Source organism: Adiantum capillus-veneris, chromosome 29, assembly GCF_014529385.1.
Source record: "Adiantum capillus-veneris isolate H3 chromosome 29, ASM1452938v2, whole genome shotgun sequence".
In the NCBI taxonomy this organism is placed as follows: domain Eukaryota; kingdom Viridiplantae; phylum Streptophyta; class Polypodiopsida; order Polypodiales; family Pteridaceae; genus Adiantum; species Adiantum capillus-veneris.
Genome location: NC_140959.1, coordinates 10,778,628 through 10,850,716, shown reverse-complemented (window position 1 = coordinate 10,850,716; position 72,089 = coordinate 10,778,628). Strand labels below are relative to the sequence as shown.

The 72,089-nt window shown below is 43.7% G+C and overlaps 1 protein-coding gene across 2 annotated transcripts; it reads left to right on the top strand.

Moving 5' to 3' along the window:
* The first annotated feature begins 16,150 nt into the window (after positions 1–16,150).
* Positions 16,151–66,592, top strand: REV7 (DNA-binding HORMA family protein). 2 transcript variants are annotated; one of them, XM_086505626.1, is made up of 6 exons: positions 16,252–16,323; positions 46,063–46,143; positions 64,725–64,800; positions 65,354–65,466; positions 65,560–65,749; positions 65,919–66,592. In XM_086505626.1, exons 3-6 carry the CDS (start codon positions 64,764–64,766, stop codon positions 66,098–66,100), a joined length of 522 nt encoding a protein of 173 aa, XP_086361752.1. In that variant the 5' UTR covers positions 16,252–16,323; positions 46,063–46,143; positions 64,725–64,763; the 3' UTR covers positions 66,101–66,592. The 2 variants fall into 2 exon arrangements, with proteins under 2 accessions (XP_086361751.1, XP_086361752.1); XM_086505625.1 differs by lacking the exon at positions 64,725–64,800 and having other exon boundaries at positions 16,151–16,323.
* Positions 66,593–72,089: the final 5,497 nt, after the last annotated feature.

Here is a 72,089-nt window from a genome sequence, read left to right as displayed (position 1 = left end):
ATGACGCTGTCATCGAGAGAGGTAACAAAGAACACGAGTCACATCTGGACCCATCGATCTTGTAGGGTCGTGACTGTACGAGGATGACTTAAATAGGACACTTTGCCTATGAAATAAGTCCTAGATTTAGGTTCCTTTTAGTGTTGTTGTGTGTTGATAGCAACCAAAAATCATGATAAACAATCCATCACTTATCTTGTCCTTGGCAGAGTTGCTACTGTGATAGCAGAAGCGTAATTCATGAGGTGGTAGAATTGAATCCACCTAGCTAGCATGCCTTGCATGCAGAATTGTAAGCTTTTGCTGAGAGTGATGGCCTCAAACATGAGAGCCAAAACAAAAGTGCCTTGCACAATAGCGTGTACTATTAGGGAGACATCCTAACTTTGATGTTTCCCCGCACAAAATGGGAGCAGATATCCGTATTTTACCAGTTCCGCAAACGTGTATACCAATGACCTTGATTTGAAGTCAATGGGTTGTATTGGTGTACACATTAGAAGCCTTGCTTGTTTTGCACAACATATAATATTTTCCAATATGTGAAAACAAGGCAAACAAACAAAACTTAAAATTGTCTAACCTGGTCATCCCGTTGTAACCAGTTGTTGTGAGATTCTGAAGGAAGAACTTGCTGGAAGATGGCTCATAGCCATAACTACTGCGCGAGAGAGAGTTGTCGCGTATATCATATACACCCTCTTTGCATGTAATGGAATAACACGCAGATAAACTGACAAATTCCTAGTTTTTATGCTCATAGCATAAGCCAGACGGGAAAATCTCAATGCAAGATGCCGAACTGGAAGCCTTGCTTCCCTTAAGAACTTATGGAGTTCCTGAGAGCTCATAGCTAAAGGATATTTATGCTAACAAACATATGTCATAGCAAAAGAAATTCGAACATGTCAATCATGCACAAAAAATAGACCTTGTCTACTTGTAGATCTGCTGGAAAAACAAAATTATATGTGCAAAGTATGTACATCTCGTACATACTTGAGTCTATGAATGATATCCGTGATCCATCGTAGACGCCCATTGCATACAATAGTTATCAAGCACATGCACAATAAACAAATATCAACTGCATACCTCATGAAGTACACTTGCCGACGAATCGTGCCATCGTAAGAATCAAATGAGTTGCAATCAAGGTTCAATAGATGCTCGACTTTGTGCTGCCAAGGGCCTTGCCCGATTTCCAATCAAATTGGAACCTTGCGAGCAACTTCAATGCTCTAGTGGTGTTACCCAAACCATACCCATGAGCATCTTTGGACAGGCCTTGCTCCCGTGGAATCCCATTGGATGAATTCATGCCGGCACACTTTGTACGGTCGTACATGTACACTTACAAAGCGTCAAGTTGGTATGCTAATAGCATAGCAAAAACTAAGGAATCAATCATTGCATACGCATAAAGAAGTTGTGCTTCAGAATGACAGATGAAGAATGAAAGAAAACCTTGCTATGTTGAAAACACCTGGGTTGTTACGCTCGTAACAAGCCATGCTTGTAATCGATGGCGATAACAACCCCGTCTGTAGAAGCCGTGCTTGTGCTATGATGCAACATGCTATGGAGGAAAGTAACAAACAAAAAGAAAGTTTATTACCTATCTCAGAAGTACGCTAAAGCAACTTACCGTGTTAGCGCTATGGCCTTTGCTGATGTGCGTCCATTCCATGGAACTTCATGCGATAGAGGCTGATCATCACCCTCGACACCAGTGCTTGATGAGGTTGTACTTCCATAGGCTTGCCTGCATGCCCTTGCATGTTCACGGCCTTTGGCGCAAGTACCTTGGTTGCCCGTGGTGGGAGGGGCCCCTAATATGGCCCTTTGGCACATTAGGGCGCCCAACAATTTAAAAAAATGTGAACGCAACTCCCTATAGCGATGGCGGCTAAGAACATAGCGCGAGGGAGGACGCTTGACCTGCAGACCACCATAGGGCTCCATGGCCAACACGAATCCATAGAGCCTAGCCATGCGAAATTTGGAGCAGGTCGTGTCGGCTTCAACTTCCTTCACAAAACCGCGTGCCCACGCTGCGGGTCATGACGGCTTCGACTTCCTTGGCTCTGCAGGAACCGCTTCCCACAGCCATGCCCACGACTTTGCATGCCATGCCCACAACCTTCCGACTCGCCTCCTCCATGGCCTTCCTTCAAACCCGAGTCATGCTTTGCCATGTGAATATTTACGAAAGAGAGAGAGAGAGAGAGAGAGAGAGAGAGAGAGAGAGAGAGAGAGAGAGAGAGAGAGAGAGAGAGAGAGAGAGAGAGAGAGAGAGAGAGAGAGAGAGAGAGAGAGAGAGAGAGAGAGAGAGATCTTCATGCATGACCATGCAAGACCTCCTTCTCCCCTCTTCCATAGCTCCCTGCTTCCTTCTCTCCACCTTGCTCTAATACCAATGAAAGACCAAAGGGTAGACTAGCATGTGGTTCTCCTCCCAACCTCCCTACTTATAGCCCTTGGCCCTTGCAAGTAGGTCCCCTTAACTCATGCCTAGCCCTCGGCTCCTAGCTGTACTGAGCCATTCAGTCCCTGGCCCTTGGCCTACTGCCCGGTCCTACCATTGGCCTGACAAAGCAAAAGTGGCACTCCACACAAGTGTCATGCGGTCTATTTCTCTCTCTCTCTCTCTCTCTCTCTCTCTCTCTCTCTCTCTCTCTCTCTCTCTCTCTCTCTCTCTCTCTCTCTCTCTCTCTCTCTCTCTCTCTCTCTCTCTCTCTCTCTCTCTCTCTCACACACACACACACACACACACACACACACACAATTTTACTGCACACACGGCTCTGGCCCGCTCTCTATATCTCATCGTGGCTTTGATGATGCCGTGGCACAGCCAAGCCTATGCCTGCACATTGTATCTACACTTGTGTTGTATCTAACCTTGCACTGCATCATGGCGCAAGGCGTCCATTAAGGGGGGGAGGGGGGGGGGGGGGGGGGGGGGGGGGGGGGGGGGGGGGGGGGGGGGGGGGGGGGGGGCGAGGGGGGCTAGCTTACACGGTACCATATTGGAGGTAGTGCATACGAAAGTGTCAAGGTGCAAAGAAGTGAGGTTTTGGAATGAAGTAGTGAAGAGAGGAAGGGAAGTGGGGAGCAAAGAGCAGTGTGAGATTTGGACTTGGAGGGGGAGTAGTGATGGAGACTCAGTGCACAAGCCTTGCAAGCCAAGGGTGTGGCCGAGGTGAGAGGAGGAGGTGGGGATGGTTGTGTTAAAGTGTAAGTATTGGGAGGTATTGCCCTTCCAAAAAAAGGAGAGGCTATTTAGGAACCCAACACCACAAGCAAAGGAGAGAAGGGATGCAAGGTGCGACTACGAGGGCATCTTCTAAATGAAAGGGGGAATCTTCAAACTAATGTAATTTTTTTAATAGATAGAGTAGATTAGGCCAATTTTGTACTAATTTGTTGAAATGCAAAATGAAGCGAATCTGTATTTCTTCACGGTGGTTTCATCCCGATCGGATAAGGTTGCTTGTAATTTCAAGTTGTATCTCTCAAAAAAAAAAGAGGAAAAACTACCAAAATACCCCTCTAATTTGTGGAAATACCCAAAATACCCCTCATATTTTTAAAATTTCGTAAATACCCTTGTATCTATTTTGGTTGGATTGTGTTACCATATACATGTGGTAGTGATGTGTGTGAACACACTAGGACCGCCGGGGCATATTTTCCCTCTTTAGGAGGTTTTTTCCCCCGTGCATTGTACATACGTCCATCACTCTAGGGCTATCGATCTTTCCATTGCACACTAAGTAATACACTCTCTATTGTGTGCCTTGAGCTTCCTTCGTCTTCTCCAAGCTGTGTGTGTTTCCATGCAACCCTAATTCCAACAATTGGTATCAGAGCAGGTTGCGTCCTCCCGGGCTTAGTCGCCAGCTACTCCAGTACACGCCTGCTCACTTTCTCCAATTTCAGTGAGCTTTGGCGAGCGCTCGTAGGTCGACAAATATTTTGGGAAAGCTCGTAGAGCTTGGTCTGCTCATATTTTTGATTTGGGCTCATTTCGGCCTCCGTTTCCATTACAGGCAGTACTGCACAGGCTATTTCGTCATTTTGTGCAGAGTTTCTGTCAGTGCCGTTTTCTGCATAATAGGTGTCTTACAGTCTTCTACGGTTTATGCTATATAGCACGTGTTGTTCCTGCTCCATTTCTCCTATTTTCGGGCAGTTTTCACATCAGGTGCAACATTTACCATGGCTCACAACAACAACACAGATGTGTTCAAGATGTTTGCTGCTGAGGACAGGTTGGATGGGGACAATTACCTTATGTGGTCTTATATGATGCAACATGTTCTTGTGTCAAAGGGCGTAGGGAACATTGTGTAGGGCATTGATGTACGTCCTGGTTCTGAGGATGTAGGCAATGTTGAGGATGTTGCAGAACTGCTGCAAGGATTGCTGCTGTTAGAGTTGTTTTGCCTATGGCAGAACAAGCTCGTTGGAATGTTAAGGATGCGCAGGCTCATGCATTGATTGCGTTGTCTCTGAAGCGCACCATTGTTCCTCACATCCGTTCAGCAAAATCTGCAAAACAGGCTTGGGATATTCTAGCAGGTCTTTATGCAAGCCGCAATGAGGCTAAAATTGCTTTGCTATGTAAAGAGCTGGAGTCGAAGATTATGCATGAGGAAGATGATATGGACACTTTCCTTGCTAGTGTCAAGGATATCAATGAGCAACTTATTTCTGCAGGTGAAGTCATTTTAGACAGTTCCCTTGTGCAGACTGTTCTTGATGCCTTACAAGATTCCTACGAGACTTTTTGCTAGTACTTGGAGACTGATGACCCAAGGAAATCTTGAAGTTGTCAAGTTTGATGCATTATGCACATTGCTATTGCAAGACTCACTTTCTAGAAAAAAAAGGACTAGGCACTGTGCAGTTGAACAGGCTTAAGCAATCACTTCTTATGGTTCTGCTGTGCGAGTGGAAAAAATTATGTTCCTAATGCTTCTGTTGGCAGCACTTCGTCTGGCAATTCTGGTGATAACGGCAAAAAGAAGATGCGTTGCCATTATTGTAAAGCTAATGATCACTTGATCAAGTCGTGTCCTAAGTTGAAGGCCAAAGAGGCTAAGAAGAAAGAGGGTGGTTCCACTGCAAATGCTGGTTCCTCTACAAATGCAGCCATTGTTGAGTCTTCTGTGAAATAAGATTATAATGCTGATGTTAATGCAGAATGGGCTTTTAGCGCAGAGTGCACTTACAATCCTGTTGTCCATGATGCATGCTTGTCAGTTGTTGCGGATTCACATGTGTGGTATTTCGACAGTGGTGCTACAAAGCACATTACCTCACATCGTGAATTGTTTACCTCTCTCGAGTCTGTCCCTCATGAGAATTCAGTCACTTGTGCCAACAATGCCTCTTATCCAGTTCAAGGAGTTGGAAATATTGTGCTTACTGCTGCTAATGGCAGTTCTTTCACGCTTGTTGATGCACTTTATGTACCTGGGATCAAGAAGAATCTCTTGTCTGTATCCGCACTTGCTAGACTTGGACTTGTAATCAAATTTGTGGATGACAGATGTACAATTCATAATCTCAGTTTTGGTGATGAAATTTGTTGCATCTGGCCTTTTGTGCCATGGGCTGTATAAGCTCACTTTGTATGACAAGTGTGGACAAAATTTTGCAAATGCTATTGCAAATTCAAGCGCTATTTCAGATGCAAAACTTTGGCATGCACGTTTTGGTCATCTGAATTTTGCCTGTTTGCTGCATTTGCAGAAATCTGATATGGTTGCTTCTTTGCCGCCTCTTGAAGCACTTGTCAAACATGTTTGTGAAGGCTGTATTTTGGGTAAGATGTAGCGTTCTAAGTTTCCAAAGGATAGTTCAGTTCAGGCCACATGCAGGTTGCAGCTTGTGCATAGTGACGTTTGTGGGCCCATGCAAACTCCGTCCTTGGGCAATTACCTTTACTTCATGACTTTCATTGATGATTACTCCAGGCATGCATGGGTATTTCCGCTTAAAATCAAAGTCCGAAGTTTTTATGTGCTTCAAACAATTTCTGGCTAAGGCTGAAAATGTCTCGAAGTGTACTATGGGCACCCTCCATTCCGATCAAGGGGGGGACTATATGTCTCATGAATTTAATGCATTTATGGCTAGTCGTGGGATAAAACACCATTGTACAGTGCCTTATACACCTCAGCAAAATGGTGTTGCTGAGAGGAAAAACAGGTCACTGACAGAAATGGCATGATGTATGGTCAAAAGTCCAGCTTTACTGCATTCTTTTTGGCTTGAGGCCATCATGTGTGCCACTTATGTACTTAACAGGTGTCCTACGAAAGCTTTGCAGTCTATTACTCCATATGAAGCATGGCATGATAGAAAGCCTTCTATTGAGCACACATGTTTTTGGTTGTTTGGCATATGCTTTGGTGCCACAAGTGCAGTGCAGAAAAGTGGATGATAAGGCTGTCAAATGTATTTATGTTGGTTATAGTGCTGAAAGCAAAGGTTACAGGTTGTATCATCCGCAAACAAAACGTATTCTGGTTTCACGGGATGTAGTGTTTGTGGAAGATTCTATTCAACCCTGCTGTCATGTACTAGAGACAGTAATGTAAGCTCACATGACATTTATGGAATGTAGTGTTTGTGGAAGATTCTATTCAACCCTGCTGTCATGTACTAGAGACAGTAATGTAAGCTTACATTACTAGAGACAGTAATGTAAGCTCACATGACATTTATGACACTTTGTTGCCTCTTTTCAGTGGTAGAAATATGAATGTAAGTTCCAATGAGGCAAATGTACAACCTATGGGGGTTTCTGAAAATGTTTTAGATCAACCTATTACTGATGCAGATGTACATGATGTACTTGATGAGGAAAGGGCTGAAAATGAGCAGGCTAGAGGTATGCCAAAATGGTTGGTGCACACTTTGCGTGACAGTAAATTGGATGCACCTTTGTCTAGTCGTACTCGTTCAGGATCTCGCCATGCATCTTATGCATCAGATTGTTATGCTTTGCCTGTGTCTAGCTTACATGATATTGAGGAGCCTCTGTCTTTTGATGAAGCACATAATTCAGAAAATTGGATGGCTGCCATGCAATCAAAATATGATGCACTTATAGAAAATGACACATGGACTTTATGTGATTTTCCTCCTGGCAAAAAGGCCATTGGTACGAAGTGGGTTTACAAGTTGAAACGCAAGCCGGATGGTGAGATTGATCGCCATAAGGCTCGACTTGTTGCAAAAGGTTATGCACAACAAAAAGTCATAGATTATGAAGAGACTTTTGCTCCCACTTGTCGTATGACTACTGTGCGTTTTCTATGTGCATTGGAAGCTCATTTTGGTTGGGATGTACATCAATCAGACATTGTTACTGCTTTCTTGAATGGTGACATATTTGAGGAAGTTTATGTAACACAGCCTCGCGGTTTTGTCATAAAAGGACAAGAGGACAAAGTGTGCAAATGTAACAAGGCTTTGTATGGGTTGAAGCAATCTCCTCGTGCTTGGTATGAGAAAGCTGACACTCATTTGGTTAAACGAGGCTTTCGTAACAGTCCAACAAAATGCACATTGTATGTAAAGTGTGAGGATGATGTACTTCTCATTGTGGTTCTTTATGTTGATGATTTGCTGATCACTGGACCAAATGAGAGACATATTGTTGAATTTAAGGCTGATTTGAATGCTACTTTCAAGATGAAAGATTTGGGGCTGCTGCATCATTACTTGGGTATACAGTTTAAGCAGTGTGATGGTGGTATTGCCTTGTGTCAAAAAAGTTACATAGAGACATTACTATGTAAGTTTGGACTTGAGGAGTGCAAACCTATTGCCACTCCCATGGAAACAGGTTTGAAGTTGAGTCTACATGATGCTGGCAATCCTGCTGATGTCACTCTTTACCAAACTGCTGTTGGCTTCCTCATTTATGTATGCAACACGAGGCCAGATATTCAGTTTGCAGTCTCACAGGTCAGCAGATTCATGCATAGCCTAGGGTCTAAGCATTGGCATGCTGTCAAGAGGATTTTCCGCTACCTTAGTGGCACTTTACACCTTGGCTTGTTTTATCCCAAGGAGGGATCATTGCCGCTAGACTTACATGCTTTTTCGGACTCAGATTGGGCGAGTGTCCATAAGTGGTTTTTGTTTCATGCTTGGCAGTTCATGTATATCATGGTTGAGCAAGAAGCAACCTACTGTGGCCACTTCGAGTTGTGAGGCTGAGTACAGGGCAATCTTCACAGCTACGATTGAGTGTGTATGGCTCAGACGCCTTATGGCTGATTTGGGTGTTGGACAGGACACTGCCAACACTATCTACATTGACAGTCAGAGCGCATTGGAAGTTGCGAGGAACCCAGTTTTTCATGCTCGCACAAAGCACATTGAGGTGCATTACCACTATGTCAGGGAGAGGCTCTCAGCAGGAGAGATCAGCTTGGCTTATGTGCCAACACAAGACAACCTTGTAGATCTTTTCACAAAGGCATTGTCTCGTGAGAAGCTTGAAGCTTTCCGAAAAGCTTTGGGCTTACTCCCCTTTGTGGACTGATCAGGGCATGACACTTCCCTTTACTCATGTGCCAGCTGTTAACCCTCACGGCTCACGAACACCCTATCACCTACGACGGACGTTGTAACCTACGATGGACATTGTATTATTTTTTTGGTAGAGTCAGGTACCGGGCTTGTCGGTCCAATAGGAAAAGGGTAAGAGTGATCGCCGATGAGAGGCGCACTCTAACTGGAACATTCAAGGGATTAGTTGGCTAAGCATGGGCGCCCAAGTGTGAATGGGGCGAGCTCATATAAAAGTCAACTAAACCTAAAATTCACTCATTCTCTCATTTGTGCAATAGAAGAGTGCTCTTGCTCCATCTCCATCTCCATCTTCTTCTTCTTCACCTCCTTGTGTGTGTGTGTGTGTGTGTGTGTGTGTGTGTGTGTGTGTGTGTGAGAGAGAGAGAGAGAGAGAGAGAGAGAGTGTGTGTGTGGGCGATCGAGCATTACGAAGGCACGCCGGCGGCGAAGCGATTGAGCGCGGCGAAGCGGCGGCTCCTTCTTCTTCGCGGTGAGGAATCCCCCACGAAGCAAGCGTAGAGCGGTGAGTGACACACCATCGCCTTCTTTGAGCTTACTAGTTTAGGCTTGTTGTGTGCTTGGAGCCATTTGTGGCTCACACATGGTGTATCGGCAAGTTCCTTGCATTGACACGTGCGACATACGCGCACATTTTTGGTGCCGCTGCCGGGGAATGCCATACACCAAGCTCGAGTAGCACTCTGTGCTTCTCCGTGGTGCAATTTCAACTATAGGAAAGGTAGGGAAAGAGTGTGTGTGTGTGTGTGTTGAGAAGAGGGATTTGGTGTTATACTGTGTGTTTTTTTTGTTAATGGAGTTTTCAAAGGTACTGTGTTTATTCTCTATGTATTAAGGTAGTTAGTTTTCTTTGTTAATGGAGATTTCAAAGTTTCTGTGTTTATTCTCTGTGTATTAAGGTAGTTAGTTTTTTGTGTTTACAGTAAGTAGGAAGTAGATTAGTGAGAGTTAATAGAGTGTGTTAGTGTGTAAGAGTAGGTGTATTAGTTAGAAGTAGGTAGATAGAGTGTGTGTGTGCTCTCGCGCAGGCCGCGGAGACCTTATCTTTTTTTCTTTTTTTTTAAAGGTAGGATCGGGATCGGGAATATCTCCCAAACCCAAGCCCAAGCTCACGCTCAGGCCTAGGCCTCAGTCACCTTTAAAAAAAACGAATTTTAGCTTCACACGTAGCTAAAAATCAATTTTTTGAGGACCAACAGAACGTCAGATGCCCGAAAATTGTGTTGTAAAGCACACAGCGACCCTCTAAGTGATGCGCTCGTTTCGAGCTATAACACACTTTAATTAAAAAAAAATCAAACATTAAAAAACATCAAAAACAAGAAAAAATCAAGTAGAAAACGGGGTGCAAAACAAAGCAAGTAACCTTTAAGGGTACTTGCCGACACTTGTAGGGCAACCAAAGCACATGTATCTACGCTCTGGTCGTGTACTAGAGTCCGAACAACTATCTAGTGCTTCGATTTACGGGGGTACCCGCTATCCTTCCACGCTAGGGTCTACGCTCTCGGCAGGGACCCAAGGTAGTGCAACCCAAGACCCAAATATAATGGCTAGCGACTCTTCCTCTGACTACGATATTATGGAAGAGCATCTTACACAAAGCCCCGAGGGAACAAATGAAATCATGCCTAGGTGGGCCCAACAACCTGGAACTAGTGTTTTTAGCCGTTTGATGGAAACTTTTAGTAGAGCTACGCGCTCTGAACCTACGGCTAGTGAAGTAAACGAAGGGGGTGGGGAAGTAGAATCACCATTCACATCTCCTGTAGACCCCACACTCCCTCAGAGTGTCCACGTGGACATTCTACCTACCTCATTTAATGAGGGCCCTACCGAGCTACCACCCTCCAAAGTCGCCTCTAAGGTAGAGGTGACTAAAAGTCAAAACACGGGAAGCAACATTGCATCCACCTCACGGCAACCCTCTAGTACACCAAGTTTGGACAGGGTATTTCTCAATGAAAATTGGGAATATGACCTACACATGGAGACTTTGACCGACCTATACATGGGCTACACATACCATGTGGGTTGGTTAGAAGTTGTACAATCCACATCTAGTGCCACTAGTAGAGAGGAACAACACAACATGATATGCAATGTCATCCATAGGATTATCTAGTCCGAGAGGCAAAATCGAGGAATAAACATACCTTCGACGGGTCCTATGCGATCTTTAGACACGGGAAAAGGGAAACAACCCACTCTATCACAAATGGAGACTCCCCCAGTGAGTCCCATCGATCCCCCATATGTTGTTTCGCTAGGGGTCTCAATGCGATCTAAGCCCACAAGTGATAGCTTTACTTTTCCAAGTCTAGCTCATCTTTCCCTTGAAGACACCACGGCTACCATGCCTACCCCCATGATGGGCATGCCAAGAAACACGCCATGGACCTCATTTGTTAGTAAAGCACCACTACATGGTAGCTCAATGCCTGCAACAGTACCTACAAGTGTGTACCAATTGTATGCACCTATGGCTCACACTCATGTAGTCCCTACCCCTCCCATTGTTTCAACTACCTATGCTCCACAACCACAATACACAAGTTCTTATTCCCATGGGACTATACCGGCTAGCATTAGCATGTCACATCCGACGTCTTCTATGCCTAGGGCCACTCATATGAACTATGGACCACCACATGGCACAACATCGTACCCAACGTGGAACCCAAGGGCTTCCTATGCACCAAGCCCAATGCCAATACCTACTCCACATGTAGTCTCTGGAGCACCTTCACCCACGGTACCTGCTCACTTAGGTGACTTGGCAACATTTGCTCAAGCTATTGGCCGATCGATTGCTGAGAATATGCGTAACACGCCTGATAGAGAGCCTAGAAGTAAGGCAGTACAAATAGCCAAGCTCACGCAAAAATTTAGCGGAGACGGGGATGTGAGGAAGCATATCGAAGTGTTTGAACAAATATGCGATTCTCTAGGAGAACACAATGACCTACATAAGAGCAATGCTTTAAGCCTAACCATAAGTGGAAAGGCTGGGGATTGGTATAGAACCCTAAGGGTGGAAGAAAAACAAATTTACCCTACTCTTAGGAGAATGTTCTTAAAAGAATACATACGAGAGGGAGTGCTTTGGGGTGTAGCCTCTTAGTTTCAGAAAGCCCAACGAGAGGAAGGAAAGTCGGTGAGAGACTTTATAAGTCGCTTGAAGCATTTGAATTCTTGTTGTAATCCAAATGAGCACTTCAACAATAACCAATTGCTGGATAGATTCATTAGGGGATTACGACATGAGGATATCTACAATGGCCTAGTCATTAGAGGTATCACCACTTGGGAAGCAGTCACCACCAATGCGATCCAATTGGAGGATAATTTAATGATTCAAGGAGAAAGAGTGTCTGTTGAGCCTAAATCTATTAGCTCACAAGCATCGGGGCATCAACCAATGACCCTAAAGCCTATTGCTGAGGAGCCAAAGATATCTGAGATGACTTTAGCAGATCTCACCAAGGCTATTCAAGAGAGTCTTAGAGACAATCGTGCTCCGAAAAACAATCATATGTATCCAAGAAGGGAGCAACAATGGTGCTCAGTATGCTATGGACCGCATAGTACCAGTGAATGCCCTACTTTTAGAGTAAAATTCAATGGGAACTGCAATGCATGTGGAAGGTATGGTCATCAAGCTAAGGATTGCATAGTATTTAAGCGCGCGATGGCCAATAGACCAACCTTAGCATGGACAGACACACCTCGAGTGCCTGCATTGATGCCGGCCCCACCTCTTGAACAAACATCACAACATATGGTCCCTAGGGCCCAAAATGTTGTTCAAACAACACCCTTACCACCTTCAGTGCTAGGACCGGAACCACCACATCCGAGAATCACTTCTGTGAATCAAGTGGGTTGTGAGTCATCTATTTCTTGTTTGGAAGGCTATGAGGAAGGTATAGATCCTAATATCGCCTATGGGATGGATGCGCTTGAAGAAAGTCCACAATACTACATGGAGGACTATTGGGGACAAGTCAAACCTGTATATCAAGTAGCTGCTCTTGCGGCAAGAGGCCAAAATATCAACTACACTACTAAGAGACCACCTCTTCAATGCTATGAGTGTGGAGGTCCACATCGTGTAGCCGAGTGTCCTATTAGGCTACAAAAGAACGCCACACTTATGCAAACCAATCAAGCGAGCATGTCTAAAATGCCGATACTCATGTGTAATCGATGTGGCATAGATCATTTGATTGCCCAATGTCCAAATAATCCAAATGCACCGAAGATCACGCCATTAAACTTGATTGAAGTTACCGAGGAGCCATCACCAAGTACACCCGTGGTACCAGTAAATGTACTCACACGATCGATGCTCCAAAAACAAAATTATATTCTTGAGGAAAGAGACACGGCATCAATTGCCCAATCTCAAAAAAAGAAGAAAACACGAAGAAAGAGATCGCAAAAAGCAGCGAAGTCAGACCCCAGTTCAAAGACCAACATAGGGACTGGTGACGACCTCGTATATATGAACGACACTGGGGTCCCTAAAAAAGAAGCGACCATGGCTAGTACTAAAAAACAGAAGCCTTGTACCACTCGCCCCAAGAAATGTAAGAGAACGTGGCATTGGATCCCTAAACGATTATTGGAAGCCCAAGGCTACTATCGAGGAAAGGATCAAATTTGGATGCCAAAACGTAGATTGTGTTCTTACCTGTCACCTGATCCATATGAACCCACTCCTGTAGCTCCAAAACAAATCGACAATCGCGGAAAGAAAAAAATCACAGAATGCTACACACCTGCTCCAGAGCTAGTTTGGGTACCAAAGAAAGAACGATTTGTTCCACCTAGCTCAACAAGGGGGGAGTCCCATGAAGCTTCTAGCTTCTCATGTAATGCATCCATAGAGGTAAAAGCTTCTCCACATCGTCGACCTACAATAGTGGACCTCCATAAAGCTACAAAGGAATCCACACCTCCCAGTGTTCAAGAATCACCTGATGAACCACTTCAAGTTCGATCCTGGGAGAGTACCTTACCACCCTTGCAACTCGATGAGGCACCTAAGGTAATAGAAAACTACTGGCAAAAATCCTCACCTATTATCGACTGGAACAATTGGTTTCAAAGGGTGACGAGCACATTTCAAACAATATGATCTACCCAAGGAAGGGGGGAATGTTTGCTGATAGTCATCATTCACTCACTCCCCTCTCAACCTTGTTTCCCTGACCTCTCAATCACCAATCTTAGGGAATGTATATATATAAAGCCTTATACTCACAAAAAAAATAAAAAAATAAAGAGCAAGAGCAATTAGCAAACGAGTATACACAATAAAAGTCAAAACATTGACCCAGCCTACACATTCACATCAGGTACACTGAAACAGAAACCTATGCCATAAAACACCTTTGATCCTCATCACTCGAGTGATGGAGGGTAGGTAGAATTAGTACGATAGGAGTGTTTCTGTTTTAGAGTTGAGTGATTAGCAAAGTTCCTTTTTCCCACTGATGTGCCTCCTAGAGGTATTCTTTGTGTTTCTTAGTGTGTACAGGAACGTGTTGCTGTTGTTAGAATTTGGACCTTCATGGGATCTTTCTCTCATTCACACTTCAAATCAAGCACGACCATCAACACAAACAGGTGTTTCTTGTCCATTCGCATTGCCCCTTATCTTTTTGCATCCATGTTTGTCTGCTTTGATTGTGATTGGTATCATAATATTCATCGCATTTGCTTAGTATCAAACATTTAATTTAATGTAATTTTTTTGTCATAATCACTTGTCTAGATTTAAAAATCAAGCAGTCCGACTAAGCTAGTTTGACCAAGCTAGGTGTTAGAGATCTTCTCTTAATACCATGGGGAATGCCTTCCTAATAATCAATGGTTACTTAGGTTCTTAATCCGATTTAGGCAGCATTGTGTGAAATGTACTTGACCCTATTGACCTTTAGCTTAAGTATTATAAAGGGAGTTTCCTAATGTGATGAGCCTGGGGAGGGTAACAGTGTTATATGACCCCCCAAAGTTACAAAATTAAAATGTTGAAAACGAACAAACAAAAAATCAAAGTGCCACAATGTAAAATCTTAAGCTGAAAGAGAAATCTCAGCTTGATTGGGTACTTCACTCACATGTATCGCCTATGGTACTAGAGCCCTAGAGGTTCCCAGTGTGGACGCTTTTCCTTGAAAAGCAAAAAACTTAAGGCATACAAAATAAGCACACACATCAAAATTGAATCACTGTGAAAAGACTTTGGGGGGTCAAAGAAAAAGTAATCAGTCAGGCGATGATTTCATGAGAAATTCCTTTTATCGTAGCTTAACTACAAGGTCTTTTAGGTATAGCCTCTAGTCAGCCCTCGAACATGAAATACTTGGCTCTCGCGATTAAACAACTTAATTGACCAGAGAAAATTAAGAAGCTTACCCATTGTATAAATAGTCGATCTCTAGTGCCTTTCGACCGTTAAATTAGCGACCCCAGACTTGTTTAATTTTTTACCTTTACATCTGTTTATGCATTTGATTATATTGCAATTTAATGTTTATTGTTGACAAATTGTTTAAAATTCTGTTACCAATCAATTTGTCTGCCTAAAACTGCATATGCTTGTTAATCGCTTATGAGAATGCAATTACTGTGCCAATGTTGTTTGATTTTGCAGTGACTGAAGAAGGCTAAGGACATTCATCTCAAATGCTCTTCCACCTCGACGAACGAGCTTCAACTCAATAGCTTTCGAGGACGGAATCTACATCAGGAAGGGGGGCATGTTAACCCTCACGGCTCACGGACACCCTATCACCTACGACTGACGTTGTAACCTACGGCGGACCTCTCGTTCACCGCATCACTCCAGGGGGGATTTGTTACCATATACATGTGGTAGTGATGTGTGTGAACACACTAGGAACGCTGGGGCATTTTTCCCTCTTTAGGAGGTTTTTCCCCCCGTGCATTGTATATACGCCCATCACTATAGGGCTATCTATCTTTCCATTGCACACTAAGTAATACACTCTCTATTGTGTGCCTTGAGCTTCCTTCGTCTTCTCCAAGCTGCGTGTGTTTCCCTGCAACTCTAATTCCAACAGATTGTTTAAGATTTTCTAATCTTTACTCTTTTTTGACAATTGAGATCTGGTTTTGAGTGCTTAGCATGTAATTTGTCACAAATTATCTTGCAAAAAAAAAGGCAATTATGTCTAAAAGTAATGAAGCAATTCGTCTCCAAAGCCTACGTAACCAACTCAAATTCTAGTTTTAGGATCTTGTGTTGATAGACAATCAATCTTCTTATGAGAAGCTACAATTTTTTTAATCTTTCGAGAAATTTAATCTCACAACCAGGGGTATTTTGGGAATTTTGAAAAATTTGAGGGGCATTTTGGGAATTTATGACATAAATTTTAAAATTTGAGGGGAAGTTTGAGAATTTCCACACATCAGAGGGGTTTTAGTGTATTTTGGTAATTTTCCCAAGAAACAAAAAAGAGTGTTCTCTCTCTCTCTCTCTCTCTCTGTGTGTGGGCATAGCGCACAGATTTTTACGTCGTAGGAACCATCCCCAAAGATCCTCAAAAATTGCTGGTTTTAGAGAGAGAGAGAGCGAGAGAGAGAGAGAGAGACGAGAGTTGTGAAGAGTAGCGTTGGCTACGTGCAAAGGTCTATTGATGGACCGCAACAAGCAGCGGCCACATGCAGGTCTCTCTCTCTCTCTCTCTCTCTCGCTGTGATATGGGCTTTCGAGCTATTTAGCATCAGAGAAGGGTTTTTGGAAGCAAAGTATGTGCAGAGGAATACTTAGGGCGTATGCCAACTCTTCGATTTAATAAACAACTCTTGCAAGTCTGCATGCCTGAGCATGTACGTTATGAAAACATTGAATGCACGTTAGGCTCACAAGTAAACATTGAATCTACAATATAAGCTATAGTTATATCTTATCATAGGTTGGTCAAATGTTGGCATATAGCTTCTGGGCTGACTATTTCAATTTCAGCGTGGTGTTCATTGCTTAGAATTTCTTTTACTCTTTGGACAATCTACAGCAGAATCGCTTGATTTGCTGCTTGAAATTGATCTTCTTAAAGGATGAAGCAGGTAGAAAAACATCCCAAAATCTTTTACAATAAGTATCCAAAGTTTCACCCTTGACCATCCGAAGATGATTCCAGGCAGTAATCACGTCTCGTTCGTACTCTTGAGTGAGCCATGAAGAAATAAAGAGTCTCTTAATTCCTTTCTTAATTGAAGAGTGGACCACCATGTCACTGCTCCTTTCAAATAGGATGCTACCCTTCTAATCTTAGAGTGCTATGTATAGCGGCCTAAAAAAAAATTGTGTCAAACTGTTGAATAAAAGCGAGGGCATTGTGCGCATCTCGAAAACTTGAGAAGGTATCAAACTTTACTGTTTGTTCACCCTTCTTGAATTCCTTTATCTTCTTTCCCTTATCCTCGAGAAAATCATATTGGTTGGCTTTGTAAAAGTGCTTCCTCTTTGAATAAAACATATAGTCATTGGAATCCGAACTCTCAGAAGAGGATGAATCCTCATCAAAACAATCAGAAAAATGTCGGGATCTACTTTTCTTGGCCATCTTCTTGCTCTTCCCTATCTCTGGTTCTGTCGTCGTTTCTTGCCCTTTCTGTCTTCATCACTCGAATCAGAAGAGGATGAGCTGTCCGAGCTGTCAGAAGAAGATGACGAACTGAAAAATCCTTCGAAGCGTACATGCTTCTTTTGTTTTCTTGTATTCACACAAGAAGATTGACGGTCCAATTAACCAGGGTAGTCAGTTCCCTTGTTGTGTTTCTTCAGTTGCTTCTTCACCCCCAAAAGTTGGTTGACTTGTCTTTCGACAACATCGTCAAGTTCATAAACATCTATGGGACAAGAGTTTTCTTGAGGGCTGACTTTAGTGGGAAAAATATGGCTTTCTGCCATTGGGTATGCACTTCAACGATCAGATGCCGGGTCAAAAATTTGGCATACTGGGGATCCTTTGGAAACTGGAGCATTTGCTTTGCACAATCATCAATGTGCTGTTGACACTGCATCTCCATCAATTGGTACTCCGTAGGCCGTGGAGGCCCGTACTCTTGTTCCGATTGTCCATTTGAATTTTCTGTACTTCCATCCGATCCGGAGTTGTCAGGTGGGTTCGTCTGATTCTTGCGGGATTCATTGTTTGAATCCATGAGTGTCGCGGTAAGAGGATCGGATTTCCTGGTAGAAGAGAAATCGGCTGTGCTCTGATACCGTTGCTACAGACTTGGTCACCCCACCCTCCTCTCCGTACCGGGTAGCCAATAGATCTCGGATCTATCGCGATGGATCTCCTCGTTGTCAAGCTCCTAGCGCATACCGCCCACTGAACGGGCACGGGAACCCACCGCAGACAATGCCACATCGAGAGGGTGTGCACACGGCAAGGGGGAGAGACCCCTAGCAAGGGAGAGATCGCTGGAGAAAACACGAGAGAGAGAGAGAGAGAGAGAGAGAGAGAGAGAGAGAGAGAGAGAGAGAGAGAGAGAGAGAGAGAGAGAGATGGTGGTTAGAAACGCTAGAGAGAGGGCGAGGCCGCACATAGAGAAAACGCTATAGAGAGAGTGTGCTCAAATGCTGAAGCTCTGCAATGATCACAACACATGCCAAAAGTACAAGGGGAGGGATTGCATATATAGGCAAATCCCAGATTTTCCCTACCTATTGCAAAAACCTACGATCTTGATAAATGGCTATAAATATGTGAACTCACTGAAAGTGACCTGACACACATATTTAGTACCAGAATTGCAGAGCACTCGAGACTTTGACCCATAGAAACCCTAAGAACGGGGTCCCGTCTCATGCCAGCCTACCGGGTGAGCAACACCGTGGAGTGCACAGGTAAGTCGACCTCAGATACGACCTGGCACAGTGTTACGAGCATATCTAACCCTATGTGTACGTGGACAAGCTACTTCATGACATGGGTTCAGTTCAGTCAATCTAGAATAGGAAGTGATTTGACACTTTTGTGAGTTTGTTCGCAGACCGTGCATGTCCAGACACTTAGATTAGATGCATATCCTTTGGTTGCACACAACATGATCATCAGATTTCAGTCAAAACCCATTAGGAGCATTTCTACAGTGCATAGACCTATTTTCCCTATTTTTGACATTTATCACTTATTATTTTTAAGTGACTTTTGCTGGGAACTGGGTAGGGCAATTTGACTAGCCAAGTATATAAGCAAACCTAGTGCTAGCACTTTCTTGCAGAAGAGGCAGTGAAACTGGCCCATAGGGCGGTAGACATTAGCTTTCACCCGATTCTTTAACACTTGACTTTACGACACAAAGCAATGACTTAAAAGGAACCTATAACTGAGACTGGAATTACACTTCAAAACAAAAGCACGGCCAGGAAGCTAGAATGCTCCCAAGCAGACTGCGACACCTGTAGGCCCGAGAGGTTGGCGTCTCTTTCGGTATTTCTTTATTCTTTAACAGAGGGAATAAAACCTGTGATTTCCTATAAGCCGCCCCGCACAATCTAGGCTGAATTTCATCTGTTCTGGCCCGATTTTGGCAGCGTAACTGTACTAGGTCACTTCACAGTCAGTATCCCCACGCAATTTGCAAAACCTAGCGAGAATCTGCAGCACGTTGAATTCTCTGTTTTCTGCCCCGAAAATGCGCCAAATCACCTCTATAGTGGTCCCTTCGCGTCCCCGAACCTCCTGGGGGTATTATAGACCGTTTAGGGCCAAAACCCTAAACCTGCAAAAATACACAGCAGGCTGTAATTCCCTGTTTCAAGCTCCGTTTCGCATGCTGGTCGCATCCGTAGCAAGTCCTCGAGCTCCCGCACCTATAGGGCTACTTGCCCTTTGAATCGGACGAGATTTCGCACGTGAAACCTCTCCGAATTCACCTGTACCTGCGGGGGATTAGCCACTAGCTAATCCAGTACTTGTGCAAGAGGCTCTTGCCTCGGCAATCGCGCATTAACCCACACAACTGTACATTGGTCAAATGAGAAGCCCACTTGAGGGGCATAACATAACTGCTCGTAGGGGAGAGAGAGAGCAGTGCGTAGCGTGCAGGGCATCACTCCTGGCACCGCACTGTACATAAGAGGGAAAGGAAGCACTCCATAGCTCTTAACCTGTGAGAGAGACTTCAAAAATGAGCCTCCCAGCTATAAATTCAGCGCTACCTTCTCTTGCATGAGGAAAGTGCACAGAAATGTGCCACTTGGCACAAATACACGTATTTTCCCGTTTCGGGGTTGCCGCCTAAAAATGTCCCGACCGGTTGTCCAGTTGACTTCGTGGCAGAGTAATAAAATGTTCCCCTTGACATTCCAGAGCTAATGACGCAAATACTTTTTCTGGTCCAAAAATAGCAGTTTCCTAAATTTTAGGAGATGCTTCCATGGCACTCACATGGGTCGTCTGACCATCAATCACCACTGGAACCACATAAAAAAAATGCAATGTCGGCAAGCTATCAGGTGATTTACACTCGTAGCCCCACCGTGGCTAACCTTAGTCCATTTGCCCAACTTCAATGCTCACTGGCCGTCCGGCCTAGACTCTCACTGTCCGCCTCACACCGTGCACCTCGGGCATTGGCATTTCCAGAGGGGTGCTTTAAAACAAGTCAAATAAAATTCCCCCAAAAAGAAATCAACAAGTAAAGTTGCCACAGACTCGTGATAGGCAGCAGGGACCGGACATCCACAATGCACCTTCTCAAGCAAGACCCCCCAAACTGAAGACCTAGTGTTTTTGCATGATGCAAGCCTAGCGTTTTCACACAAAACCAGCCCTGGCGTTTTTGCATGGCAGATTAGCCTCGGCGACAACAAGACACAGCAGATCAGTCCTGGCGTTAGCAGATTTCCACCGCAAGACAACATTCAGCCCTAGCATTTTTGCATCAGCATAGCCATTCAGCGTTTTGCAGATTCACCGCGACGGAACACCAAGAAGCACCAGTGTTTTCAGTTTTCAGCACTTAGACATAGCAGAACAAGTCCCGAATGTCGCAGATCTCACCTTCCCGTAGCAGATCCTCGTCGCACGGTTAGATCCAGCGAAGTTTGCAGTTTTCAGCCCGGAAAACGCAGATTTCAGCATCTGCGTTTTCAGCGCGTCGTCGTTGCATTGTCATCATCGCTGTTGTCATTGACATAGAGTCAGAATTCAACAGATAAAGATTTGTAGATTTCAGCCCATAGCGTTTTCAGTTTTTAGCCCGTCTCATCGTCGTCGACATCGCGAAAGTCCAAAGCATTGTAGAGATTTGTGTAATCAATAGTAGATCGCTCTCGCCATAGAGAGTGGGGCCTGCGGAGGAGGGTTTTGACAACATTCTGGTGTCGTATTCTTTTCTCTCTATCTCTAAGTCTCAGCACCTTCATTCACAGTGTTCATGACTTTGTTTGTGTCCATTGCACTCTTTCACTAAAGGAACGGAAGGCTCTCCCTTTCGTAAGTAAAAGGAACCCTTGAGCACAGTTCGGAGCACTCATCTTGAGCAAAGTTGAACATTGACTTCCACTGCACCTTACATTGGTATCAGAGCTTTGACAGTGTTCTGTATCACTCAAGGACAGAACCATAAGAACCACATATATATATATATTTTTGCTTGTTGCGGTCGCACGTAACCCAAGTCCTCTTGGGCGTGTCGATTCCTAATCGTGTTTTTGAAGAGTGACAGGAAACCCAAGAAAGAAGGGCTTGTCCAACCTCCCCTTGTGCCTCTTTTCACTCATTGGGAGGGGAGCGTGCACTTAGCAGCCGGCCAATCGACATGAGGTGGAAAAAAACAACCTTGGTGTGAGCGCAAGGCCGCCAAGGGGTGCACCCGCGGGAAAGAGAAGAGCTCGGGTGAAGAGAAGATCCTTCTCTAACACAGATTGCAAGCTACAAAAGAACCTCAAGAACCTCAAGAACTCAAGAACCTCAAGAACCCAAGAACCAAGACCCACAAGAACCCAATTTCCTCGTGAACTTAAGAACCAAAGATCTCAGTGTATGGTCATCACTTGAAGCGGAATGGATACTTTGCATGAAGGTGGTGGGCATGAAGAAGGTGAAGAAGAATTTTCCCCACTAGGAGGTTTTTCTGATCCTTCCCCTTCCCCATCTACGCCACGGTTTGCACCAAATCCTATGGAGGTTTCGGTCAAGTCGATGATGGATATGATGGCACAACAACAAGAAGCGACTCGCGTTGCGATGGCACAATTAGAAAGAAAAGCAGAACGATAGGAAGCCATGGAGCGTGAACACCAAAACAAACAAGAAACCTTGGCTCGCAAAGCACGCTTGGCGGCCGAAGAAAGAAAAGAAAGAAAAGCACAAAGAAAGGAGGCAGCCGAAGAAAGACGAGCGGCCTTGGAGGCAGATCGTGATGAGTGACCTACGCATGCAAGAGTTGGTCCGACAGGCTCTCACCTCGAGACCCTCGCTGGACAAAGATGTTGGTGGTTCATCAAGTGGCTCACGCCGAGATTCGGACTCCAATAACCCCGTCACAAAGAAGATCACGTTTAGTAAGTATGATGGTAAGATGGATGCTAGTGTTATTCATTCTTGGTTGCATCAATTTAATGCTTATTTTGCGACAACTAAGAAGATAGAGAATAGCAAGGTTTTGACGGCAGCTATGTACCTTGCCGGTGATGCCATTGATTGATACCACGCATGGCAAGAGGCACAGCTGACCGCGCACCTAGAGGAAGCCGAGGATGGCGAGCCCCTTTCCTTCAATTGGGCCGACTTCCAAGACAAGTTCAAGGCGCGGTTTATGGCACCACAGTACCTAGCGAGATTGAAAGAGGATTGGCGCAATCTTAAGCAGAATGGTATGCCAGTCATGTCTATTTCTAACTGTGTTTTGCAGCTCGGCACCCAGGTCCCAATTACGCAAATTGGATGATGAGCGCAAAGAGGCTTTCCTTTTTGGGTTGGACGAATACATCAAGTTTAATGTAGAAGTCTTCGACCCCGCGGATCTCAACAAGGCGGTAGTAATTGCTCTCTCCTAAGTGATGAAGCATAACAAGGGCAAGCCAAAGGAAAACAAGACTTCAACAAGTACCTCTCAGACTTCTCAAAATCCTCAAAACGGTAAGAACGGTAAGAATGGTAAGAACGTTAACTCTTCTAACCAATCTTCCAATAATTTCTCAGAAAAGAACTCTCCAAATGAACCTAAGGGTAAGGCTAACACAATTGCTAAACCTAAGCTCACTCCAGATGAAAAGGTAGAACAACGAATTTTAGGAGGATAGATCACGTTGGAAGAGAAAAGCACTTATACTAAGGAAGGTCGTTGTTTTCATTGTCACATTAAGGGTCACATAAAAAGAACATATCCTAAGCTTGAATCGAATGAATCTAAAGAACCCACAGAACCCACAGAACCCACTTCCTCTGTCAATGCAATAAATGAGAACACGAGTGTGACCCAAATCTCTCATGATCCTCCCATTGATGAGTCTCTCATTAAGTGTTATGGTCATGTGAAGGGTCAGTGTTTTGTCATATTGTATGAACTAAGCAATATGCATGATTTGGTTAGTGACTCTCTTGTTGAAAGAGCCCGCTTAAAAGTTCGCAAGACATCTCCTTTCGAGGTGTCTGGCTTCTCTCCCGGTATGGACTCTCTCATCGCGGAAGAGTGCCTTGATGTTTTGTTCACTGTTCAATAAGTGTCCTTCTGCATAACAGACTTGGACACTCCAAGTCGAGAATCTACCGCGACACCACAAAAGATCACTTCAAAACAGTTCACAGTTCACAATTGATTCTATATTGGCCCGGCGGAGTTCCGTGCCTAGAGATATTGGCCCCAAAGACTGGCGCCCCTTTCGGTATTTCTTTTTGTATTAATCTGTGTTCAAAGTACAAGAGTGCAGGTAGGCGCTCACACTCGGACTCTGCGTCCAAATGCCCTGAGTTATGAGGCCCTGCCCGCGTATTTAAAGTTTACAAAGGGATACTAAAAAGCAGAGCCCAAAAGCTGAAAATCAAAAGCCTTTAGAAATAAAGCAAGGCTTCCTCTCTCAAGGCTTGTAAAAATAAAGCACTTAATTTTTAAAAGATTCTCTCTCTCTCACAAGCTCTCTCTTGAGCCAAAAGCAATAAAGCAAAGAGCTCTCTCTCTCTCTCTCTCTCTCTCTCTCTCTCTCTCTCTCTCTCTCTCTCTCTCTCCCATGCTACATTGCGTAGAAAGCAATGCCCAAAAGCTGCGCTACTTTTTCCTGTTGCCGCAAAACGCGGAAGTCCATATAGCTGCCACGTGTCAGCCCGGGAGTTACGCCACAAAATACGGAAGCTGCCACGTCAGCTTTTCAGCCTGTCTGCATTTCCCCGGCTTGTGCAAGGTGTGTGTGTACACATGGGCAGCCACGTCATCACATTTTGTGACATACCCCCCTCTTGAAAGCATTGTAATCGCCCTTGATTACGCCTACAAAACAGACAGAAGCCATAAACTGCCTTAGCAGACATTGACTGTTAGTACCGACGCACTAGGAACACACATCTAGCACATGTACCAATCGACAGTCACATCACACGACATCACAGGACATCACTTGTCACGTGACACATCCAACCCTATGTGTCCGTGGACAAGCTACAGCATGATCAGGGTTCAGTCAGTCCAGTCAGTCTAGATTAGCAGTGATCTGGCACTTTTGTGAGTCTATTCGTAGGCCGTGCATGCCCAGTCACTTAACATAGATGCATATCCTCTTAACATAGATGCATATCCTCTGGTTGCACATAGCATGATCATCAGTATTCCCTTCAGAATCCATTAGATTCAGTTAGGGGAATTTTCCAGTGCATTTAGTCTATTTTCCCTATTTTTGGTATTTTCACTAATTTTGCTAGGGTATAAGTTAATATATAAACAAACCCAAGTTAGCACTTTCTGGCAGAAGAGGCAGCAGGAGCTCCCGCTCCACAGGCAACTTCTCAGCAGGAACCCCTCAGCACCCCTAGCGTTTTTTGTCTTGATAGTTTCCGCTACGGCAGCAGTACCTAGATCCATGGCGTTTCCATCCTATGCACCATCTCCCTCAGCATTCCAGCGTTTGCAAATTCCCATGATCGCCATCAAGTCCTAGTCTGGCTAGCGTTTCCATTTCAGCCCACCAGCGTTTTTGGACTTCATCAAGCTAGCGTTTTTGCCAAGGACACAGGCAGCCCAGCGTTAGTGCTTTTCAGCCCTAGCCGCTTCAGAAAGGCAGCGTTTTCAGCAGATGGAATAGTAGCAGATACATCCCCATTGGTTGCAGAGGTTCCCCCATTTTCAGCCCATAAAAACGCAGCCAAGACAGTCATTTTCAGCCACCGAAACAGTCCCGAAATTCAGCAGATAGAAGACCACAGAGTTTAGCCCTAAAGTCGTCGTCGTCATCGGCATAGTCCCAGATTGCATCAGTCCATTGCATTCTCATTGTACCACTTTGTGCAATCATAAGTAGACCACTCTCGCCGACGAGAATGGGGCCTTCGGAGGAGGGTTTTACAACGTCTCTGGTGTCGTATCTCTCTTCTCTCTCTATCTCTCAGTCTCATACACTTGCACGCATAGTGTCCATTCACTTTGTTGTGATCATAGCACTTTCCACTAAGAACGGAAGGCTCTCCCTTCCATAAGTAAAAGGAACCTTGAGCACAGTTCGGAGCACTTATCCTGAGCAAAGCGCAAACAATCATTCCGTTGCACCTAACATTGGTATCAGAGCTTTGGCAGTGTTCTGTATCACTCAAAAAAAGAACCACAAGAACCACAAGAATTTTTTTCGCTTGTTGAGGTCGCACGAACCCAAGTTCGCTTGGGCCTGTCGATTCCTAATCGTGTTTTGTTGAAGAGTGACAGGAATTCCAAGAAAGAAGGGCTTGTCTAGCCTCCCCTTGTGTCTCTTTTCACTCATTGAGAGCGGACCGTGCACTTAGCGGCCGGCCAATCGACGTGAGGTGGGAAAAGCAACCTTGGTGTGAGCGCAAGGCCGCCAAGGGGTGCGCCCGCAGAAAGGAGTAGAACTCGGGTGAAGAGGAGATCCTTCTCCAACGCGATTTGCAAGCGAAACCTCAAGAACCTCAAGAACCCAAGACCCTCAAGAATCAAGAACCTCAAGATCCTCAAGAACCCAAGTTCCTCGCGAACTTAAGAACCCAAGATCATAGTGCATGGTCGTCACCGGAAGCGGAATGGATACTTCGCGTACAGGTGATGAGCATGAGAGAGGCGACGAAGACTCTTCCCCACCAGGAGATGATTTCTTCAACCCTCCCCCTTCGCCATCTACGCCACCAAGTGCACCAAACCTTATGGAGGCAATGGTCAAGCAGATGATGGCCATGATGGATAGACAAGAAGCAAATCGCCTTGCTCAGGACCGTGAGTGCGACGAAAGAAACGCCAAACTTGCTGCAAAACAAGAAGACAATCGCCTTGCTTTAGAACGAGAGCGCAACGAACGCAAAGAACAGAAACAACTAAGAAAGGCGGACGAGGCGGCAAGAAACGCGGCTTTGGAGGCCGATCGTAGAAGCTCAACGAGAGCTACGCACTCAAGAATTGCTTCGACAAGCGCTAGCCCCAAAGACCGAACCACCCAAAGATCGTGGGAGTTCCTCCAGTGGTGCAAGCCACGACGCGGATTCCAACCACCAAGTCACAGAGAAGTTGACTTTCAGTAAGTATGACGGTAAGATGGATGCTACGGTTATTCATTCTTGGTTCCATCAATTTAATGCTTATTTTGCCACAACTAAGAAAACAGGAAATAGCAAAGTTTTGACGGCCTTGCCGGTGATACCATTAATTGGTACCACGCATGGCAAGAGGCACAGCTAGCCGCGCACCTAGAGGCAGCCGACGATTTCACGCCTCTTTCCTTCAATTGGGCTGATTTCCAAGACAAGCTCAAGGTGTCACAAACGGGAGCGCATAACAACATAAAATATACTCAAATAAATAGAATTTATCTCTTAATATTGAAGCCAAAGGATATATATATATATATATATATACATATATATATATATATATATATATATATATATATATATATATATATATATATATATATATATATATATATATATATAGAGAGAGAGAGAGAGAGAGAGAGAGAGAGAGAGAGAAGATCGACACAGTACTGGGGACCAGAAGATGGGCTGGTCCCTCCCCTTAAAGAGAATTCTTTATCAGGGAGAATCTTTTTACAAGCACAAGAACCGGAGAAAACCCCTCTGTTCTAAATCTCTGACTCGATGGTCGTTCCTTCCCTTAAGGGAAATCCGAGAGACAAGCTCTCAATCCTTTTTCCGTCTGTACTCGGAGTTGAGACTCCGTAGACAATTTCCGAATTCTGTTTTCGGAATTCCCAAGCGTAGGCCGAAGCCTTCTCGCTTTTCCTTCGCGATGAAGTACACGCAAACACACGACAACAATTCGCATGGCGAAACTACAATAGATACCTGTCGCTCTTGCGTGGGAAAAGCGACTTCCGTGCTTCTTAGTCTCGCGATCTCTTGCGTCTTCTGGCGGCAGAGTCTTCTCTTGTTGGTGCTGGCAACCTCCTTTCAGTGAGGGCATGTGGTGCTTTTATAGCTCCTTGGCCACGACACAAATAGTTGCTCGCGTAGAGATCGTGACCGTTTTTTTTTTCCAAATTTGTTTTTTTCCGTTTTTTTTTTCTATTCTACCGGAAAATTGGGAGAGAGAATTCGCTAGCTGGTTTTGTTGCTTTATTTTCTAAGTGGCTGCCCACTTATTAAGTGGACGGCCGACATATTTTAAAATTGGTACGAACCTGCCTAAGGAGAACAAGACTTCCACAAGTACCTCGCAGACTTCTCAGAACCCTCCGAACGGTAGGAACGGTAAGAATGGTAAGAATGATAACTCTTCTAACCAATCTTCCAACAGTCTCTCATCAAAGAATTCTTCCAATGAATCTAAGGGTAAGGCTAACACAATTGCTAAACCTAAGCTTACTCCAAATGAAAAGGTAGCACAAGGAATTGTAGGAGGATACATCACGTCGGAAGAACAAAGCACTTATTCTAAGGAAGGTCGTTGTTCATTGTCACATTAAGGGTCACATAAACAGAACATGTCCTAAGCTTGAATCGAATGAATCTAAAGAACCCATAGCACCCACTTCCTCTGTCAATGGAATGAATGATAACACGAGTGTGCTCCAAGTTTCTCAGGACCCTCCCATTGATGAATCTCTCATTAAATGTTATGGTTGTACGTCGGGACACCGTTTTGTCATATTGTTTGACCCAGGTAGTATGCATAATGTGATTAGTTTCTCTCTTGTTGAAAGAGCCCGCCTCGAAGTTAGTCCGAGATCTCCTATCGAGGTCTCTGGCTTTCGTCCCGGTATGGACGCTCTCATCACGGAGGAGTGCCTTGATGTGTTGTTTGCAATTCAACAGACTGCCTTCACTAGAAGATTTGTTGTTTCTCCTCTCTCAAGATGTGATATGATTTTGGGCATTCGATGGTTTCGTGAGACTAACGCTCTCATTGATTTTGAGGCTAACACTTTAACTCTCAATGTCAAAAGTGATTTTCCTACTGTCATTCATGGAGAGGACATTGCTCATTCTCCATCTCTCATTGCTAATGTGCAGGACAAGATTGAAAGGATTCAGGAGAAGGAGACTCTCTCAGTCTCTTCTTCTCCAAAGCATAATACACATGATTTACATGATTATGAGAAGCATGATGGTTTGAAGGATAATGATTTGAAGGATAATGATTTGCATGATGATTTGCATGACAATGACAAGCATGATGATTTGCATGATCAAGATGTGATTTCTCACAAGCATGATGAGTTGCATGAAGAAGATGTGATTGTTCACAAGGATGTGTTAGTTGATGTTTTTTCTAGCGAAGCTAACCTCATTGTAGATTCGATCAATCACCAAGAATCGATCTTGGCTTTCGAGTCGAGGTCCACAGATCCCGAAGAAGCGATCTTGGCTCTCGAGCCTTGGTCCAAAGAACCCTCACAGGAAGTATTGTGTGTTCGCATGATTGATACACACGCATTGTTCGAGTGTTTCATTCGTAATTTTTTCTTGTATTTTAGTCAGCATCGTTATGTGATTCCTTTTCCTAAGCATGACATATTGTATGTTGAGCATGTTTCTCTCATGGATGAGCACGAATGTATGCGGCGTTTTCATGAAAAGTTGAAAAGTCTGTATGTCAGGAAGTCACATTCTATGTCTCTTCCTTGGTATGACACAGTTTCCAAACGAGCACATGAAAATATGAGCACCAAGCATGGGCATTTCCGTTGTGAATTGCCAAAGTTGATTGCTCTAGATCATAAGAGAAAGATTCGATCTCATTGTTTTCGTGTGTGTGGTGAACGGTTTGGCACTCCGTCTGTTGGTTCATCTACATTGCATTCACAGTCTTTAGGGAAGACACGATTTTTTCCACTCACTTTACATGGAATAGGTATGTTCATGGTTTTGTGTTGGAAATGGTTTCAGGAATTTTCAGCCATGGAGATTCTTAAAGAAGAAGGAAGCATGACTCTCAACGAAGTTGAAGCATCGAAGGAGCCACAAAAGACTCTGTGTCGCTTTCGGCGCGGCCCAAAGAAGAAGGCATTGCAGACCTTTATGAAGTTCAAGTACCGCACGACCCACACATTAGAGTGGGCCGGCGAAGAGTCCCTTCCAGGACTCGGGATGCTATTGGCGATCTCCCTCGACGCCATACAGTTCGGTACCAGTACCTCACTTTGAAAAGGAGGGAATGTCATGTGACACATCCAAACCTATGTGTCCGTGGACAAGCTACAGCATGATCAGGGTTCAGTCAGTCCAGTCAATCTAGATTAGCAGTGATCTGGCACTTTTGTGAGTCTATTCGTAGGCCATGCATGCCCAATCACTTAGCATAGATGCATATCCTCTGGTTGCACATAGCATGATCATCAGTATTCCCTTCAGAATCCATCAGATGCAGTCAGGGGAATTTTATGTGCATTTAGCCTATTTTCTCTATTTTTGGTATTTTCACTTATTATTTTTAAGTGAGTTTCCAACAAAAGTAGGTAGGGCAATTTTGCTAAGTTAATATATAAGCAAACCCAAGTTAGCACTTTCCGGTAGAAGAGGCAGCAGGAGCTTCCCGCCCAACAGGCAACTTCTCAGCAGGAATCCCTCAGCACCCCTAGCGTTTTCTGTCTTGACAGTTTCCGCTACGGCAGCAGTACCCAGATCCATGGCGTTTCCATCTTATGCATGATCGCCATCACGCTCAACATTCCAGCGTTTGCAGATTCCCATGATCGCCATCAAGTCCCAGTCTGGCTAGCGTTTTCCATTTCAGCCCACCAGCGTTTTTGGACTTCATCAAGCTAGCGTTTTTGCCAAGGACACAGGCAGCCCAGCGTTAGTGCTTTTCAGCCCTAGCCGCGTCAGAAAGGCAGCGTTTTCAGCAGATGGAATAGTAGCAGATACATCCCCATTGGTTACAGAAGTTCCCCCATTTTCAGCCCATAAAAACGCAGCCAACAGAAACAGACCCGAAATTCAGCAGGTAGAAGACCACAGATTTCAGCCCTAAAGTCGTCGTCGTCATCGGCATAGTCCCAGATTGCATCAGTCCATTGCATCGTCATTGTACCACTTTGTGCAATCATAAGTAGACCACTCTCGCCGACGAGAGTGGGGCCTTCGGAAGAGGGTTTTACATCGTCTCTGGTGTCGTATCTCTCTTCTCTCTGTATCTCTCAGTCTCATACACTTGCACGCATAGTGTCCATTCACTTTGTTGTGATCATAGCACTTTCCACTAAGAATGGAAGGCTCTCCCTTCCATAAGTAAAAGGAACCTTGAGCACAGTTCGGAGCACTCATCTTGAGCAAAGCGCAAACAATCATTCCGCTGCACCTAACATCACAAGACATCACATGACAAATCACATTCAACATTCATTCGGTTCTTAGACCATGATTTATCTGCAATGCAGTTAGCAATCGCATCCAAATCCACTCAGGACCTCATAGATGACCGATTGACTAACCCCTATTGCAACCATGTCTATTCGAGATCATTCAGACCAAAATGCTGCAGTCATTTCGTCTATCGGTTCTTGCACTTAAAAACAAGTCAAGAACAAATCATTTTCATATTTTCCGGAATTCCATTTTATAAAGTCATATAGCATAATATGTCAGCTCTTAGTATCCCCGAAGCTTAGAGAGACATTAGTGACTCTAGTATTCGAAAATCAAGGCATCTTTTGACAAGAGTAACTCCCCTTTTGTGAAACCCACTGCACCATATCTCCGGCCAAGCTGAATTCGGGGTTCCATTTGGAGTAGTCTATGCTAAACCAAAAGCTTCAAGGTAAAGGTTCACAATTTGAGGAGTATCTGCTAGGTCCTCCTCCTCCATCCACTTCGCATCCAATGCAGGATAGTTCTTGAATTTAACCAAGAACCGCCTGCGTACTTTACCCTTAATCTTTCTGTCCTTATGTGCCAAAATTTGTTCAGGAACAAGGATCGCCTCGTTTTCCTCCACTTCGAGTTGCTCATCGGGCTCCCCATCTTCGGGCACATCACCTTTAAAAGGTTCCAAGAGACTCACATGAAATGCATTGTGAATCCTCTAAGTGTCAGGCAGTTTCAGTCGGAAGGAGACTTCATTGATCTTTTCGGACATCTGGAAAGGTCCGTAGTATCGCATACTAAGCTTTGGAAAAAGCCTCTCCTTTCCCTTCTTCTTTCTCAGGCGTGCCTTTTCAAAACGTAAGAGCACCCAATCATCCTCCTTCAATTTCAAATCGCGACGATGGTGATCCGCTGCCTTTTTCTGTCTTTCCTGAAATTTTTGCAAATCCTCGCGGACCTTGGCAAAAGCCGTGTCCAAGTCGTGCGTGTACTCATCGGCTTCAAAAATCTTATCTTTTGTGCTTAGGAAGGGTGGAACCTTTGCAGCACCTTCAATAATCTCAAATGGTGCCCCCGTTGAAGAGTGTATCGTGTTGTTGTAGGCAAATTCCACCAAAGGTAGATACTTTTCCCATTGAGTCTTCTGATTCGAGATATAAGACTTCAATAAATCTAAAACCACTGAATTGGCAATCTCAGATTGCCCGTTAGGCTGCGGGTGGAAAGATGACGAGAGCTGCAACCGCGTGCCAATGTTCTCCCAAATTGCCTTCCAAAACAAACTCGTGAATCTTGAGTCCCTGTCGGAGACAATCGTCTCGGGCATGCCATGTAATTTGAAAATCTGAGCCACAAACAGTCTCGCTAAGTGATCCGGCTTGACTATTTTCTTCATTGGAATGAAATGAGCCTGCTTGCTAAATCTGTCAATAACAGTCCAGATACCATCATGACCACTCTCTGTTCTTGGGAGATCAAAAATGAAATCCATTGCAATACTTTCCCAAGGGTGGGTGGGTATGGGCAAAGGCTGTAACAATCCCTGTGCTTTATGCCTGTCAAACTTGACCTTCTGGCATACCAAGCAATTGCGCACAAACTCGTCCACATCCTTCTTGAGTCTCGGCCAATAGAAGTATCTCTCTACCCCTTTCAAGGTGGTAGCAATGCCGCGGTGACCTGTAAAAGGCGGACAGTGGCATTCGGTCTACGCACAACATGGTTTTCCTCATCAAGTAGCCATCCCGAATGGAATATCCCGCTACTGTCTTCCCATCCCGTATCCGTGTGAAAACGTCTGCAAAATCCGTATCTATGGCATACCGGTCGACCATATCCTCGAAGCTCCTATGGTGAATCATGGAAACAGCCAGAACCAATAGCTTCTGAGATAAAGCATCTGCCACCAAATTCTTATGTCCTTGAACATGGACAATCTGGAAGTGAAATTGTGACAAGATGTTCGCTCACTGCATCTGCTTTTTCGAAAGCTGTTTCTGTGACAAGAAGTAGCTTAAACTCTGATGGTTTGTAAAGACAGTAAAATCTGCTCCGAGTAGGTAATGCCGCCACTGAGTAAGAGCATGGATAACCGCCAAAAGCTCCTTCTCATAAATCTGTGCTGTTAATTCTGGCCTTGAGAACAATCGGCTCTCGTAAGCAATGACATGGCCTTCTTGCATTAAGACCGCACCCAGACTATGACCACAAGCATCACAATATACTTCAAATGACTTTTGCAAGTCCAGCAAAGTCAAAACTGGTCCCGTAGTCAATTTCTCTTTCAATGTTTGAAAGGCAGTCACTTCTATGGGTCCCCACGAGAAAGGGACTCCTTTCTGTGTCAAGATATGCAAAGGGGAAGCAACCTCTGCAAACTTTCGAATAAACCGCCTGTAGTACGAACACAATCCCAAGAAGCTTCTAACTTCATGCAGATGATCTCTATGTTCTGCCTCATCCTTGGAGAAAACAATGATGTCGTCAAAGAAAGTGCCTACAAATAGTCTATACTCTCGAAAAATCCTGTCCATCATCCGATTAAATGTCACAGGAGCATTGGTTAAGCCAAAAGGCATCACCAAAAACTCAAATAACCCAAAAGTCGTCCGAAAGGCTGTCTTTTAGCCGTCTTCCGGCGCGATTCGGATCTGATGATATCCACTCTTCAAATTGATCTTGCTAAAGCACGAGGATCCATGTAATCTATTGAGTACACCTTCTCAAGCAAGACCCCCCCAACTGAAGGCCTAGCGTTTTTGCGTGATGCAAGCCTAGCGTTTTCACACAGAACCAGCCTTGGCGTTTTTGCATGGTAGATCAGCCCTAGCGTTAGCAGATTTCCATTGCAAGACAACATTCAGTCCTAGCGTTTTTGCATCAGCATAGCCATTCAGCATTTTGCAGATTCACCGCGACGAAACACCAAGAAGCACGAGCGTTTTCAATTTTCAGCACTTAGACATAGCAGAACAAGTCCCGAACTTCGCAGATCTCACCTTCCCGCAACAGATCCTAGATCCAGCGAAGTTTGCAGTTTCAGCCCGGAAAATGCAGATGGCAGTATCTGCGTTTTCAGCGCGTCGTCGTTGCATCGTCGTCATCGACATAGAGTCAGAATTCAGCAGATAAAGATTTGCAGATTTCAGCCAGTAGCGTTTTCAGATTTCAGCCCGTCTCGTCATCATCCTCATCGTCGTCGACATCGTCGGCAAGTCCAAAGCATTGTAGAAATTTGTGCAATCAATAGTAGACCGCTCTCGCCATAGAGAGTGGGGCCTTCGAGGAGGGTTTTGACAACATTCTGGTGTCGTATTCTTCTCTCTCTATCTCTCAGTCTCAGCACCTTCATTCACAGTGTTCATCACTTTGTTTGCGTCCATTGCAGTCTCTCACTAAAGGAACGGAAGGCTCTCCCTTCCGTAAGTAAAAGGAACCCTTGAGCACAGTTCGGAGCACTCATCTTGAGCAAAGTTCAACATTCACTTCCGTTGCACCTTACACACAACCACAAAATAACCCTCATTTCCTAATCTTCTCTTGGGAGATACTGGAGCCACCACCGAAGTTCGAACAAGAGGGGGAACTCACGAAAGAGGAGATAACATCTCTTGAATTGTGTGCCATAAGCACCTATAGCGCAATCCAAGACCATATTTGCTCACAGCATTTGGAAAGGAAAGCACCTGGTCTTGATCATTGACGACGTTCTCAATCGTCCTTACATTCTTCCGAGAAATGAACTATGCTCTACGGGGTTCTTTTTCAGCCAGGGCTTCCGAAAAAAATGGTACTCCAATGTATACTTTCAAGTCTCAAGGATTTACCTGTTGGAGTATCTCTGCATGCCAAGTAATATATTTAATAACCTCTTTCCAATCTGCCAAAGGAGACGAAGCAAAGAGTCATCCTTGGATATGCCCGTGAAATTGTCCAAAAACCTCCTCCCAAACAAAAGTTTGCCAATTTCCAAAACTATGTGTCGTCATATGCGTGCACATTGACGCTAACATCTGTATTCAAGGTTGCTTTTGCTGAATAAACTGAAGCAGCAAAGTCGATTTCTGTGTCAATACATGGATATGGATATTAAGAATATCTAATCCCCCATGTTTTCTTGGAGTACACAGCTTCTCTATAGACAATAATCTCAGCTCTTTCTTTTGCATATTAGTTTTCCAAAATTGCCCCAATATTTGAGACATGAAAGTAATGTTTTAACAGCAAAAAGAACTATACACACACACACACACACACACACACACACACACACACATTGAAGAGGTCTTTAGCTATGAAGACAATGAATTTTCTTGTGAGTTGCTGGAAATGATCTCTCTCTCTCTCTCTCTCTCTCTCTCTCTCTAAAACAGACTTGGACACTCCAAGTCAAGAATCAATCGCGACAACACCAAATAACCACTAAAAAACAATTCACAGATCACAATAGATTTGCATTGGCCCGGCGGAGTTCCGTGCCTAGAGATATTGGCCCCAAAGACTGGCGCCCCTTTCGGTATTTCTTTATGTATTAAATCAATCATCAAAGTACAAGAGAGCGGTTAGGGTTTCACTCTCAGACTCTGCGTCCAGATGCCCTGAGAAGTGAGCCCTAAACCACTAAATTAAAGGTTACAAGGGATGCCCAAAAGCAGAGCCCCAAAAGCTTGAAATCAAAAGCAGTTTCTCTCTCTCTCTCTCTCTCTCTCTCTCTCTCTCTCTCTCTCTCTCCATGAGAGTAAAATAAAGCAATTCAACTCTCTTTCTCTCTCTCCAAATCTTTGCGTAGCCAAAAAGCAGCCAGGATGCGTTGCTCCATGCTTTTTTCAGCCTCCGCAATTTCCGGGATCTTCCGTACACTGCTGCCACGTGGCACTGGCACCAGAAATTAGGGTTTTCAGCCACTTAGGGTTTCAGCCAGCAGTTAGGATTAGGGTTTCCAAAGATTAGGGTTTCTATAAAATTAGGGTTTATGGCAGAAATTAGGGTTTGTAGGATTTTTTGGGTTTCTGGAAGAAATTAGGTTTTCTGTTGTCGGTAGCCATGTCATCACTTTGTGACATACCCCCCTCTTGAAAGCATTGTAATCGACCGCGATTACGCATGCAAAACCGACAAAAGCCATAAACCGTTTTAGCAAACACTGACTGTTAGTACCTACGTACTAGGAACACACATCTAGTACATGTACCAAATCGACAGTCACATCACACGACATCACAGGACATCACTAGACATCACAAGACATCACGTGACATTCAACATTCATTCGGATCTTAGACCATGATTTATCGGCAATGTAGCTAGCAATCACATCTAGGTCCAATCGGGACCTCATCGATGTCCGATTGACTAACCTCTATTACAACCATGTCTATTCGAGATCAATCAGACCAAAATGTTGCAGTCATTTCGTTTATCAGTTCCTGCACTCAAAAGATGTCAAGAACAAATCAATATCTTTATCAAGAATTCCATTTCATAAAGTCATCCAGCAGAATACTGTCACCTCTCAGTATCCCTGAAGCTCAAACAGACATCAGTGACTTTAGTATCAAAATCAAGGCATCTGCTGACAAAGGAGCGGAGCGACTCTCCTCTTGTGCATCCCACTGCACTAGATCTCCGGCCAAGCTGAAATCTGGGTTCCGTTTGGAATAGACTATCAAAACCAAAAGCATGGAGGTAAAGTTTCACAATCTGAGGAGTATTTGCTAGGTCCTCCTCCTCCATCCACTTCGCATCCAATGTAGGATAGTTCTTGAACTTAACCAAGAACCGCCGTCAGACTTTACCTTTAGTCTTTGTATCTTTATGTGCCAAAATCTGTTCAGGAACAAGGATCTCCTCGTTTTCTTCCACGTCGGGTTGCTCATCAAGCTCTCTATCATCAGGCACATCACCATTAAAAGGTTTCAAGAGACTCACATGGAATGCATTGTGAATCCTCCAAGTATCTGGTAGTTTCAATCGGAAGGAGACATCATTTATCTTTTCAGTAATTTGGAAAGGTCCGTAGTATCGCATACTAAGCTTTGGAAAAAGCCTCTCCTTCCCTTTTCCTTTCTTAGGCGTGCCTTCTCAAAACGTAAGAGCACCCAATCATCCTCCTTCAATTTCAAGTCGCGACGATGGCGATCCGCTGCCTTTTTCTGTCGTTCTTGAGACTCCTGCAAAGTCTCGCGAACCTTGGCAAAAGCCGTATCCAAATCTCGTGAATATGCATCCGCTTCTAATATCTAATCTTTCGTGCTCCGGAAGGATGGAACCTTCGCAGCACTTTCCACAATCTCAAATGGCGTCTTCCCCATCGAAGAGTGTATCGTGTTATTGTAGGCAAATTCCACCAAAGGTAAGTTCTTTTCCCATTGAGTCTTCTGATCCGAGATACAAGACTTCAATAAATCTAAAACCACTGAATTTCCAATCTCTGATTGCCTGTCAATCTGCAAGTGGAACGATGACGAGAACTGCAACCGCGTGCCAATGTTCTCCCAAATTGCCTTCCAAAACAAACTCATAAATCTGGGGTCTCTGTCGGAGACAATCGTCTCAGACGTGCCATGTAATCGGAAAATCATTGTGATCATTCTGTGTTCTCGGGAGATCAAAAATGAAATCCATTGCAATACTTTCCCAGGGGCGGGTGGGTATGGATAAAGGCTGTAACTCTTTCACATCCTTTTTGAGTCTCGGCCAAAAGAAGTATCTCTCTACCCCTTCATGGTGGTAGCAATGCCGCGGTGACCCGTAAAGGGTGGACAGTGGCATTCAATCATAACCTTTTCCCTCAACGGCTGTGTAACGCACAACATAGTCTTTCTCATCAAGTAGCCTTCCTGAATGGAGTATCCTGCTACTGTCTCCCCATACCGTATTCGTGTGAAAATATTTGCAAAATCTGTATCTGTGGCATACCGATCGACCATATCCTCGAAGCTTCTATGATGTATCGCGGAAATAGCAAGAACCAACGGCTTCCGAGACAAAGCATCTGCCACCACATTCTTCTGTCCCTCCACATGGACAATCTGGAAGTGAAACTGTGACAAGATGTTCGCTCACCGTATCTGCTTTTCCGAAAACTGCTTTTTGTGACAAGAAGTAGCGCAAACTTTGATGGTCTGTAAAGACAGTAAAATCCGCTCCGAGTAGGTAATGCCACCACTGAGTAAGAGCATGGATAACCGCCAAAGGCTCTTTCTCATATATCTGTGCTGTCATCTCCGGCCTAGAGAACAATCGGCTCTCGTAAGCAATGACATGGCCTTCTTGCATCAAGAGCGCACCCAGACTACGACCACAAGCATCACAATATACCTCAAATGACTTCTGCAAGTTCGGCAAAGTCAAATCTGGTCCTGAAGTCCATTTCCTGTTCAATGTTTGAAAGGCAGTCACCTCTGTGGATCCCCACAAGAAAGGGACTCCTTTCTGTATCAAGATATGCAAAGAGGAAGCAACCTCTGTAAACTTTTGTATGAACCGTCTATAGTACTAACACAGTTTCAAGAAGCTTTCAACTTCATGGACATTCTTCAAATTGGGCCAATCACAGATAGTGTTGCACTCCTGTTGCTGAGACAAAGTGTCCCAAAGAAAAAAAAAAAAATAGTATCTCTGAAGCATATGATCTCCGTGCTCTGCTTCATTCTTGGAGAAAACAATGATATCATCAAAGAAAGTGCCAACAAATAGCCTGTACTCTCGAAAAAAATCCTGTCCATCATCTGGTTAAATGTCGCAGGAGCATTGGTTAAGCCAAAAGGCATCACCAAAAACTCAAATAATCCAAAAGGTAGTCCCGAAGGCTGTCTTGTAGACGTCTCCTGTTGCGATTCAGATATGATGATATCCACTCTTTAGATCAATCTTGCTAAATGTCACGTGACACATCCAACCCTATGTGTTCGTGGACAAGCTACAGCATGATCAGGGTTCAGTTAGTCCAGTCAGTCTAGATTAGAAGTGATCTGGCAGTTTTTGTGAGTCTATTTGTAGACCGTGCATGCCCAGTCACTTAGTGTAGATGTATATCCTCTGGTTGCACACAGCATGATCATCAATATCCCGTCAGAATCCATCAGATTCAGTCAGGGGAATTTTCCAGTGCATTTAGCCTATTTTCCCTATTTTTGGTATTTTCACTTATTATTTTTAAGTGACTTTCCAACAAAAGTAGGTAGGGCAATTTTGCTAAGTTAATATATAAGCAAACCCAAGTTAGCACTTTCTGGCAGAAGAGGCAGTAGGAGCTCATGCTCAACAGGCACCTTCTCAGCAGAACCCCAGCAGTACCCCTCAGCGTTTTTGATCCTCTTCATCGCCAAGACCTCACTCAGCCTAGCGTTTTCAGTTTCCCCCATCAACCATAGCCCGGCAGTTGGAGATTTGCTTCATCGCCAATCTCCCCATGACCTTGGCGTTTTCAGCCCTGCAACATCGCCAACAATCCCAGATGGTTCAGTGTTTTCGCTAACGCTAGCAGTCAGCCCAACGTTTTTGGTTTTCAGCCCTTATTGCAGCAGATGAGCAGCGTTTTCAGCAGTTAAGATTTGCAGCAGATTCAGCCCTAGTTGGTTGTAGAAGATAGCCATTTTCAGCCCTCGAAAATGCAGCCAAAACAGTCATTTTCAGCCACCGAAACAGCCCCGAAATTCAGTAGTTAGAAGACCACAGATTTCAGCCCTAAAGTCGTCGTCGTCATCACCGTCGTCGTCATCGGCATAGTCCCAAGTTGCATCAGTCCATTGCATCCGCATTGTACCACTTTGTGCAACCGTTGCACCTAACATTGGTATCAGAGCTTTGACAGTGTTCTATATCACTCAAGGAAAGAACCACAAGAACCACATAATTTTTTTTGCTTGTTGAGGTCGCACGAACCCAAGTTCGCTTGGGCGTGTCGATTCCTAATCGTGTTTTTTGAAGAGTGACAGGAATCCCAAGAAAGAAGGGCTTGTCCAGCCTCCCCTTGTGTCTCTTTTCACTCATTGAGAGCGGACCGTGCACTTAGCGGCTGGCCAATCGACGTGAGGTGGGAAAAAGCAACCTTGGTGTGAGCGCAAGGCCGCCAAGGGATGCGCTCGCGGAAAAGAGTAGAACTCGGGTGAAGAGAAGATCCTTCTCAAACACGGTTTGCAAGCGAAAGAAAACCTCAAGAACCTCAAGACCCTCAAGAACCCAAGAACTCAAGACCCCCAAGAACCCAAGTTTCTCCTGAACTTAAGAACCCAAGACCACAAGAACCCACAAGAACCCACGACTTCAGAATGGTCATTACTCGAAGCGGAATGGATATTTCGCTTGGAGGTGGTGAGCATGAGAGAGGCGAAGAAGAATTTTCCCCACCAGGAGGTTTTTCCGATCCTCCCCCTTTCCCATCTACATCAAGGATTGCACTAACTCCAATGGAGGAGTTGAAGCAGTTGTCTATGGAAAGGAAGTTAGAACGCGAAGAAAGAGAAGCAGAAAGAAAGGCCTACGAAGAACAAAGGGCAGCCATAGATCGTAACTACAAAGAAGGAATGGCAGCCATAGAGCGTAAGTATGACTTGGAAGCCAAAGCAATACAAGAACAGAGCAACCGACAAAACAAAGAGTTCTGGCGACTCTATTCTCAAGTTCAGGCACAGATGCACGAGATTTGGGGAAAGGAGACTCTCTCAGTCTCTTCTTCTCCCAAGCATGACACACAGGATTTGCATGATTGTGTGAAGCATGATGATGAATTGAATGACAATGATTTGTATGATGATTTGAATGACAAGCATGATGATTTGGATGGCCAAGATAAGCATGATGATTTGAATGATATTGCTAAGCATGATAATTTGGATGCCAATGACAAGCATGATAATTTGCATGATCAAGATGTGATTTCTCACAAGCATGATGAATTGCATGTAGATGATGTGATTGTTCACAAGGATGATGTGTTAGTGGATGCTTTTTCTGGCGAAGCTAACCTCGTTGTAGATTCGATCAATCACGAAGAACCGATCTTGGCTTTCGAGTCGAGGTCCAAAGAACCCCCACAGAACGATTCGATCATTCAAGAAGAACCGATCTTGGCTCTCGAGCCTTGGTCCAAAGAACCTTCACATGAAGTATTATGTGTTCGCATGATTGATACGCATGCATTGTTCGAGTGTTTCATTCGTGATCGTTTCCTGTATTTTAGTCAGCATCGTTATGTGATCCCTTTTCCTAGGCATGACATATTGTATGTTAAACACGTTTCTCTCATGGAGGAGCACGAATGTATGTGGATTTTTCGTGAAAAGCTGAAAAGTATGTATGTTAGGAAGTCACATTCCATGTCTCTTCTTTGGCATGCCACAGTTTCCGAACGAGCACATGAAAGTGTGAGCACCACGCATGGGCATTTCCGTTGTGAATTGCCACAGTCGATTGCTTTAGATCAGAAGAGAAAGATTCGATCTCATTGTTTGCGTATATGTGGTGAACGGTTTAGCATTCCGTCTATTTGTTCATCTACATTGCATACACAGTCTTTAGCGAAGACAAGATTTTTTCCACTCACTTTACATGGAATAGGTATCTTCATTGTTTTGTGTTGGATATGGGTTCAGGAATTTTCAGCCATGGAGATTCTTGAAGAAGAAAGAAGCATGACTCTTGACGAATATGAAGCAAGGAAGAAGCCACAAAAGACTCTGTGTCGCTTTCGGCGCGGCCCAAAGAAGCAAGCGTTGCAGACCTTTATGAAGTTCAAGTATCACACGACCCACACATCAGAGTGGGCCAAGGAAGAGTCCCTTCCAGGATTCCAGATGCTATTGGCGATCTCCCTCGACGCCATACAGTTCGGTACCAGTACCTCACTTTGAAAAGGAGGGGATGTCACGTGACACATCTAACCCTATGTGTCCGTGGACAAACTACAACATGATCAAGGTTCAGTTAGTCTAGTCAGTCTAGATTAGAAGTGATCTGGCACTTTTTGTGAGTCTATTCGTAGATCGTGCATGCCCAGTCACTTAGTGTAGATGCATATCCTCTGGTTGCACACAACATGATCATCAGTATTCCCGTCAGAATCCATCAGATTCAGTCAGGGGAATCTTCCTATGCATTTAGCCTATTTTCCCTATTTTTGGTATTTTCACTTATTATTTTTAAGTGACTTTCCAACAAAAGTAGGTAGGGCAATTTTGCTAAGTTAATATATAAGCAAACCCAAGTTAGCACTTTCTGGCAGAAGAGGCAGTAGGAGCTCATGCTCAACAGGCACCTTCTCAGCAGAACCCCAGCAGTACCCCTCAGCGTTTTTAATCCTCTTCATCGCCAAGACCTCACTCAGCCTAGCGTTTTCAGTTTCCCCCATCAACCATAGCCCGGCAGTTGGAGATTTGCTTCATCGCCAATCTCCCCATGACCTTGGCGTTTTCAGCCCTGCAACATCGCCAACAATCCCAGATGGTTCAGTGTTTTCGCTAACGCTAGCAGTCAGCCCAACGTTTTTGGTTTTCAGCCCTTATTGCAGCAGATGAGCAGCGTTTTCAGCAGTTAAGATTTGCAGCAGATTCAGCCCTAGTTGGTTGCAGAAGATAGCCATTTTCAGCCCTCGAAAACGCAGCCAAAACAGTCATTTTCAGCCACCGAAACAGCCCCGAAATTCAGTAGTTAGAAGACCACAGATTTCAGCCCTAAAGTCGTCGTCGTCATCACCGTCGTCGTCATCGGCATAGTCCCAAGTTGCATCAGTCCATTGCATCCGCATTGTACCACTTTGTGCAATCATAAGTAGACCACTCTTGCCGACGAGAGTGTGGCCTTCGGAGGAGGGTTTTACAACGTCTTTGTTGTCGTATCTCTCTTCTCTGTCTATCTCTCAGTCTCATACACTTGCACGCACAGTGTCCATTCACTTTGTTTGTGATCATAGCATTCTCTCATTAAGAACGGAAGGCTCTACCTTCCATAAGAACAAAAGGAACCTTGAGCACAGTTCGGAGCACTCTTCTTGAGCAAAGCGCAAAGAATCATTCTGCTGCACCTAACACTAAAGCACGAGGATCCCTGTAACCGGTCGAGTATATGATCGATCCTAGGAATCGGAAATCTGTTCTTGATGGTGATTTTGTTGAGAGCGCTATAATCGATGCACATTTGCCAAGATCCGTCTTTCTTCAAATCCAACAACAGTGGAGAGCAATACGGTGATGTACTATGCTGGACAAGACCCTTTTCCAAGAGGTCTTTCACTGGGTTCATAATCTTTTCATTCTGTACTCGGCTCACACAGTAAGGTGGCCGGTTCGGTGGCCGGTTCGGTGGCATGCTTCTAGGTATCAGGTCAATGGTCTGATCTTCAGGCCCTCTGAAAAGCAATCGGCATGAGTGTGGAGAAAAATCTTGGCGTTCTTTTGATTAGGTCAAAACATATACAACCTTTATCCATCGTTCAGTTCTCTCCCAAAAGAATGAGTAAAGAAACTGAAGTTCATCAAGTACAATCTCTGAGCCCTTCATTTATCAAAGTCGCTTTCTCGGCCCGGTAGTCAACCACGGCGTAGTTCTTGTGGTACCAAGGGATCCTGAGTAGAACGTCACTCGCGTGCCTTGAACACCCCTGTCATTGCAAACAAAGTTTTCCAATGCTCGGTGTAATGGCAATATCCCATCCGGGTGCCAGTCGAACTACCTCCGCCTGTGGCGTCAGTCTGTCAGGCGTAATTCCAAATCGAGCTGCCAATTCCAAGTGAAAAGAAGTTGGCCTTGGCTCCTTCAAAAGAGCTTCTTGATCCTTCACTTTGTCCCAAAAGCGGCAAAGTTTGTACTTTCATTCATTAGATTCAGTGCAGGTCCCACGCCATGTGGTACCAGTTCTGCTTTTCAATCTGCCTTTTCTGCCACGTTCCTCAACTGCTCTCGAACTCTCAGGCCTATCGTCGTCTCTATCATTCTGTTCTTACTATGCCTTTTTAGGGCACTTCGCGGAGATATGTCCATGTTCCCCGCATCCAAAGCACTTCCCCTCTTTGATGAAGCGAGCTCTCTCCTCAGGAATAAGCTTGGGTCGTGCACCCTTTTTCTCTGGGTTGCTCTTTTTCTTTCTACTTTCATTCCCAGAAGTCTGTTCGGCTCGTTGTGTCATGGCCTCATCTGTGGGGTAGGTCAGAATGCCAGAGTGAATGGCAAAGCTCCGCTTCGCAGGACTCATCAACTCCTGAATAGAAGCTGACTTCAGTTCCAAGCAGTGATCTCGGATCTCTGTAGGTAGACCCAAGGTAAACCGCTCAATCTGTTCTCTGAACGAGATCTTCTTGAATGAAGAGGCGGGAGAAAAAGCTCCAGAATCTTTCACAATAAGCATTGATTGTATCTTTGTTGGTCATCCGAAGATGGTTCCAAGCAGCTCGTACATCTCGTTCATATTCTTGCGTCAACCAAGAAGAAATAAAAAGCTTCTTAAATTTCAGCCATTTAACTGGCATAGTCTTGTTTAAAAGAAGCGTGGACCACCAAGTACGAGCATTCCCCTTAAGTTAAGAGGCAGCTCTCCGAGTCTTGGAGTGCTCTGAATAGCGTCCTCCCGCGAAAGCGATGTCAAACTGCTGTATAAAAGACAAAGCCTTAGAAGCATTTGGGTATCCCGAAAAAGTATCAAACTTGATCAAGTGGCCACCTTCCTTAAACTCTCGGGCTTTCTTGCTTTTATCTTCGAGAAAGTCATACTGGTTGGCTTTGTAAAAATTCTTCTTTTCGCATAAAAGTTTCCATCATTAGAATCTGAGCTGTCTGTAGACGAGTCCACAGTAGAACTGTCAGTCTCTGGGCTAGATTTAGCCTTCTTTGCCTTTTTCTTGCCTTTCCAAAGCTTTGTTTCTTGCTTCGCTTTTTACCTTTTCTGTCTTCTTCGCTTGAATTTGAAGAGCTAGAAGAACTATCAGAAGAAGAAGAAGAAGAAGAAGAACTGGGTACTCCTTCAAATCGAACACGCTTCTTCAGTTTCTTTGCCTTGTCAAAAGTCGACTGACGACCCAAATATCCCGGGAAGTCAGTGCTTTTCTTTTGCTTTTTGCCGTGCTTTTTGGCTTTCTTTTGCGCGTCAAAAAGCTGAGCAATCCGTGCATCAACCACCTCTTGTAATTCCTTCTCTGAATACTGTTTGTGATTAGAAGGTTTCTTGAGAGCGGGTTTCAGGGGTGGTGTAGTGGTTTTCTGCCACTGCACATGCACTTCCTGAAAAGACGTCTTGCTCATATATTTTGCCAATTTCGGATCCTTCGCAAAACTGAGCATCATCTTTGTTGCATCGCCGATCAATTGGACGCTTCATCTCTCTTTGCTCCGCCTGAGTAGGCCGAGGCGGGCCATACTCTCTGTCTGAATCTTCGTTGTGATCCTTGCCCGCATCTCCAGATGCAGAGGGAGTCGACTGATCCTTGCGTGAAGCCATAGGTGCCGCTGAATAAAAATTGGGGATCGGATTTCCCGTAGAAGAGAAATCGGCCGTGCTCTGATACCACTGTAACAGACTTGGACACTCCAAGTAAAGAATCAATCGCAACAGCACCAAACAACCACTTCAAAACAATTCACAGATCACAATAAATTTGCACTGGCCCGGCGGAGTTCCCTGCCTAGAGATATTGGCCCCAAAGACTGGCGCCCCTTTCGGTATTTCTTTATGTATTAAATCAATCATCAAAGTACAAGAGAGCGGTTAGGGTTTCACTCTTAGACTCTGCGTCCAGATGCCCTGAGAAGTGAGCCCTAAACCACTAAATTAAAGGTTACAAGGGATGCCCCAAAGCAGAGCCCCAAAAGCTTGAAATCAAAAGCAGTTTCTCTCTCTCTCTCTCTCTCTCTCTCTCTCTCTCTCTCTTCATGAGAGTAAAATAAAGCAATTCAACTCTCTTTCTCTCTCTCCAAATCTTTGCGTAGCCAAAAAGCAGCCAGGATGCGTCGCTCCATGTTTTTTCAGCCTCCGCAATTTCCGGGATCTTCCGTACACTGTTGCCACGTGGCACTGGTCCCAGAAATAAGGGTTTTCAGCCACTTAGGGTTCAGCCAGCAGTTAGGGTTAGGGTTTCCAGAAATTAGGTTTCTGTAAAATTAGGGTTTTTGGCAGAAATTAGTGTTTGCAGGATTTTTAGGGTTTCTGGCAGAAATTGGGGTTTCTGCTGTCGGTAGCCACGTCATCAGTTTGTGACACACTCTCTCTCTCTCTCTCTCTCTCTCTCTCTCTCAGGATGGATTCTAGTAGTAGTATCTTTGTTCTAGTCCTTTTGTACCTAGACATGGTATTAGATTCACCATTTTGTAACAGATTGGTCTCATAGGTCATTTTGGCCTTTTGAAGATGTTAATATAACATTTCATTTTATTTCATTTCTCTCTCTCTCTCTCTCTCTCACACACACACACACACACACGCACACACCCTCCCACCCACCCAATGCCCACACAAACACATCTTGAACTCTGTGCATGCTTGCAGATGAGGTAGCGTCATTGCTTGCAGAATTTTTGGAAGTTGCCATTACATTGGTGCTCTCTGTTCGAGGACTTTATCCACCAGGTGTGCAAAATTTTTGATTCATTATTGTTTGGTCTTAATTGTAACTTTTTTGAGATTTAGCAAATGACTTAAGAAGTGGTGGTTTGTTTTTACAACAGTCATATGCATTGCAAGGACAAACTATGAATGAATGTTTTAAGTAGCAAGTTTCAGTGATTTATATATTTGCATGAATTATTTGAATAGCGAACCAGTGGTGAAGAATGGTGCTTTTTTCATTGAAGGTATAAAGTCATACATTGCAAGAGTTTAGAAGTGTTAGATAGTAGTAGTCTTTTTCTTGAGATTAATGTAATGTTTTGTGTAAGCCATGAACAAGCTCAGTTATGTGTACACTTGAGAGCTCACTTGCCAATCGTTGTGGCAAATGTGTCTCTATCATCAGATCTTAAACATGAAACTTTTGAGTGAATGCTTGAGGTCACCTTTGTTTGGTGCAGGATAATGGGATTTTGAAAAAGATTCTGATAGTTTCATAAAACGTGGGGTTTTGTAAGGGGGGTGGACAAGGCATTTATACAAGAAGTTGAGAGAAGTGCGCCTAACATTGGCAGCGGCAATTGAACTTGCATTGATTCATGAAGATGGTTTATCTTTGGGTGCATTCACTAGTCCCATTGAGCCCAAGTTCAATGAAACAAGCACCTATAATTCTGAGGAAACCACCTTTCTCAAAGGATAACAAATCATATTTTGTAAGGATACAAAATGCAGGGCAAAAGTAAAGTTAAAGTAGGGAAGTTGTATTTTAATTGTTCATCACCAATCATGCTGCTTGAAACTGTTCTAAAGGAGTAAGGTGATAGAAAATGATAACAACCAGGAAAAGAAGGGAGAACAAATTCATATAGTGAAATATTGGAACATAAGGGACATAAAGAATATAAAACTTGGGATGTTTTACACATTGATAGTACACATAAGTGTTGCACGTGAACTTTATGTGGAAGCCAAATTTTGGAGCACATGAGCTACTTAGGGTACATGGATTTATAGGTCTGCACCCATCATTTAACCACCCACAATTTTATTAATTATGGCCTTGTCAAGAAACTCAAACTTCCCAGCAGAAGTGTGACCATAAGCATAAGTATATTATGAAAATGCTGCAAGGAGAAGACAATACTACGAGATACAATGGTATCGGTTGCTAAGTTAGCTATTTATGTATATAGCTAAATTGTCAAGTGTTTTTTTGTGGATCCACAAGAACAAGGGAATATTTTGGATGCCTCTTGGATGACTAAAGTATTGTAGCACTTGTTTTATAGATTAGAGGGAATTTCTCTTGACCACTCTAGAATGATTATATTTGCTGCATCATCAATAAAACTAGAGCACCGTGAAAAGGAATGTTCCCTATACCATTTGGAATGGATACTCTTAATGCATCGCAGGATGTTTGGCTACAACATTGAGAAGGGGCCATCTCCTAGACCATCTGCAACAGGTAATTTGATGCCTCGTGTAGAGGGTGAACCAGTGCTTTTTCCATGTGATAGCTCCCTTGTAAGAAAACATTACTAGGAGGTCGTTTTGGTAGCTACGGTCAAGCCACTTTTCACAAAGCGTGGTATGCTGGCACTGGACCGAAAGAGGGGAGGAAGAGCCAAGCCCTACTGGACTCGAACTGCCGGACCCAGAGAACAGCACAGCATCCCGCAAATTGGGCCGCAATTCACGGGTGCTGATGTGGTAGATTGTACAGACGAGGTTGATGACACGACAAATGGCTGAATGGGCATTGGAATGATTTTGTCTGCCACATATTAAGAGCCTTGACTTGATTCTGGTGCTTTTTGGCACTTGTAAAATTAATTGTCATTTTTCAAGTCGCTTTTTGGGACAATGCCTGCTAAAGAGAGGCCAGGGCTGCCGTTAGGGGATCATCAGATTAGACTGTGACTGTGTGGATGATTAAGAGGGAGATCATGGGCTCTTTGACAGTTGTAAACTTCAAGCTTGGTCTTAGGAATACAGAAATACAGCAAGTGGCGCCTAGTTGAGGGGCCAATGCTTATGGGAGTGGAACTCCACCACTCCGCGTCTCTTGCCTATTGTGTTCTCATTCAAGTTCAAGTTTGCCGTTGTGATACAGTTTGGTATTGCTCTTTGGATTAAGATGTTACCTCATATATAAATCTTGCAAGGTTTGCACTATATTTGAGTCACTATGTGTTCTCATTCAATTTCAAGTTTGCTGTTTCGATACAGTTAGGCATTCCTCTCTGGATTAAGATGTTACCTCATAAAAAAATCTTGCAAGGTTTGCACTATATTTTGAGTCACCAAGCTGCCTATTAGGAAAAGTAAGCGTTTTCTTTAAAACAGCCTGCCTTTTTGGGAGATCAATAACTTCTTGGTAGTGGTTGCATGGCATGGAAGCCATATCTTAGGTTGACATTGGCAGCAGAAGGGTACCACTTCAAGCTGAAATCTCTTGCACCTACAATTCTTGCAATTAGTGGGTCCTTATCCAATTTTACAATATTAATCAATTGCTATCTGTTGTTAGTCCTGTGCAGTGTGAGCTATCTCAATTCCCATTCTAGTGTGTGGGGGCTATTAACGCAAGCCCTTTGAGGTGAAAGGAGCTCACCTTAAGCTCTTCCTCTGTCCAAGTCCTCTCAACTGGTGCTTTAGCCATATGAGGAGATTTAAGCTATTGTAGCAGACGGTCGACCACACCAGCAACAAGTAAAAATTAGGCCTATACTCATTGTCAGTGACTCCTTTGGCGCATTCTCCTAACATCTAGGGCGTCGTAGGGTACTCATACCCTGGCTACAAGCTCAACCTCACTGGGTCATCATGTTGGGAATTTAAGTACTTGCACAATGCAAAATTCGAGTTTCTCCTTTTCACTATCGGTTGAAAAAGAGCTCATTCTTTCTTTGTGGAACATATCACCTACAAAACATGGGAATTGTTGCCCCAAGCTGCTTTAACACTGTCCAAGAGCTTGCAGTAATTGGAACTACATATCAAGAGCATCAATCTTATCAATCAATGCTGTAGAAGAATTTTACTTGAGCTCATTGGCGAATTACTCATTTTACTTCATTTTGTCTCTTAGTCTTTTCTTCAAACGATTAAGGTTTCTTTGCACCGAGTTGATTGCTCTCTTATATGGTTTTCAGCCGGTATTCCCAAATCTATGAATGACCCTATTTACCATTATTGGTCTCTAGAGTTCTCTTTATTCGTGTACTCAATGGAAAGTTTTACCCAAAAACTTCTTTCTTTATGGACTCAGTCCCCTGCTGTTTTGCGCTTGTGTAGTTTCACCCTACCCGTCAGTAGTTGTCACGTGTCTCCATGCCCTGTGGGAAGTTTGTTGCTGTTGCAAGCTGAAACAGGCTCCCACCTTTGCTGCCCTACAGCTGCCACCCTTTCGGGCTGCACCTTGTAGGAGGCTTGCCGCCTCCTTGTCTGGCTGTTCAGCCTCCAACTATGTACCAAGCTGGTTGTGTCATTCTTCCACCCTCATCGTGTCACAAACGGGAGCGCATAACAATATAAAATACATTCAGATAAATAGAATTTATCACTTAATACTGAAGCCAGAGTATATAGAGAGAAATAGATAAAGGGAGAGAGATAGAGAGTGAGAAAATCAACACAGTACTGGGGACCAAAAGATGGGTTGGTCCCCTCCCGTAATAGTATCTTTATTACTGAGGAGAAGTCTATACAAGCACTTGAACCGAACGTATTACCACGTTCGTTCTAGAATAAGACTTGATGGTTCCTGGAAGCCTCAGCTTCCGATTCCTAGGGCAAAACCCTATTCCAAGGAACTTCCTTTCCTTATTCCAATTCCTCAAGAATCAAGGTTCTCGCCTCTGGATCTCACCTTCCAGACTCAAGGCATGGCATCCCTACAACTCTTTTCCGACTCTGTTCCAGAGACCTCTTCCTGCAGAATAACTCTGCTTTCCCGAACATGAAGTCCTTCCCTTGGGAATTTCAACTTCCGGATCACATCTTGAGAGTCTACCACTCTCGGATCCGTGGATCTACTTCCCAAACGTGGGTACGAAACCCTTGGGCTGATCTGGCTCTAGTTCCTCAGAGCACTTTTATCCTGCAGAGGCTCGTGCCTTCCTCTGCTCCTACTCCCTCACGAAGAGGAAGTACACTTGCAATCAAATACTCAGAGATCATAACACGAAAAGCGTTACCTTCATAATCTCGACGCTCGAAACGCAGCTCAGTTCTCGAAAAGCAATTCCCCGGAAGAGATCTCTACATAGAAAATTCTCTCTTCCAATCTTACAGGTGTGTTCTCGGGTTCCTTCTCGTAAATCAGCCCAGTCTCCGACGTCTATGGGCTGAAAACAGAGAAAAACAGCAACTTGCGCGATGGAAACACGCTTTGTAGGCACTTCTTCGCGAGGGAACTCGCGCACTGGGTCTTGGCGACATTTGGTACACTTGGGGCAGCCATGGGCATCACCGGCAACGTCTTCTTTACGGCTGAAATCTGCAGAAGCATCTCCTCCTTGCAAAGATTGGTCTTCCCTCTGGGAGAGGGCGTGTGATGCTTTTATAGCTCCTTGGCCATGGCAAAGATAGCTGCTCGCTGTTCTGCTAGAAAAAGGGAAAGAGAAAACGCTGGCTGATCTGTTGCCTTATTTATCCGATGGCTGCTCATTTAAAAATAGTCTGAACCTGCCCAAAAACTCAATAAAACCTTATAAGTTAAAAACAATGCTTTCACAGCACTTCCCAAGCGTCCCTGGATGCAATCACATGCACAGTTGCAATGCAGACATAGACTTCCTCGTGGGAAAGCATCTACTTTCCCGAAAAGCAATCCCGCTTTCTCATAAAGCATCTGTTTTTCGTCTGAACCCATCTTCATTCAAGTGCTTGCTTTTCCTTGTGCACAATTCTAACACAGTTCGGAATTTCCTCCCGACTATGGATATTCCCTTTCCGATGCACTCGTCACCCACTTTGTGATGCATCAGGATTATCCATCACCTTGTCCTTTCCTACCGAACTTACGGTACAATCTCCTTCGCGATGCTCTATGTCACCCATCCTATGACGCATCAGAGATGTCCGTTCCCGGATGGTCGGATACTTCTTTCCGATGCTCCCTATCACCCATCCGATGTGACGCATCAGAAGTACCCGTTCCTGGTGGCCTTACAGATATTCCCGTTCTCAGTGCTCCCGTCATTACTTTGAATGACGCACTAGGAATACTTTGTACTCAAATGTCTCCAGTGAGAAAAACCCTCTCACTTAAAATTCCAATAATTTAGTTAGAATTATTTTTCGTGTTGTTCCAAGCGAGAAAACCCTCTCACTTATAAATCCAATAATTCATTTAGAATTATTTTTCTGTCAGATAAAGCCAAATTAGCAACATCCCTCTCACTTATAAACAGTTGTCCTCAATTGTAGAGGTCCAACTGAACTGTCGGGGAGAAACCGGAAAGATTCCAAGTCTTGCTCAAAGGTGAGTTGAGCTAGTCCTTTCTCAAAAGAGAACTTAAAAATTAAATTGAACAAAAATTCAAGAATTCAATACTTACCTTACCGGTTTATGTCGTTTCTCTAGTACCTCGAGGATATCCTTCACCATTCATCAAACTAACGAGCCACGTAAGAACTCATCATTCATGCCTTTCCAAGAATCTGTTAACTTGATTGGGTCTTCTCAAATTCGAAAAGAATAATCTTCCTAGAAATCAATCTAGGTATCTGTCCTTGCGCATAATCCTGCGCTGTTAGTCCAGAGGGTATTAAACCTCTTGTGTCCTCCCACATAGGGAATGCCCAAGTCATAGAGCATTAAGCTCGATGTCTTTCTTTCACAAACAAAGTTTGCGATCACCTCAAAGAAGGTTCTTGTTCCGGGCCGTCGCTCAACGTAGGCGGACGGTTCCCATTTGAAGATTCTTTGTGCACGGTGGCACTTTCTTCCAATCTTTTCCTCCTGCGAGTTATTACCACCACCAGTGTTTTCCCGATGCCCATTAGCGTCTCTTCCTTACAAAATCATCAAAAATGATTCACCTTGCGAGCATCAATGACGACTTGCAAAATCTCAAGCAGATAGGATTCTAGCCATAGCATTTTCTGAACGTACGTTCAAACCCGGTTCACAATAGAGCGAACCCTCTTTGATTCTCAGGGATGTTCTCCTATATGTAATTCTTACCATTTTGAAACGATTGGCGAACTATATTCTTACGAACATAATAGTTCGAATTTATTCCAGCAGCGTGTAAATGCTACTTGACCTGCTCATGGAGAAAAATATACCACAACCAAAAGTTGCTACTGTAATGGTAAAAGCACAAAGCGTACTCAATGATCAGCGACCATCAGAAAACCTCTTCTCCGTAGAGAAACTCAAATTCCTTCTACCGAACACATCTCAAATAGAGATTCTCGTGTCGGAATATCCTTGCGCGCAAAAAGGCGCTCAAGAGAGTATAACAAACTCTCGTCCAGTTCTTGAAAAGGAAGTTGGTTCATCTCATTCCGTTCAGTAAAAAAAAATTCGAATGGTAGATGACCCACCTTAGCATAGGTTTGCATCTTTGTGTGTTATCCATGTACCCAAAGGTGTACATAAGTTTCAGTGAGCCTAGGAAATTACCTTCCCTTCGTAAGATCCTTAGAGCGAAGACGCTCAACCTGACGATCCCTTGGCTCAATCTTAGAGCAAAACCCGCTCATCAAATAAACTAGGATTTTAATCCTTGGATTCCTCGATCATAGGCCGTAGTCGTCGCTTGTTCCTTCCCTCGTAAAGAGAGTATTCCTTCACTTGTGTGAAAAGCACTACTATATCTTCCCTTACCGGGTAAGGGGTGTAGGCTTAAAGAGAACTCAAGCTTAATGAAAGCTTTTCTTTGCTTGTAAGCTCAGAATGGTCCCTTTATAATTTCCTACCCGTAGTAGCAGGTAATCTGTTCGAGAATTATTGGATACCAGATCAATTATGGACCTTCCGGATGGTTAAGCAAAGTAGTTCATCGTATAAAACAATGTTCTGACTCAACCCTACTTTCATAAGCACTCAAGAGTGATCAGTCCTGATCAAGGTTGTACCATACGTATTGTACGGGTCGTGACTGTACGTACTGTACGTCGTGCTGTATGGATAAATTTTTTAGGTACGTAAAAATACGTACCTTTGTAAAAAAACAATAAATGAGAGGAAATTTAAGAAAATTTTATTTTCCTCGTTAGAGGATTAACCAATCTATATCATGCAAAGTACTTGGGGACACATTACTACACACATTATCCACTAGAGATTCACTTAACTTCAAAACAAGTACCAACCTTCAAGAAACAATATACATTGAACAACGTAAAAACATTTCTACCTGCTGACAAGAGAACTCAGAACAATGACAAACCTTCAAGCATGAAGCAATTGAACAAAACAATAAACTCAGAACTGTAGAAACATTGCTTCAAATCGATATCCAGAGTCCAGTAGCCTAAAAGGGCTTTAAATTCTTTAAAAAAAAAAATCACCGTACTGTACGATCCATCCGCGTACTGTACGGATCAATATGGACGTACCGTATAGTACGGTTCCACACGTACGTATTAGTACAACCTTGGTCCTGGTTAGACTTATGCATTCCTCGTGCAAAAAAAACGCTTTGTAACTTCCTCAAAGATGTAACTTTGATCAGACCTGCCCTCTTACTTGAAGTTTGAGGGTCTTCTATTCAAAAACTCAGGAGTTAGATTGAATTTCCTTACTCCAAATTTTCTCCGGATAGCAACGTATCCTTTGAGGAGAGGTAACAAAAATTCATTGTTTTTGTGTTCAATGGTTCTCGTCCCACTGTGGGGATTAGATTCTATGTACACTGAGGTGTACACTTTCAACTTGTATTGCTGACTCCACCATCCGCTACAAAGTATCTTGCGGATGCGTTTAAAAAAATTCGGGCAAAAGTCCTTCGTTAAACTTCTTTATTGTTTCTTCCTCAAAGAGGTTCAAGAATGGAGCCACCTTGGAAAGAGTGAACAAATACTCATTCACATAATCCATGACTCGCTCGTGCTCCTATCGGGCAAACTGATCCCAATCTTCTTTGATGCCTTCCTCAAAGCGTAGAGGAAAAAAATTTGTCAAAAATCTCAGCCTTGAATTGAATCCAAGTCTTGTTGTAAGTTCCTTGCAGAGCTTTGGTATACCACCAAGTACTTGCAATCCCCTTGAGGTGTTTGGTCACAATGCCCCATCTTCGACGCTTCTCAGAAATTGCCGTTTGCAAAGGCAACTTCATACTGTCGAATGAAAACGGTAGCTTTCGGACATCTTCCCTTCCGTCAAAAGTATGAAACTTGACCGGAGTGTTCTGAGGTCTAAAGACCTTCATATCTTTCCCGGAATAACGGGATTTCATGGCTATGGTTCTGGATTGACGTTCATGGATATTTTTTGGATTCTGAAGGAACTTGAGCATTCCGCTCCTTGGATTCTCTTGGTTCTTGAGCATCATGCTCTTGTCGCCTTCTCAGAGAATCCAAAGTCTTGTGTCGACTTCTTGCAGAGATAATTTTTTTTTTTCCAACTCTGCGAGCTTTTCCTGCAGGACTTAGGTTTCCGCCTGCTTACTTTTCTCTTGGCTTGTCATGGCTTCTTCCCGTATCTTCCCAGAGTCGTCCTCCTTTACAGAGAGAGAGGAAACCATGCTCTGATACCACTGTCACAAACGGGAGCGCATGACAATATAAAATACATTCAAATAAATAGAATTTATCACTTAATACTGAAGCCAGAGTATATAGAGAGAAATAGATAAAGGGAGAGAGATAGAGAGTGAGAAGATCGACACAGTACTGGGGACCAGAAGATGGGCTGGTCCCCCCCGGTAATAGTATCTTTATTACTGAGGAGAAGTCTATACAAGCACTTGAACCGAACGTATTACCACGTTCGTTCTAGAATAAGACTTGATGGTTCCTGGAAGCCTCAGCTTCCGATTCCTAGGGCAAAACCCTATTCCAAGGAACTTCCGTTCCTTATTTTAATTCCTCGAGAATCAAGGTTCTCGCCTCTGGATCTCACCTTCGAGACTCAGGGCATGGCATCCCTACAACTCTTTTCCGACTCTGTTCCCAGAGACCTCTTCCTACAGAATAACTTTGCTTTCCCGGACATGAAGTCCTTCCCTTGGGAATTTCAACTTCCGGATCACATCTTGAGAGTCTACCACTCTCGGATCTGTGGATCTACTTCCCAAACGTGGGTACGAAACCCTTGGGTTGATCTGGCTCTAGTTCCTCAGAGCGCTTTTATCCTGCAGAGGCTCGTGGCTTCCTCTGCTCCTACTCCCTCACGAAGAGGAAGTACACCTGCAATCAAATACTCAGAGATCATAACATGAAAATCGTTACCTTTATAATCTCGACGCTCGAAACGCAGCTCAGTTCTCGAAAAGCAATTCCCCGGAAGAGATCCCTACATAGAAAATTCTCTCTTCCAATCTTACACACAGAAGAGGTGTGTTCTCGGGTTCCTTCTCGTAAATCAGCCCCGTCTACGACGTCTATGGGCTGAAAACAGAGAAAAACAGCAACTTGTTGTGATGGAAACACGCTTTGTAGGCACTTCTTCGCGAGGGAATTCGTGCACTGGGTCTTGGCGACATTTGGTACACTTGGGGCAGTCGTGGGCATCACCGGCAACGTCTTCTTTACGGCTGAAATCTGCAGCAGCATCTCCTCCTTGCAAAGATTGGTCTTCCCTTTGGGAGAGGGCGTGTGATGCTTTTATAGCTCCTTGGCCATGGCAAAGATAGCTGCTCGCGTAGAGATCATGGCCGTTTTTTTGTTTTTTTGTTTTTTTTTTTTCATTGTTTTGCAACGTTGGCTGATCTGTTGCCTTATTTATCCGATGGCTGCCCATTTATTAAGTGGGCGGCCGGCGTATTTTAAAAATAGTATGAACCTGCCCAAAAACTCAATAAAACCTTATAAGTTAAAAACAATGCTTTCACAGCACTTCCCAGGCGCGTCCCTTGATGCAATCACATGCATAGTTGTAATGCAGACATAGACTTCCTCGCGGGAAAGCAGATGCTTTCCCGAAAAGCAATCCCGCTTTCTCATAAAGCATCTGTTTTTCCTCAAAGTTTCCTCTGAACCCATCTTCATTCAAGTGCTTGCTTTTCCTTGTGCACAATTCTAACACAGTTCGGAATTTCCTCCCGACTATGGATATTCCCTTTCCGATGCACTCGTCACCCACCTTGTGATGCATCAGGATTATCCATCACCTTGTCCTTTCCTACCGAACTTACGGTACAATCTCCTTCGCGATGCTGTATGTCACCCATCCTATGACGCATCAGAGATGTCCTTTCCCGGATGGTCAGATACTTCTTTCCGATGCTCCCTATCACCTATCCGATGTGACGCATCAGAAGTACCCGTTCCTGGTGGCCTTACAGATATTCCCGTTCTCAGTGCTCCCGTCATTACTTTGAATGACGCACTAGGAATACTTTGTGCTCGGATGTCTCTAGTGAGAAAAACCCTCTCACTTAAAATTCCAATAATTCATTTAGAATTATTTTTCCCGTTGTTCCAAGCGAGAAAACCCTCTCACTTATAAATCCAATAATTCACTTAGAATTATTTTTCTGTTAGATAAAGCCAAATTAGCAACTCATCGCCCCATATTCCTTTGGGTCCGGTCCTCACGTTCACTCTCGTTGTTTTCAACTGCATTTTACCTACAGTCACCCGCTGTTTTCTGCCTTGGTTGAGTGGCTTTTGCCTTGCAATGCACACATGGTGTGGCTCGCCAACACAGTTGGTCACTGGCTTTGCCACCTTGTTTGGTGCTCAGACATCTAGAGTATGTAGTTGCGTCGATGGCCTCCTCCGTGCAATGCAAAGGAAACCAGTTGGAGGGGCTCACAGTCCCGCTTCAGCCACCTGCAGCGAACCCTATAAGCGAAGGCCCTGCATCGAGTAACGTTTTCTGGTCTTCGTGGAGGTATAGAAGTTGCTCAACGTGATGAATCTCCGCCGTCCGGTATAGGCTGATGGGCGGGTGTGCTTTTTTGTTTGCCTTCTTGTTTTTGCTTTGTTTATTTTTGGTATCTTTCTGACTTATGCTGGTGTTAAAGTCGTTTAGGCGTTATGCAACTGAACCATTCTCTACCATCGTTTAGATTGAACAAGCGCTTCATGAGAAATACCTTATTGGATGCCGATGGTTTCTCGTAGAGGCCGTCAAGTGACTTCATCAAGTCCTCTGTGGTCTTCATCCTCGAAACGTTGAAAGCCATCGTTGACGCCAAGCTTAGCCGGATTGTTCCTAATGCCTTTCGTTCAAGTACAATCCATGCTTCATTTGCCACTGTTGTGGCCTTTTTTGCAAGACCGCCTAGTGGCAAATAAAGGACCTTTTGGTAAAGATAGTCTTCAGTCTGCATCTTCTAGTGTTGGTTTGTTTTTCTCGTGCTCTAGAATCTGAATTTTGGGGTGTGTGTGTGTGTGTGTGTGTGTAGGTGGGTGCGTAGGTGTTGGTGAAGTCTGTTTAAAGAGCATGGTTTTTGTTTGATTTCTTTCTTTATTTTCTGTTTCTTTCATTGTGTTCCTTGTCTTCCTCCATTTTTGTGTTCTCCGCATTGGGTTGTTTGGGTTTGCTGTTGTTGGCTTGCTTCTCGGCTAGGTTTCTACATAAGATTTCCAGAGTTTGTTGTCATCAGAACCTCTGTCTCTATCGTCTTCGAGTTCAGGAGCCACCTTTATCAAGTGGACTGGTTTCTATCCTGGTCGATAGCTCCTTGTTAGCTCCATTGCAGTGCTTTGTCGCTCATCTTGCTGCATCCTCCTGTTGTTATTTGGTGATGTTAGTTGCCTCTTCTCCCTCATTTTGTCATCTATTGCTCTCTCCCTTGTGTTTATCCATTGCCTTTGCTGTCAATCATCCTAGTTGGTGTGCAACGCTCGATGGTACAACTCTTGCAGATGCTCCTTGTCCTTTTCATTGTTGGTGGATTTCGGTGGTTTAGGTTCAGGCACAAAGTCAGCTTTGGGTGGAAGATGCCCATCTTTGGAAGGATGTTGTCGTCCTCTCCCCACTTAATTTGCTAGGGCACTTTTTACTCTCTTTAGGAGATATTTTTTTCCCTGGCTTTCAGTTTTCTACAATTTGCTATGTAGCTACTTGTATGTTGTTTTTACAGTTTCCACATTGTTGCCTTCAGGCTTGCTTTGTAATCAGTGGTGTACTTTTCATCAGAATCGGCACCATTTGGGCATTTTGAGGGATTTTTCAAGTAATAAAAATCAGCCTCTTTCTCACACACACACACACACACACAGACACACACACACACACAGAGAGAGAGAGAGAGAGAGAGAGAGAGAGAGAGAGAGAGAGAGAGAGAGAGAGAGAGAGAGCGCACATCGTACTACAACTCTATGGCTTTTGCAGTGCACATTGCGTAGCATTCGTGCTGGACATGTAATCTTAGTGCTGTGTGGCTTTAATTTTAATGATTTTGGGAGCTGCTTGCCCATGCGCGCTGCTTGATTTGTTTTGAACCTGTGCGCAGAGCTTTAGGGGACCGCATGCTGAACCTCACGCCACCTTCATTTCATTTCATTTTACATAACAAACTCTCACACACACCCACACATTTACACATACCCGTAGTAGCCAACCTTCATTTCATTTCTCTCACTCACACACACACACACACACACACACACACACACACACACACACACACACACACTGTCACTGGGCTGGTCCCCCCCCTTAAAGAGAATCCTTTATCATCTCATTCCGTTCAGTGGAAGAAAATTCGACTGGTAGATGACCCACCTTGGCATAGGTCTTCATCTTCGTGTGTTATCCATATACCCAAAGGTGTACATAAGTTTCAGTGAGCCTCGGAAATTACCCTCCCTTAGTAAGATCCTTAGAGCGAAGACGCTCAACCTGAAGATCCCTTGGCTCAATCATAGAGCAAAACCCGCTCATCAAATAAACTAGGATTTTAATTTTTTGGGTTCCTCATAGAGGGTCAACAGTGGAGCTACCTTGGCAAGAGTGAACCACTACTTGCTTGGACTTGCTCGTATTTCTATTGGGCAAACCGATCCCAATCTTCTTGGATGCCTTCCTCAAAGCGTAGAGGAAAAAAATTTGTCGGAAAATTCAGCCTTGAATTGAATCCAAGTCTTGTTGTAAGTTCCTTGCAAAGCTTTGGTATACTACCAAGTACTTGCAATTCCCCTTGAGGTGTTTGGTCACATGCCTCACCTTCGACGCTTTTTTTTGTAGAACTTGCCGTTTGCAAAGGCAACTTCAAACTGTCGAATGAAAGCGGTAGCTTTCACGGCATCTTCCCTTCCGTCAAAAGTATCAAACTTGACTGGAGTGTTCCTAGGTCTAGAGACCTTCATATCCTTCCCAAAATGACGGGATTTCTTGGCTATGGTTCTGGACTGATGTTTGTGGAAATTTCTGGATTTTAAAGGAACTTGAGCATTCCGCTCCTTGGATTCTCTAGGTTCTTGAGCATCATGCTCTTGTTGCCTTCTCCAAGAATCCCAAGTCTTGTGTCGACTTCTTGCAGAGAGAAAAATTTTCCCTCTCTGAGATCTTTTTCTTGCAGGACTTAGGGTTCCGCCTGCTTACATCTCTCTTGGCTTGTCATGGCTTCTTCCCGTATCTTCCCAGAGTCGTCCTCCTTTACAGAGCAAGAGAGGAGACCATGCTCTAATACCACTGTCACAAACGGGAGCGCATAACAATATAAAATATACTCGGATAAATAGAATTTATCACTTAATACTGAAGCCAAAGGATATAGAGAGAAATAAATAGAGAGAGAGAGAGAGAGTGAGAAGATTGACACAGTACTGAGGACCAGAAGATGGGCTGGTCCCCCCCCTCCCCTTAAAGAGAATCCTTTATTAGGGAGAATCTTTTTACAAGCACAAGAACCGGAGACACCCCCTCCGTTCTAATTCTCTGACTCGATAGTCGTTCCTTCCCGTAAAGGAAATCTGAGAGACGAGCTCTCAATCCTTTTCCGTCTGTACTCGGAGTCGAGACTCCATAGACAATTTTCGAATTCCGTTCCCATGCGTAGGCTGAAGCCTTCTCACTTCTACTTCGCGATGAAGTACCTGCAAAGACACACACAAACACGCGACAACAATTCGTATGGCGAATCCACAATAGATACCTGTCGCTCTTGCGCGGGAAAAGCGACTTCCGTGCTTCGTAGTCTCGCGATCTCTTGCGTTATCTGGCGGCAGAGTCTTCTCTTGCTGACGTTGGTAACTCCCTTTCAGTGAGGGCATGTGGTGCTTTTATAGCTCCTTGGTTACGGCACGAATAGTTGCTCGCGTAGAGATTGCAGCAGTTTTTTTTTTTTTTTCTTGCTGTTCTACCCGAAATAGGGAGAGAGAATTAGTTGGCTGGTTTTGTTGCTTTATTGGCACTGCCGTAGGCAGTTGCCAATGCAACGATTCGATTTTTACTACAAAAAGTGTGGCCCTGTATTTCGGGCCAGTAATAGTAATCTCCCTTTTAAGAGTTTCTCTCTCTCTCTCTCTCTCTCTCTCTCTCTCTCTCTCTCTCTCTCTCTCTCTCTCGTCTTGTTGCTCCTAGAGCTTAAAGGACTGGCCAATTGTGAGTTCGCACGGGATATGGCAGCGGAGCATTTCCAGCAGGCGCAGTAGCAAGACTCCTTGGCTACAAAATCTTACATCGTTGTGGCCATTATCGAGAATCGAGCGGAGGAGATACGACGCACAGAGAGAGAGAGAGAGAGAGAGAGAGAGAGAGAGAGAGAGAGAGAGAGAGAGAGAGAGAGAGAGAGAGAGAGAGAGAGAGAGATGCTTCTCTCAACCGGCAGTGCCACTGGTCCTGAGGACGCCTTATTTTCTAAGTGGCTGTCCACTTATTAAGTGGGCGGCCGGCATATTTTAAAATTGGTCTGAACCTGCCCAAAAACTCAATAAAACCTTATAAGTTAGAAACAATGCCTTTCACAACACTTCCCAGGCGTCCGTGGATGCAACCACATGCACAAATGCAATGCAAACATAGATTCCTCGCGGGAAAGCGTCTGCTCTTCCTGGAAAACTCATTAAAATATTTCGCTTTTTAAGAAAAGCTTCTCAGAACCCATCTTTATTCTTGTGCTTGCGTCTTTACGCGTATTCCTCTTTTCCAGTTCGGATTTCCTCTCGACTATGGATATCCCCTTTTCGATGCACCCGTCACCCACCTTGTGACGCATCAGGAATACCTATCACCTAGTCCTTTCCTACCGAACTTACGGTACAATCTCCTTCATGATGCTCTATGTCACCCATCCTATGACGCATCAGAGATGTCCGTTCCTGGATGGTCGGATACTTCTTCCCGATGCTCCCTGTCACCCATCCGATGTGACGCATCAGAAGTACCCGTTCCTCGTGGCCTTACAGATATTCCCGTTCTCAATGCTCCCGTCATTACTTTGAATGACGCACTAGGAATACTCTGTACTCGGATGTCTCCAGTGAGAAAAACCCTCTCACTTAAAATTCCAATAATTCATTTAGAATTATTTTTTTGTTAGATAAAGCCAATTTAGCAACACACACACATTTACACATCCATACAAACTCACACTCACACTCACACTCACACTTAGTGAGTTTTGAGTTTGCGTAAATTTGACTACGTCAATCGGAATTTTTCTTTGGAGAGTTACGGCACCTCCGTTCGTCATCTTAGAGGATCTGGAGCACAATATAGTTGCCTTATTGAGGATCTCTCTCAAGGCTTCGTTGACGGCTTGGTCGGATGCACCTACGCTCGCGTCAAAATCAGGAAGCAGCTTATTAAGTCTAGCCTAGCCGTCTCAAATGTAGGCAGAATGGAGGACATGGATATATGATCAGACTGGCGTATATGTACACTCATTTATCGTATGGGATACGATGTGCCATTGGTCAGATGTGCACATCATCGCATCAGCTAGAGATTGAGACTGGCAGATTTAGGAGAGTACTAGCAGAGGCCAGGATATGCCAGTTGTGTCATATATAGCCAGAGTCAGAGTTACATCACATTTTTCATTGTCTGGTATACTATGAGATACGAGGCCGCTTTCATTGTCTATTCAGAGAGGGCTTTGGACCGCTAGCTAGGGTCATGAGATATCAGGATCAAAGATGTATCGGGTTGTTTTTGCTAGAGCTGCGCAGACACAGGGAGAGTCTCCTGAGGAGATCAGGCAGTGGGAGACATTCACAGAGGGAGATCACTGTCTTCTTTAGAGCAGGGACTTAACAACCAGATGAGCATGCTTCAAAGCAAACTTTGGAGCCCACTTATACCAGAGGTATATTAGTTGGCAGAGACATTGAGCTCGGGAGAGCTAGACGCCCACGTCTACAAGGGCGAACACGATATTGACGGAGGCTTCATCGGAGAATTAGGACTATTCTAGCACGACATGGGAGACGCCCAGTACGACTATTTACAGAGGCAGACATTGACGAAGCTCTTCGGCAACCGATGCACTTTCTCGGACAACGCCCGATGTGAGGCATCCCTGGGGGTTGATGATGATGATGATTTTAGTTTTTCACTTTATTTCATTTTTATTTTTGTACCCAGAGATTGTATTAGATCCACCAAGATCGTATCAGTTTGGTCTCATAGGCCATTTTGGCCTTTTGAAGACGTTTAATATAACATTTCGTTTCATTCTCTCTCTCTCTCTCTCTCTCTCTCTCTCTCTCTCTCTCTCTCTCTCTTTGTTAATTGTGTCATCATGGTATGCACAAATGACATCATGGTTTCAGACGCATGGCTTCACCATGGACAGGCTGCCCCCTTTCCAGTACTCTCTTCAAGCACACTCGATGTCTCTTACACGGGTGGAGATTATTAGACTCATTCATTAGGACCTGATCCAGCTGGATACCAGGAGGACATGGATAGAGCCACCACAGGAGTTGGGCACGAAGATGGCTTTCTATAGAGAGCATCTTCTGCACCTCACAGGAGATGGGGTTGTGATTCGACCCAGCTACATGGACACACATATGTCTCATGGTTTGGGGTGTGCCATTGGTCAAATACGCACGTCCTCACATCAGCTAGAGATTGAGATTGGTAGATTCAAAGGGATACCAGCAGACAACAGGATATGCCGCTTATACTAGCTAGAGCTAGAGATAGTGGTACATTACATATGTCATTGCAGAGTGTACTATGAGATACGGGGCCGTTTCCACTGCTTATCCAGAGAGGGTTTCAGTCTTTTCTCTAGGGTCATGAGTTATGAGGATCAGAGATGTCTTGGGCTATATCTACTTGAGCTACACAGATATAGAGACACTTTACTCGGAAGACCAGAGAGAGACAGCCCCAGAGACAGATTACAGATTTCTTTTCACTAGATATGGGAAGCCAGAGGAGCAGCCATCACTGCAGAGCTCGGCCCACACTCATTCGACCACTACCGGCACTCTCATCGACCGAGCACTGGAGCTATGGAGATCCAAACATGCACGATTGAGGAGAGGGGCTACACAGCATCGACGGAGACTACAACAGCGGATTCGAGCCATACTCTCTCGACATCGAGAGTGCAGATGAGGATGAATTCTAGTAGTAGAAGTATTTTTGTTCTAGCTCTTTTGTACCCAAACATGGTATCAGATTCACTATTTTGTAATAGATTGGTCTCATAGGTCATTTTGGCCTTTTGCAGACGTTAATATAACATTTTATTTCATCTCTCTCTCTCTCTCTCTCTCTCTCTCTCTCTCTTTGTGTGTGTGTGTGTGTGTGTGTGTGTATTTTAATTGTGTTTGAAGTGCTAAAGTCTCTTCCAATTGTGTCTTTTCAGCTGGCACATGGTGCCTGTCAGTTACAATGTGTCACAATAGGGCACCATGTGCCAACGGAAAAGTACAGACTGAACAAACTTGTAGCACTTCAATAACAACTGAAACTGAAAGAGAGAGATCACACTCGACATGGAGTGGCGGAATTCCACCCCAGAGAGTATTGGCCCCAAACCTTGGTGCTCCTTTCGGTTTTCTTTATATTACTTGAACTTAGTACAATGCCGGTACTTGCGCTCTGCACCTTCTCACTGAAGCATGCCAGAGACTGAGCCCTCTGCACATATTTAAAGTCCCTTGGCCTATGAAAAACAGTTTACATGAAAAGCCTTCAAACTTAAAAGCAGTTGGCCCAAAAGCAGATGCCCAAAAGCTGCCAGTGCAAAAGCAGAATTCCGTACAGCTCTGCCACGTCATCAGTCAACGTAAAGTTCGAAAATCCGTACAGCTACCACATCATCTTCTCCGTGTGTGTGTGTGTGTGCATGCGCGCCATGTGGGCTTTCTTTATTTTAATATCTTTATGTCACTTGGGCATCATCGGACGGGGTTCCATAAGTTGGTGGCTTGACACGTCAGGAGTTTGTGATACAATCTATCCATCACAATAAGTTGGTGGATTAAATCCTCCTTGTGAGGATCTCTTGTATGGAGTTTTTCTTGCTTTGGTTGCTTGTTTACATCTTATTTTGTTGCAGGCTGGTCTTCCTCCAAGAAGCAAGGGCAGTAGAAGACTCATGGGGAGGCCTTTACTCAGTTTCCTCCGTGGTCGGAGTAAGAAACTCTCTCAGATAACATTTAATACCTTTGATTTGTTGTCTGGGCTTCCCCAAGGCAGTCTCATGCAAGAATGCATGCAGATCCTCGATCTAACCCCTCAAAACATCGTTTTCTCATGATCTAAGGACCCATTTTCATTTATGTCCTTGTTCTAGTGCTCAATCTCTACTAATTCTCTGTTTTGACCGCTGTGGAGATCTCCCACTTGATGCTCCAGTCACCCACCCCATGATGCATTGGAGATACTCTTTTTGTGTGCACACACAGTCATTTTTTATTGATAGCACGTGGTCCTCTGCAATCCTTCCCATGACATTTCTTTCTTATTATTTCACTGTTGATGGCTCTGATTTTCTGAGGCCATGAATGTTTCGCTCGTGACGCTTCATGTGGAAGTTGGTTATGGATTTTTTTCTTGTTTTATAGAATTTGGCATTCATTTTGTGGAGGATGACTGGTCTATCTTTTATTGACTCTGAACGAATTTGCATTTACTGTAGATGACATAGAGCTAATTTTCCTGTTGTCTTTTATTGCTCATATACAGAGGTTTTTGAGAGGAGGAGGTATTTGAATGTGCCGGTGCCATGTGCTAGACATCCAGAACTAAGAGAATACATAAATTCTGCTGTGACAAGTGCAATTCCTTGGATTCAAAAAGTAGGTCATTTAAAATCCAAAACACCTCTTTTACATTTGAACTACTCTAGGTTTATAAGTGTGTGAAAGTTCCTTTACTCAAATTGTGCTCAGGGCATTGTGGAGAAACTTGCAGTGGTTATCGTTGACAAGAGTAATACGCCTTTAGAGAAGTTCACCTTTCAAGTACAGGTTCACCAGGAGAGTAATGGACAATTCATGAAAACTGAAACGGAATATGCGCTGCGTGCCTTCTTTCTCAAATTGTCTGTTTCACAGCCCTTTCTGGAGCCATTGCCACCTGGTTAGTCTCAAGACCCAGGAACCATATGCATTCTTCCTGTTCTGTAGCGCTCTTCTCAGGAATTTGAGTATCATAACTGCTTGTTTTTGTATTTTTAGCAATGAATTTAGCACAAGAGGCTCAAGTATCTGTCGGGATGTTGTTGGACTGACCAAAATTCTCTTTATAGAAATTTCATGGGAGATAGTGATCTTCTCCAAGGAATTACCAGGAGATGCAGAAGGAAAGGGGCATTTTTGGGTTCCTGCTGAAACAAAGCTTTGGGATCAGCCACCTGTTATCACGCCAATCAAGTCCATGAGTAGCAAACCTCTCAATGTACAACTATTCATAGAACACCCTTCAGTGTAGAGCTGGAGAATAATATCATGGTAGTATGGTGCAGCAAATATCTAAACCCAGATGGAGGTATAAAATAGAGTTTCTTCTTAGTGTGTGTTGCATGTGGGGCTGTAAGATGCTGGCACTCATACAAGACTAATTTTGTGCTTTGCACATAATCTGTGTACAGAAGTTATTGTCACTCATGGTATGACAGGACAGTGCTAAAATGCTTGCTACCACTAAAACTGCCCATATGACTACGTGGAGATAATTGTGCACGACTGAACATTTTGTGCTTTATACAGCAGTCCATTGTCAGTCATTGTATGAAGATGCACTCCACCTCCTATTCATCCCTGAACCAAAACTGTCTATATGACTACATGAAGGTGTTGTGCATTTATTCCACCCATAACATTTTCTTGACAGCAGAAATTTGCTAGCTGTTGTTCAGAACATTCAGTGAAACCTCTGATCAATTTGTGCATTCTTTTTAAAGACATCCCCAATTCTCTGTGTGATTTAGTTTTAAAACCTTGTGTGTATTACCTGCTAGAATGAGCTACAGTACAAGAAAGATTCGTTCATTATACAAATATAGCTCTCCTAATGGCTTCAAAAAAAAATAAAATAAAAAAAATTGACTACCTATATAGTGTATAGTGCAAGGACAGTCTAAAGAGAAGAAAACGCTAAAGGGAAAATAAACAAAAGCAAAACACATATTTATCAATGTGCACTCCGTCTTTTTACATGGACACAAAAAGTCTTTTGACTTTTCACTTTCATGGGTCTTTTCATTTTCTACACTCTCCTTCACTTATGTACTTAGATGTTTTGAAAGGCTTTTTATTTTTCTGAGATTGGAAAGACCTAAATGGTGAAGCACATGGAGTAATTGTAGGTTGTTGATCATGAACGTTATTCGTGGGTGAAAGTGTAAATATACTCCGTCTCTTACTCATGCGTATCAATTAAGGAGGGTAGATTGGAACAAAACTCTAGCAACCAAATGGGATAATCTTGACCGACTTGTGGTCATCGTGGTTTTCATGTATTGAAAAAGAAAAAAAAGAGTGAAAGGTTGGAAGCTTACAAAAGCAAACGGATTGCAAATGCCGGCTCGAGAAGTAATGAAGATCGTGGAGTGAAGTCACGTAAATTTTGGTGATGTACTTGTTCTACAAGTGGGCAAAATCCGAAAACTATGTAAACAGTCATATGATGTCAGATGGATCGAATTTTAATCCAATGAGTAAGGATGGATATCAGTTCAATGGGATCAAATGTGAGCACAGTTAGTCATGATCCCTCGGGTATTATAACACTTTTGAGGGCCGAACATTTGACAACATTAGATCTTTCTGCATGTGTGATTCCAGCATTCCGAATCTCTCTGCACTCTCTAGCTAGGGGACCTTGACAAGGTGAGTAGGTTTTACTTACAATGTGTTGTGTATACCACTTTCATCTAGTTATCACAGCACAATGTATAACTTAATCATAGATCCGACCCCGAAAAGCTAAAGCAAAAAAGCATTCAGATTGAGCACTGTACCTCTAGCCACAATTTAGATGAGACAGAATACCATAACATGGTGGGGCAATTGATGGAGGTTCAGGCTAGTATTCAAAGCTCTCATGTGGCTCATAAGAGAAAATCATTGCCAACTAGTACAAAACAGATGTTCTCAAGCTCTGATTGAAGAAGAAAACAACATACAAACACCATTAAAGAGTTGCACAACAAGCAGAACATCTGAAGATGATCAACTCCAACCTCAATGTTGGAGGTGGAAGCTTAGCAAAGAGCTCCAAGAACACAAATGTCTATTAGACAAAAAAACAAGCGGCCAAAGATAGTTTGAAAGAGGTGCACCATGTCATAAAATGATCTATTATGGATTACAAGGTGGCAATATTACTGATTTTGAAGGCAGTCTCACTAAACTTGGAAGATCTGCAAAATCTAGTTGTAACCATGAAAGAAGACTTGCCGGATAAAAGCACTAGATATATCGGTGCAGTGGCATATCAAAGCAAGCCAAGGTAGAGTTGTGAAAGAGGATAATGATGAGCAAGAAGGTGATACTACGGAGAGAAACCCAGATTCAAAAAAAGATGATGATGACGACGATGACCCTATGGACGCTCCAAACTAGAGTTGGGGGGGCGGGGGGGTCACTCTCAAACACTCAATCAATCACAACAATCACTTGATAGAATCCCATACAACACACACAAGATCAGACGCTTGGAAGCTAAATATACCAACCCCAAGACCAACAAACTAAAGTCACTCAACAATGAATGGATGGTCTTTGCACGAAGAAACAAGGGGAAAGCCACCTAGGAAGAGCCAAACTCAGATCACACATCAGATTTTTCTAATTAGTATATGAGTCTGAGCAAGCGCTCAAGGAAAGAAAAGCAGCTCTAGATCTAAACCTATCTTAAGGATGATGATGTGTATACAGACATGGAGAGGTATCAAATGCTTTATGTGGCAGCCAAAAGAATGATCAAGCAATGGAAAGCTATTAACTATCATGAATAGTAGATATGTAGACTACCCTCTCATCCAAATGTTGTCTAAGTACTTGATCACATACTTGAGTATATCCTCACACATGATGACACTATAGTAAACCCTCAGACACAAAAGTTAATGATGATGATTGTACAGAGTCTACGAATTCAATTGAAAGTACTATTGGACAATAGGCCAACCAACAAATGCATGCAAGACATCAAGAATGAGGTTAAAGGGATCCTAATAAAGTTACAAATTGCCAGAAGAATCCTAGACCATAGAGTAGTTGCTATCTTAGAAAACAATGCATCTGACAATAGCGGACAACTTACTAGAATGGCGATTGAAGAACAAGAACAAGCTTTGAAGAGTCTATTCCGTCTTGTCAGAGTCCTCACAGAAATGATACAATAGAAAAAAAGATAGTTTGAATTATATTGAAGTAGCATTGGACTTCTCTATCCTCACGTATGCACTTACAATAAAAGAGAATGAACTGCCCAAGTTCTATCCAATTTTATACTTGGTCTACAATGAACCTACATATCAAATAAGATACGTCAAGATTGTGGACCAGATAAGGGAGTGGTATGAACAAAGCAAGGCCTTATGAGTGGCTTGAAAATCTATCCTTACTGATACTGAACAGAAAAGTACAGTTGTATAGCTAAAAAATGACCCAATTAATTTCAAGAAATGATGGTTAATGGTGACTATGATATTGTTGCTCGAGAAACTATTGACCGTCAAATATGGCTCCCCACAATAATGCGGTGTACGACATATTTATGAATAATGATTGTTACCTCGGCCATCTTCACAAGTATCTTACTATGAGAGATACACTACCCAACCTATGCCTCTTTGTTGTCAATGAGAAAGTTGTTTAGTCTAGAAAAGAAAGAGCCTTTCTTTGTGAAGACATTGCATTCTTGCAATGTATTTCCGTAAAAGCTTGTGATTGATGAGTTGTTTTATTTTGTTTAAGGGTGGTCTTATGAAAATTTATTAAGAGATTTTGGGTATATAAGTCACTTTCTAAGTTTTAAAAGTTCATTTCTCAACTTCACAAACATCTAGCTCAAAGCTCTCTTGGCATCTTCCTCGCGAACGACCCCATGGCAACGTCATCTAGTGCACTTCTTGCACAGCTAGAAAAGGTAGGCCTTATAGATCAAGCACATGACTTAGGGCCACTGCTAACTTGCATGCAAAGGCCTTCCAAAGCTTTCTCGATTACATGGAGTAGCACATAATCGAATATGCCATTGTGTTTGATGGATCCAACACAGTGTGGTTGCCAATGGATATTTTCAAACACATCTACATGGCCGACAAGAACTTTCACTTTTACCTTTTGAGATTTGTCAAAGGGCTCACCGGATGAGACTATAGGATAGATGATCTCATAGACTTGGGCATGGGGTGGATATGCACCTAATTTATAACTTGGGACATGGTTCTGGCTTTACCCTTACTCGAGGGCGTAGACAAGGAAAAATCAAAGGAAAAGGCTAGCAAGAAACCCCTGTAATCATGGCGGAGGATTCAAATGAAGACGTTAAAGAGGTTTATGAGCAGATGGAATCATCCATGGAACTCATCCTCTTACAAGAGTCCAACTCCACCGAGGAGGAAGATCGGATGATAGAGGGAGATGAAGTGTTGAAGGAAGGTCCCAATCTCCAATTACTCACTTTGTACAGGGTGGTGGTGGAGAGTCATTAGTTTTTGTTTCTCGACAACATTGCTAAGCCCCTTGGACTCAGAGAAGGTGAGTCGCTCTCATTGCTTGCTATCTATGCAAGCATGAAGGATCCAAGTGAAAAAGAAGAGTAGACCAAATTTGAAATTGACTTTGAAGACCAAAGTCTCCACGCAACTCTCCTATCTCCTCAATGGAAATGACCAAAATTTGGTGCAAATGCGGGCAAGCATCTTAGTGGAGATTAAATCATGTGCTTCCTTGTATGAAAGTGTGCCCAAAAGCGCTTTCCACCCACACAAACCACTAATTCCAATGGGTGATGGTGATCGTTCCAGCATCGACTTTACAAGGAACTCTCTTGAAGAAATGGATAAGGATATTGAGATAAGCATTGTTAAACCTAAATGACTATCTACACTTTTCTTACAATTAGTGGTAATGTTCTTTAAATGTTTTGCAGGCTGCATACCATGTGGACAAGTTTGCAATGCAAAGTGGAGGTTCTCACAACGTGCCCATTGGTAGGGATAGCTGCTTGTTGCACTACCTGAGCCACTTGGCACCTTCTATTCTTTGAGTTACTCACAAAAAATTCTAGAAGCATGGATGTGCAGAGACACTCAAGTACAAAGCATTGTGTGATGTCCTTATCAAAGATTCCCACACCCTTAATGTAAATAAGTATATACTAGTGGAGTGGGAGGCCAATCTATATGCCTTTATAGGCAAGCACCTTGAGTTAGTCCTATCTCCTTGTGCCTTAAGCTCACGTCAAGGGGTGACAAACCTTAAAGATATTGTAAAAAACATTGGCATGAGGCCCGCCATTCATCCAATACCAATTGATGTAAATCGAAAGACAAAAAATCCATGATGTAATCTAAAAAACAATAGAGAAAAAATTGGCCTTTTGTATTCTTCTTATTTCATTTTGTAAGGTATATTTTTTCTTTTTTCCAAAATTTCTATACTAATTTGACTAAATCAATGTGTGGACGGAATGTCTTTCACAAAAATCGTCGACCACGATCACATAGTTTGTGTGGTGGGGAGCAACTGCCAAGCAAAATTTCATCCAAACGGGGCTACGAGGGGAATAAAAGAAGGGTGCGGGTGGCCCACGGTGTGCCGCCCTCCTATCGGGGCCAAGGAGGACAAAATAACTCCCTGAGCACCGCAATGTGCCATGGCTACCAGCACCCTTCTTTTGACCCCCATGTGGCTTCATTTTGGTGAAATTTTGCATGGTAGTAGTTCCCGACCACTCAAACTGCATAACCAATGTCGGTACTTAAATTACAATTTGAGATGTGCACGTACAAATAAAACACAATTTAAAAAATTAATTGTACAATTGCACCAAATGGTTGAAATGAAGTCATTGCTATTACATTTCTCAAACGACAGGCTACATGGGGATATTTCAATTCTTATGTAGGCCTGGTTTCGTAAATTGATAACAAGGGTTAAATCAATGTTTTTTAAAGTTACCCTCTTTGTGTGCACCATATAGGAAATGCCATCTTGGAATAGTTGCACCAAAACGGAGTCATTGATATTATATGAAAAGATTACATTTCTCAAAGAGGTTATATGGGGATATTCTAATTCTTATGTAGGCAACCCTCATTTTGTAAATCGATGGCAAGGGCTAAATCAATGTTTTTTAAGGTCAAGGGACGGATGTCTAACCTCACTTCTATCTTATTGTAAACATAGCGAGAACCATGAATAAATTGTCAATCCATGGGACGAAGTTGACTCGACTAGTGCAT

What these genes read in the sequence shown, in the direction of transcription:
- REV7 (XM_086505625.1), top strand. Translation starts at nt 16,293, where the DNA reads ATGGACCGCAACAAGCAGCGGCCACATGCAG. An exon ending in TCGAGGACTTTATCCACCAG is followed by an intron (nt 46,144 to 65,353) that starts GTGTGCAAAATT and finishes GCTCATATACAG; the next exon opens with AGGTTTTTGAGAGGAGGAGG. An exon ending in CAATTCCTTGGATTCAAAAA is followed by an intron (nt 65,467 to 65,559) that starts GTAGGTCATTTA and finishes AATTGTGCTCAG; the next exon opens with GGCATTGTGGAGAAACTTGC.